The sequence below is a fragment of the Phyllobates terribilis genome, unplaced genomic scaffold (genome assembly GCF_046119375.1).
Source record: "Phyllobates terribilis strain yellow unplaced genomic scaffold, ASM4611937v1 Scaffold_35__1_contigs__length_13245226, whole genome shotgun sequence".
Classification (NCBI taxonomy): Eukaryota; Metazoa; Chordata; class Amphibia; order Anura; family Dendrobatidae; genus Phyllobates; species Phyllobates terribilis.
In genome coordinates, this window is record NW_027362795.1 from 1,513,230 (window position 1) to 1,580,327 (window position 67,098).

General features: G+C 44.2%; 1 protein-coding gene and 1 long non-coding RNA gene across 3 annotated transcripts; one reads left to right on the forward strand and one right to left on the reverse strand.

The window, feature by feature from the left end:
* Nucleotides 1-26,269: 26,269 nt before the first annotated feature.
* Nucleotides 26,270-26,944, forward strand: LOC141182688 (gastrula zinc finger protein XlCGF66.1-like). Its single transcript, XM_073660839.1, has 3 exons — nt 26,270-26,415; nt 26,545-26,724; nt 26,807-26,944. Exons 1-3 carry the CDS (start codon nt 26,359-26,361, stop codon nt 26,942-26,944), a joined length of 375 nt encoding a protein of 124 aa, XP_073516940.1. The 5' UTR covers nt 26,270-26,358.
* Nucleotides 26,945-38,232: 11,288 nt separating this feature from the next.
* Nucleotides 38,233-39,746, reverse strand: LOC141182663 (uncharacterized). Of its 2 annotated transcripts, XR_012257937.1 has the most exons (6): nt 39,601-39,746; nt 39,141-39,509; nt 38,924-39,059; nt 38,683-38,844; nt 38,517-38,612; nt 38,233-38,436 (listed from the first exon to the last, which is right to left on the reverse strand). It is a non-coding gene; the product is annotated as an uncharacterized lncRNA (long non-coding RNA). The 2 variants fall into 2 exon arrangements; XR_012257936.1 differs by having other exon boundaries at nt 38,233-38,612.
* Between the last annotated feature and the right edge of the window lie 27,352 nt (nt 39,747-67,098).

Genomic DNA, 67,098 nt, shown 5'->3' on the forward strand with positions numbered 1-67,098 from the left:
AGCGTGCTTACAGCAACTACTCATAGTGTAGTAAGCCGGCTTAAGCAACTCCTTGCATGACTGAAAGCAAATGGCTCTTGAAAGAAATATAGTTCAGTTTCCCAGTAGCTGAACATTTAGTAAAGCTGCCAGGAAACGTTGTAACACTATTTACCTGCAGATTATTCCTGTATCTGACGTTTTCAGCTACACCATTTTTGGTATATGGGTTTTTGATCAGTTTTTATTCTATTTTCTGTCAGTATGATGGAAAAGCTACATTTTTGGTGCGTTTATTATTTTTTATTCATCATGAGGCTATGATCACACATTACGTTTTTGCAGTGTTTTCTCTGCAACCAAAATTTGCTCTTGCTTATAAGGGCTCTTTCACACGTCAGTATCTCCAGTACGAGTGGAGACAGTTTCCACACGTGCTGGAGACATCGATACACGATGAATAAATTGGTCTGTGCACATCTCAATGTGTTTCCACAGACCATGTGTCAGTGCGCTCCACGGGGAGAATGAGCGGCTTTGGAGCTGCGCTCAGTGAGTGACAGGACACGGCTCCTGAGCTCAGCTCCGGAGCCACTCATTCTCCCTGGCTCCTTGGTATCAGAGGATTACAGCGGGGGACACCTAGAAGAGGTGAGTATATGGATTTTATTGTTTTATTCTTTGTTTTACACAGGGACACAGCGGGAGCAGACACTACTACTACCCTCATCCTTGTCCCTGCTGGTGCTGATTGCAGCGCAGGCAAGGAATCATGATGAGTGCAGCATTCAGCACCCGGCGCTTGGGAACAGCGTTAGCTGTACGCTGATTCCCTGGTGCCGGTATGTGTGATCCTGATGCAGCACATGGGCCGCACACGGATGCAACATGTAAAACGGATATCTCCGGTAACGGAAATATATGCGAAACCGGCCTAAAAAACAGGTTTTGTGGCGTTTTTTGGTGGAGATTATAGGAATCTACAGTACGTTTAATAAAGTCAGTTTTATTCACCAAAAAACCTGCAAAATCAGTGTTTTCCCACTTTCTTATTGCTATGGGTGAAAAACGCTGCAAAAACGCTTTTGTTCAATGTCCCCATTGGGGCATACGTTCGAACCCTACAAGAAAACGTGATACGGATATTTGTGCCTACAGGGCCATAGACTGTAATGATGCCGGCAGAGCAAACGTGTGCTCTGCATAATTTTCTGGAGTGCACGCCTACAGGAGGTGGACAGTCAGACATAATAGACTGCATCTGAATGTCTGCTTCCAGTATGTGTACACTTCCGAAAATGATGCCAGCAGAACGCACGTTCGCTGTGTCGGCACCATTACAGTATATGGCCCCATAGGAACATATGTCTGAATCCCGTTTTGTGGGGGGGTCCGGACGTATGCCCCGATGGGGACATTGAGCGTAATGTGAAGGCACAGTAAGCCAGGGATATGGTACAGATTTATACCACAAATGTGTACTTTTTTTTTTCACTTTCAAGATTAGTAGCAGAATACTTTTATTTCATATTTTATTTAAATTTTTTTATGTAGCTTTTAACTTTTACTTTACAGTCACTGATCTAATATCCTGCAATACTTCTGCACTGCAGAATATTAGGACTGTCAGTCTTATATTGACAGTTCACATGTAGGACCCTGCATATTCCAGGCCCCAAAGATGGCTAACCCAAAGGCCATTACTTGGCCTCAGGTTACCATAGGCTTAAGAGTAAGCCCCTGCCCTGAAATAGCCATCTAGATGCCGCTGTCACAATTGATGGCGGTATCTAAAGGGTTAAACGGCTGCGATCGGTGTTAATCCCAATCGTGGCCATTAAAGTAGGTTGTCAGCTGTGATGTACAGCTTACCTCAGCGGATGATAGTGTCGGCTCTGCATGTGAGCCGGCGCTATCATCTTGCTGTACATGTACAGCCACAGCATATGTCACCTACAAAATCCAGCAATGGGGGGGAAAGTCACGCCTCCGCTCTCTGTGCACTGGCGTGATGTCATCACCCAGCACCAGAGGGATGTCATCACGCAGCGCCAGAGGGATGTCATAATATAGTTTGGAAGAAAAAAGACTCAGGATATACAACCGTGCACACCCAATATTAGAAAAATGAAAAAATCTTTATTACATGATTACACACTGACAACACAAGAAAAAATAAAAACATTTAAAAACAGACAAGGCATAACAATATTCATGGGGGAAGAACAATAATAGTGTTCCAAAGCAATAAATCCCCCCTTAGGCCACAGGTATAATATATATAATTTTAATATCTCATAATACAATAATGGTTTTTAACCAAGCTATGTCGCCCTAGTGGAGGGTAGCACAGCACCACTAGACCAAACATAGGTAATGGACCAGCCACTCCCAAATAATCAGACTATACATCATAATAGATCAAGGAATGAAGGAATGAGTGGGAGTAATAACCTGCTAGCACTAGGGGCCCGTATAGTATCAGCATTTACCAAAAAGTGTCATCCCACGTAAGGTACGACATCGGATCATGAGTTAAATCATGTATGGCAAAACGGGCACTCCTGAGTAGTCAAGGGATAAATCAAAAATAATAAATTGACATAGTTACCTGTTGGCACCGAAGACCCTACGCGTTACGCTGCTGGACCGCAGCTTCGTCAGGGGTATGTTGTCAGTGAACACATGTGTACATTAAATAATCTATCCAATTTAGTGTGATTCCCTTCAGGTGAGTATAGATGCCCTCAGAAAGTCTCTCCAGCATCGTGGCAAATCGGACGGTAACTTCCTGTTTCCACAGCGTGCCGCCCACGTGCTGTGATGTAACGCAACCGGAACTGGATAAGACGTCATATCCGGTCGGCGAACCGCCGCCCCTTCCTATCTCTCATGCGTTCCACCCAGACGCTATGGTGGAACGCAACTGGAACTAGGTAAAAGATCATATCCGGTTTTGGAAACCGCCCCCTCAGAGATCAAGAGGGATGTAGTCCGTTGGGATGGTCACAATAGGAAAGAAGCTGGCATTCCCGGGGAAGATAGAACGCAAAAAATATATGTATACCCCCGGAAGTAGCGCGTCCGCTACAAAAAATTACCGGTACAAAGAAAAGAGGGCTGGCCCTGATCAAGGAAAGTGCCTGGCCAGGCCAAAGAGCAAGATGAAAAGTGTGATTGGAGTCAGAAAGTCACCAAATGTGCATAAAAGTGTGACCAATAATAACAATACAAACAAAAACATAAAAGACTTACCAGACAAACCAACCACAAACAAACATAGAACAAACAACAATCATGTACAAATTGTGGGCCATTACAAAGGTGGCTAATGAAGCCAAACAGCAACATATATGGATATACGTACAATTATAAATAAGGACCTGGCATTTAAGATGATAAGAATGCTGGGGATTAACTTGTTATGGGATGGAGGAAATGCACAAGCCAGCCACACGAGAAGAGATGGAAGGATAAAAAGGATAAAGAGGAAAAAGGTTGAACCAGAGAGCCCTCAATCTAAAGCGGGATTCCAATAGCAAGGATACCATGGGAGTTTAAGCCAAGTAACCAGTAAATGAAAAGTCCTCATTTATACCCCTAGGGGCCACTGTATCAAGAACAAAGATCCACCTAGATTCAGATCTCAATAGATCCTTGGTGTGATCTGAATTACGTGAATTGGGCCTCATCTTCTGGAGGCCCATGACTCGCAATTTATTGGGGCTACCAGCGTGGCATTGGAAGAAGAGCAGAGCCACCGAAGAGATGGCTTTGCCCTTCTTCAAATCCTGTTCAGCAAGATGGATGTTGGAAACATGTTGCTGTACCCGTCTACGGAGTTCCTGCGACGTTTGACCAATATAAACCTTCGGACAGGGACAGGTCAATGCATATACAACATTAGTGGACCTACAATTGATAAAGTCCCTCAAAGGGTATTGATGGTTGTCAATCGGATTAGTGAAAGTTTTACCAGAAGAGAGAAATGGACAAGCAGAACAATCGCCACAAGGGAATGAGCCCTTAAATTTACTGCCGCCCGAGGTACTACAACTGGGGCGTGTATAGTGACTATGCATAAGTTTATCCCTTAAATTTGGGGCGCGTCTAGCCGTCAACAACGGTCTCTCTGGTAAAATGCTAGAAAGACGACTATCCGTCTTAAGTATATTCCAATGTTTCCGAAATAGACTACCCACTTTATTCCATTGATTGTTAAACGTGGTGATAAATCTAATCTGTGTATCCTCCATATTGACACGTGATTGTAGCAACATCTCCCGTGGTTTGACCAAAACCTTCTGGTGAGCCTTGGAAATTACCGCTTTAGGATATCCGCGCTCCCGAAAACGTGAGGTTAAATTGCTGGCCTCGGTTTTGTAATCCTCCTGTGTTGTACAGTTCCTTTTGGCCCTTGAGAATTGTCCCACCGGTATGCTGTCTCTCAAGTTTCTAGGATGAAAACTTTAGTAGTGTAAGAGACTGTTTGTGGCAGTCGATTTCCTATGTAATTTGGATACAAGTGAGCCACCCACTTTCCTGATCTCCAGATCCAGGAAGTTAACTGCAGAGGAAGATATACAATGGGTAAGATGAATGTTAAAATCATTAACGTTCAGCCTATCAATGAAGGTAAGTGCCTCGGCTTCCGTGCCCGTCCAGATAATCAAGATATCATCTATGAAGCGTAGCCACTTGAAGACCCCCCGATTGTATGCCTGTGAGGGGTACACGTGTGTGTCCTCCCACCAACCCAGAAAAAGGTTGGCAAAGGAGGGCGCACACCGTGCCCGCATGGCGGTCCCAGAGATTTGTCGATAGAAGATATGATCAAACACAAAATAATTGTGGGTAAGAATGAAGTTCAAGAGGTCCACAATGAAAGAGTCATGTAAACGATTACCTCCACTTGTAGCATTCAGAAAATAGAGGACTGCTGCTATGCCATCTTTGTGGGCTATATTTGAATATAGCGATTCAACATCAACAGTGATGAATAAGAACTGGTCAGGTAAGCAAAGAGAGTTGAGAGTCCGTATCAGATGAGATGAATCTCTGAGATAAGAGGGTAAACTGGTAACGAGGGGCTGCAAGAAAAAATCTATGTAAATACATGCCTTTTCACAAATGCTTCCTATGCCTGACACAATAGGTCGACCCGGTGGACATTCCAGATTTTTGTGGACTTTGGGCAAGACATAGAAAGTGGGTATGGTAGGTTTCCTCACTATCATAAATTCCCTCTCTTGTTTATTAATGGTTCCCATAGAGAAAGCCTTCAAAAGTAGTCGTTCAAGCTTAGCCGAGAAGACCTGTGTGGGGTCCGAGGGAAGTCTCAAATAAAATCTGGTGTTATTGAGCTGTCTATGTACTTCAGCAGTGTACATGCCACGAGGCCATAAAACAATATTTCCCCCTTTGTCTGCTTCCTTTATCAGGAATTCCTGGTTTTTCTGCAGGCAAAGGAGGGCACGCCTCTCCATCATGGTTAAATTTTGATGAGATATGTTATTGACAGGTAATCTCCTGATCTCATCTTTCATAACCTCAAAAAATGTAGAAACTGCTGGAACCAAAGACAGGGATGGTAGAATATTAGAAGGTAATCGATGCGGAAACTTTTTCCTACCTTGGTGTGACTGGTTGTCCTCTAGGAGTTCAAGTAAGTCACGGAAGACCTGTTTATCAGTAGGGGAAGAGAGGTCTGAGAATGAATCAGATTTAGTGTAGATGACTTTGAGAATAATTCTCCTACAAAAAAGATACAAGTCTTTTAGCAAGATAAATTTATCGACCGGTACCATGGGAGAGAAAGAGACCCTTCTGTAATACAGACCTTTCAACATCATTTAATGTATAAGTAGAAAGGTTGATGATCTGAAGTTGGTCAGAGTTCTGACTTAAAATCTGTTCCTCTTCTTGTATGTCCTGGTGGCCATGGTCCTCACAGAATTTGATCCTGTTTTTTTGCTGCCGTTGCTTACATTTCCCCCGTCTCGTCCGCCGTCGGTATCGCTCGTTTCTGAGCTTAAAAAATGATCACTATGGCCTATACTTGACAGAGATCCTCCTTCCGTATATTTTACAGATGAAGGTTTACGCAAGTTACCCCTATGTTTCCATTTATAGGCTTGGTTCCTGTCATAATCAGCTTTATCCCTGTTTAACTTTGCTCTTTTCCTCTCCATGGTATCTTTATCAAGACGATCAATGGTGTCCCTCAACTCAGTTTGGAAGGGCACTATAAATTTCTTATAATCATATTTGGACATCTGTGTTTCCAATGATTTAATACGAATTTTCAATGTCTGAAAAAGATCCCTGTCATGTTGGATTAGCATATTGACTAGGACATTAGAACACTGTGATAGACCTGATTCCCATGTGGCCTTAAATTCTGGGGTAGGTTCCCAGGCTGGAAATATCTGGACTCTCAATCCACGTGGATAGATAGAGAGTCTCTGATATTCCTCAAGGCTAGATATGTTCCACCAGACTCGTATGACTGACTTGTGCAGATCCGTCAAATCCCGTGCGAGACAATTAAATATCAGAGACTCTCTATCTATCCACGTGGATTGAGAGTCCAGATATTTCCAGCCTGGGAACCTACCCCAGAATTTAAGGCCACATGGGAATCAGGTCTATCACCGTGTTCTAATGTCCTAGTCAATATGCTAATCCAACATGACAGGGATCTTTTTCAGACATTGAAAATTCGTATTAAATTATTGGAAACACAGATGTCCAAATATGATTATAATAAATTTATAGTGCCCTTCCAAACTGAGTTGAGGGACACCATTGATCGTCTTGATAAAGATACCATGGAGAGGAAAAGAGCCAAGTTAAACAGGGATAAAGCTGATTATGACAGGAACCAAGCCTATAAATGGAAACATAGGGGTAACTTGCGTAAACCTTCATCTGTAAAATATACGGAAGGAGGATCTCTGTCAAGTATAGGCCATAGTGATCATTTTTTAAGCTCAGAAACAAGCGATACCGACGGCGGACGAGACGGGGGAAACGTAAGCAACGGCAGCAAAAAAACAGGATCAAATTCTGTGAGGACCATGGCCACCAGGACATACAAGAAGAGGAACAGATTTTAAGTCAGAACTCTGACCAACTTCAGATCATCAACCTTTCTACTTATACATTAAATGATGTTGAAAGTTCTGTATTACAGAAGGGTCTCTCTTTCTCTCCCATGGTACCGGTCGATAAATTTATCTTGCTAAAAGACTTGTATCTTTTTTGTAGAAGAATTATTCTCAAAGTCATCTACACTAAATCTGATTCATTCTCAGACCTCTCTTCCCCTACTGATAAACAGGTCTTCTGTGACTTACTTGAACTCCTAGAGGACAACCAGTCATACCAAGGTAGGAAAAAGTTTCCGCATCGATTACCTTCTAATATTCTACCATCCCTGTCTTTGGTTCCAGCAGTTTCTACATTTTTTGAGGTTATGAAAGATGAGATCAGGAGATTACCTGTCAATAACATATCTCATCAAAATTTAACCATGATGGAGAGGCGTGCCCTCCTTTGCCTGCAGAAAAACCAGGAATTCCTGATAAAGGAAGCAGACAAAGGGGGAAATATTGTTTTATGGCCTCGTGGCATGTACACTGCTGAAGTACATAGACAGCTCAATAACACCAGATTTTATTTGAGACTTCCCTCGGACCCCACACAGGTCTTCTCGGCTAAGCTTGAACGACTACTTTTGAAGGCTTTCTCTATGGGAACCATTAATAAACAAGAGAGGGAATTTATGATAGTGAGGAAACCTACCATACCCACTTTCTATGTCTTGCCCAAAGTCCACAAAAATCTGGAATGTCCACCGGGTCGACCTATTGTGTCAGGCATAGGAAGCATTTGTGAAAAGGCATGTATTTACATAGATTTTTTCTTGCAGCCCCTCGTTACCAGTTTACCCTCTTATCTCAGAGATTCATCTCATCTGATACGGACTCTCAACTCTCTTTGCTTACCTGACCAGTTCTTATTCATCACTGTTGATGTTGAATCGCTATATTCAAATATAGCCCACAAAGATGGCATAGCAGCAGTCCTCTATTTTCTGAATGCTACAAGTGGAGGTAATCGTTTACATGACTCTTTCATTGTGGACCTCTTGAACTTCATTCTTACCCACAATTATTTTGTGTTTGATCATATCTTCTATCGACAAATCTCTGGGACCGCCATGGGGGCACGGTGTGCACCCTCCTTTGCCAACCTTTTTCTGGGTTGGTGGGAGGACACACATGTGTACCCCTCACAGGCATACAATCGGGGGGTCTTCAAGTGGCTACGCTTCATAGATGATATCTTGATTATCTGGACGGGCACGGAAGCCGAGGCACTTACCTTCATTGATAGGCTGAACGTTAATGATTTTAACATTCATCTTACCCATTGTATATCTTCCTCTGCAGTTAACTTCCTGGATCTGGAGATCAGGAAAGTGGGTGGCTCACTTGTATCCAAATTACATAGGAAATCGACTGCCACAAACAGTCTCTTACACTACCAAAGTTTTCATCCTAGAAACTTGAGAGACAGCATACCGGTGGGACAATTCTCAAGGGCCAAAAGGAACTGTACAACACAGGAGGATTACAAAACCGAGGCCAGCAATTTAACCTCACGTTTTCGGGAGCGCGGATATCCTAAAGCGGTAATTTCCAAGGCTCACCAGAAGGTTTTGGTCAAACCACGGGAGATGTTGCTACAATCACGTGTCAATATGGAGGATACACAGATTAGATTTATCACCACGTTTAACAATCAATGGAATAAAGTGGGTAGTCTATTTCGGAAACATTGGAATATACTTAAGACGGATAGTCGTCTTTCTAGCATTTTACCAGAGAGACCGTTGTTGACGGCTAGACGCGCCCCAAATTTAAGGGATAAACTTATGCATAGTCACTATACACGCCCCAGTTGTAGTACCTCGGGCGGCAGTAAATTTAAGGGCTCATTCCCTTGTGGCGATTGTTCTGCTTGTCCATTTCTCTCTTCTGGTAAAACTTTCACTAATCCGATTGACAACCATCAATACCCTTTGAGGGACTTTATCAATTGTAGGTCCACTAATGTTGTATATGCATTGACCTGTCCCTGTCCGAAGGTTTATATTGGTCAAACGTCGCAGGAACTCCGTAGACGGGTACAGCAACATGTTTCCAACATCCATCTTGCTGAACAGGATTTGAAGAAGGGCAAAGCCATCTCTTCGGTGGCTCTGCACTTCTTCCAATGCCACTCTGGTAGCCCCAATAAATTGCGAGTCATGGGCCTCCAGAAGATGAGGCCCAATTCACGTAATTCAGATCACACCAAGGATCTATTGAGATCTGAATCTAGGTGGATCTTTGTTCTTGATACAGTGGCCCCTAGGGGTATAAATGAGGACTTTTCATTTACTGGTTACTTGGCTTAAACTCCCATGGTATCCTTGCTATTGGAATCCCGCTTTAGATTGAGGGCTCTCTGGTTCAACCTTTTTCCTCTTTATCCTTTTTATCCTTCCATCTCTTCTCGTGTGGCTGGCTTGTGCATTTCCTCCATCCCATAACAAGTTAATCCCCAGCATTCTTATCATCTTAAATGCCAGGTCCTTATTTATAATTGTACGTATATCCATATATGTTGCTGTTTGGCTTCATTAGCCACCTTTGTAATGGCCCACAATTTGTACATGATTGTTGTTTGTTCTATGTTTGTTTGTGGTTGGTTTGTCTGGTAAGTCTTTTATGTTTTTGTTTGTATTGTTATTATTGGTCACACTTTTATGCACATTTGGTGACTTTCTGACTCCAATCACACTTTTCATCTTGCTCTTTGGCCTGGCCAGGCACTTTCCTTGATCAGGGCCAGCCCTCTTTTCTTTGTACCGGTAATTTTTTGTAGCGGACGCGCTACTTCCGGGGGTATACATATATTTTTTGCGTTCTATCTTCCCCGGGAATGCCAGCTTCTTTCCTATTGTGACCATCCCAAGGGACTACATCCCTCTTGATCTCTGAGGGGGCGGTTTCCAAAACCGGATATGATCTTTTACCTAGTTCCGGTTGCGTTCCACCATAGCGTCTGGGTGGAACGCATGAGAGATAGGAAGGGGCGGCGGTTCGCCGACCGGATATGACGTCTTATCCAGTTCCGGTTGCGTTACATCACAGCACGTGGGCGGCACGCTGTGGAAACAGGAAGTTACCGTCCGATTTGCCACGATGCTGGAGAGACTTTCTGAGGGCATCTATACTCACCTGAAGGGAATCACACTAAATTGGATAGATTATTTAATGTACACATGTGTTCACTGACAACATACCCCTGACGAAGCTGCGGTCCAGCAGCGTAACGCGTAGGGTCTTCGGTGCCAACAGGTAACTATGTCAATTTATTATTTTTGATTTATCCCTTGACTACTCAGGAGTGCCCGTTTTGCCATACATGATTTAACTCATGATCCGATGCCGTACCTTACGTGGGATGACACTTTTTGGTAAATGCTGATACTATACGGGCCCCTAGTGCTAGCAGGTTATTACTCCCACTCATTCCTTCATTCCTTGATCTATTATGATGTATAGTCTGATTATTTGGGAGTGCCTGGTCCATTACCTATGTTTGGTCTAGTGGTGCTGTGCTACCCTCCACTAGGGCGACATAGCTTGGTTAAAAACCATTATTGTATTATGAGATATTAAAATTATATATATTATACCTGTGGCCTAAGGGGGGATTTATTGCTTTGGAACACTATTATTGTTCTTCCCCCATGAATATTGCTATGCCTTGTCTGTTTTTAAATGTTTTTATTTTTTCTTGTGTTGTCAGTGTGTAATCATGTAATAAAGATTTTTTCATTTTTCTAATATTGGGTGTGCACGGTTGTATATCCTGAGTCTTTTTTCTTCCAAACTATATTATACTATTATATCAGGTTACTGTAGCACCCCGTTTTGCTCACTATTCTATAGCAGTGCCCACCTCCTTGCAGAGGGATGTCATAACGCAGCGCCAGAGGGATGTCATAACGCAGGGCCATAGCCACTACAGAGCGGCGCACTCATCCTCTCTGCTAGGGTGAGACTTGTGGTGCACCGCGGGCTGCAGATGCCTGCCTCAGGGGCCGCATGTTTGAGACCATTGCTTTAGATGGTAAGAAATCTACATATATGGTCATTTTGGAGATAGAAAGTCTGATGTGGAAGCTCCCTTAACATTAGTATTAATTGTAATAATTTACATGATCTTTAATAAGATATTTTATTGTAATATCTATTTACTACAATATTATCCATGATCTGTGACATGGTTTTATTAACCAATTAAAATAAATTAATTATTTTAGATAAAACCCTCGACCTTTCAAATTTTAATATTTCGTTCTTATATAGATATATTTCCTATGATTAAGACATTTAACTATGGTACAATGATAATCTTTTAATATCCTATGTACAGGGTGGGCCATTTATATGGATACACCTAAATAAAATGGGAATGGTTGGTGATATCAACTTCCTGTTTGTGGCACATTAGTATATAGGAGGGGAAAAACTTTTCCAGATGGGTGGTGACCATGGCGGCCATTTTGAAGTCGGCCATTTTGGATCCAACTTTATTTTTTTCAATGGGAAGAGGGTCATGTGACACATTAAACTTATTGAGAATTTCATAAGAAAAACAATGGTGTGCTTGGTTTTAACGTAACTTTATTCTTTCATGAGTTATTACAAGTTTCTCTTTGTTTACAGCCATTGACATGTCACAGAGGTTAACACGTGAGGAGCGGATAGAAATTGTGTTGATGTTTGGTGAATGCAGTACCCGGGTCATTGCAGCAGATTTCAATGCAAGACACCCTATGAGACCACCCATCTCCCATGCTACATTTAGCAAATTCTTGCCAAATTTCATGAAACAGGTTCAGTGTTGGATTTGCCAAAATGTGGATGCAAGAAAACTGTCACTAATGAAGAAACATCAGTGGCTGTCCTTGCTTCATTCAGCAAGAGCCCACAGCGTAGCACTCGTCGCATGTCACCTGAGAGTGGCATCAGTCAAACATCCCTTCGATGGATATTAGCTACTCACAAATGACACCCTTACAAAATCCAGCTGCTGCAGCATCTCAACGAGGATGACCCAGATCGGCGCACTGAATTTGCAGAATGGGCAAAACAAAAATTGGAACAGGATCCTCAGTTTACACAGAACATTATGTTCAATGATGAGGCAAACTTTTTTGTGAATGGTGAACAAAACCACACACAAAACCACACACTGACACTAGCGCACAGTTCATAGATCCCTCCAAGACTGTTGGAACACAAAAATTGATGGTATTGTGTGGTATATGGGGTACAAAGATAGTGGGGCCATTCTTCATCAATGGAAACCTCAATGCCACTGGATATCTGAAATTGCTACATGATGATGTGTTGCTCTCTTTATGCACTGAAGATGGCATGTTCCCTAAGTTTTTCCAACAAGATGGTGCACCACCACATTATGGGTGTCAGGTCTGAGCATTCCCACATGAACATTTTCCTGGAAAGTGGATTGGTAGTCGTGGGTCAGTTGAATTGCCACCAAGGTCTCCCGATCTGACCCCCTTACACTTTTATCTTTGGGGTCATCTGAAGGCAATTGTCTATGCTGTGAAGATACAAGATGTACAGCATTTGAAACAACAGATACTGGAAGCCTGTGCTAGCATTTCTTCTGCGGTGTTGCTATCAGTGTGTCAAGAGTGGGAGAAGAGGGTTGCATTGACAATCCAACACAATGGGCAGCACTTTGAACACATTTTATAAGTGGTCATAAACTTGTAAATAACTCATGAAAGAATAAAGTTATGTTAAAACCAAGCACACCATTGTTTTTCTTATAAAATGCTCAATAAGTTTGATGTGTCACATGACCCTATTCCCATTGAAAAAAATAAAGTTTGGATCAAAATGACTGACTTCAAAATGGCCACCATGGTCACCACTCATCTGGAAAAGTTTTCCCCCTCCCATATACTAATGTGCCACAAACAGGAAGTTAATATCACCAACCATTCCCATTTTATTTAGGTGTATCATATAAATGGCCCACCCTGTATATTTTTTAGATGTCACAATTTTATCAAACTCCCGGAACATCGAGCATTTAGATCTCCATGAAGTGGTTGTCTTTTTTTCTCAGAGTATAAAACTCCACTCATTGTAATTCCAGTCACTACCGTTTTACCTTCTGAGAGAATCCATGTAGCAAGCACGGGATTCCTCTGATGTTCCCCGTCCTCTATTACCTACAGTCCCTGATAACGAAGGCTTGTAGTAAAAAGAAAGATCTCCCTGACCGGATTCCCCCGTGACGTCACCGCTGCCCTAGGTGACCCCTCAGCAGATGAAATCCTTCCAAGTTAAGCATATGGCCATATATTTACTCCAGCGGCCGTATTCATGGACAGAGGTAAACCACGCTCTCTCCCCATATTTCACCATCACATTGTATGAGAAACTAATTAATTAAAAAAGGAAGCGTGGAAATTATTTATAATGATATTTATTTTTCCTCTAATAAAATTATACAGGAATTGATAAAACACACTGATATCAGTATAATGACACAAAATAATATTCTGAGATATGAAACACGACAAATGGCCTGTAACAAATATAATAAACTAAAATAACATTTAGAGGAATTCGGATAAGAGCATTTTAGCTCATCAAAAAGACATTAAATAAAATAAATCAAGAATTTATTGACATACAATGAGCTACAAGTTTTTTACACACTTTTCTCCTACCCTTGGATTTGCTTTTCTTTTTATCTGTTAATTCCTAAATGCACATAGCGGCTTAACGAGTAAAGAACACAGGACACAGTGGTTTTCCCTATAGAGACATAGGTTCTAACCCAACTCCTGCTATTAGAATAAGTGAATACATACATTTATTTTAGCGAACATTTGAACTTATATATATACAATTTTTAAATAATGTTGAGTAGGTTTATAGTATATGAATCGTGATACATTTTTAGGAGGAATTTCTTTGTATAATTGAAATACACACAATTTTGTTATTTTCCGATGTAATCGTTTGCCAATCCAGTGAACTTTGACACAACTCAGACAGTCATGTGTTGATTTGGTGTCTTAATTCAAACCTCAAGCCTTCACATTGTCTTGCAGGATTTTGTCTGTATGTGGTTGTCTCCTGAAGAAGAAGTGCTTGTCACTTTGAAACTCTTCGAATAAAAACAGAAATTTAATAAACCTTTCTGAATTGACGTCTTGAATAAACCAGCAGCCTGGGAAGTATCCACAAATATCTCCAGATCCTGATATTCAATGATCTACCCTGCCAAGTTAAGGGTGGTAGCCCGAGGTACTGTGCACTTTATTCAAGATTCATAAACCCTTCACTGGCTGGATATGAATGAGAGGATCAAATATGAAATACACCGGGATCACATTCGGGATGTTACAAGTTGTAGATCCTGTGGTACAAACACTAATTCTTCAAAAACACAGTGATCCGTGAGTGTATGGGAAGAAGTGTCCCTGCTTGTTGGACAGTTCTTTACAAATGTTGTTTTTTCTTCAGGTTCTATTATGATTTTATCACAGTCCTTATGTATAATTGGGGTTGAATTATCTCCCAAGGAGACGTAAATTCTAGGGGGGATTTTCCCATATGTTCAACAGTGACTGAGCCGCCATTTTTTATACTTTAAAAATGGAAATACTTCGCCCAGTCTCTCACCCGGAGAAAGGTGTTTTATATCTGACTATTATGGTTGGGGTTTTATAGGTGGAGGTCTTTTTTATTTTTTGGGGTATGTTTTATTTTGTTGACAATCTTGTAATTAGCGCTTAACTATCTATGTAAAACAGAAATGCTCTGCTGATAGGATATTGGAAACGACATATCTACTACATTAAATATGGCAGCCGACTATCACTCCACGCGCTCTCCATACTCTCGGGGAGTCAGTATATTAGTACACGCTAGTGCACAATGTGAGCGTCTTACAGTGAGATACAGAGGGTCACTAGATATGTTTGTTCTGTAAATTAATTACTAAATCTCTATTAATATAATCTATCTACATACCACCACCATATTCCAGGAGAATTATACATAAAATTCTCACTATTATTTCCGGCTTCTCACAAATCCCCTATATTATAATAGAGGACTTTAATAATATACCGGACTCTCACTAGGATAGAGGGATAAGAGGGTAGAAGGCAATTGTATGGCTTCCTGTATGAATGCCCACATTCATGCAGGAAGCCATAATAATGGTGTTACGTAAACAAGGCAAGGACCCTAGCTTGCCGGCATCCTATAGACCCATCCCTCTTTTAACAGTAAAGTCAAACTTCTTCCCAAGCTGCCATCCAGGGCTGGCGTCAGCCCTGAGCCAGCGGGGCGGGCCCACTCACCGTCGGGGACATTGGCGCTCTATGGGGCCAGTGAGTTGGGAGAGCCCAGTGCCAGTGCCGCACTTGCTCAGGCTGCCAGCACTTGGAATACTTACCTCTCCCTGTTCCCCACAGCTCCAGCTTCTTCCGCGTCTGCTGACTTGTGACTTCTCAAGTCAGAGGGAGCGATGACATCAGCACACCCTGTGCTATGAGCATCACAGAGAGTAGGAAGATGGCGACGCTGAGGAGTCCAGAGCTGCAGCCAGCAAGGAACGAGGAGAGGGAAGTATTTGATTTTTTTTCATGTACACAGCATTATATGGGGGCCATCTTCCATGGAACATTATATGGGGCCCATCATGTATGGAGCATTATAGAGGGCCCATCATGTATGGAGCATTATTTTGTGCCCATCTTCTATGGAGCATGATATGGGGCCCATCATGTAGGGAGTATTATATGGGGCCTATTCTGTATGGAGCATTATATGGGGCCAATTTTTCTGTATGGAGCATTATATGTGGCCCATTATTCTGTATTTAGTATTATATGGGGCCAATTTTTCTGTATGGAGCATTATATGTGGCCCATTATTCTGTAATTAGTATTATATGGGGTTCATTATTCTGTATGGAGCATTATATGGGGTCCATTATTCTGTATGGAGCATTATATGACGCCCATTATTCTGTATGGAGCAATACATGGGGTCCATTATTCTCTATGGAGCATTATATGGGGTCCATTATTCTCTATGGAGCAATATATAGGGCCCATTATTCTGTATGGAGCATTATATGGGGTCCATTATTCTGTTTGGAGCATTATATGTGGCCCATTATTCTGTATGGAGCATTATATGGGGTCCATTATTCTGTAAGGAGCAATATTTGGGGTCCATTAGTCTGTATGGAGCATTATATGAGGCCCATTATTCTGTATGGAGCATTATATGGGGCTCATTATTCTGTATGGAGCATTATATGAGGTCCATTATTCTGTATGGAGCATTATATGATGCCCCATTATTCTGTATGGCGCAATATATGGGGTCCATTATTCTGTATGGAGCAATATATGGGGTCCATTATTCTGTATGGAGCAATATATGGGGTCCATTATTCTTCATGGAGCAATATATGGGGTCCATTATTCTGTATAGAGCATTATAAGGGGTCCTTTATTCTGTATGGAGCATTATATGAGGCCCATTATTCTGTATGGAGCATTATGTGGGTCCATTATTCTGTATAGAGCAATATATGGGGTCCATTATTCTGTATGGAGTATTATATGAGGTCTATTATTCTGTATGGAGCATTATATGACGCCCATTATTCTGTATGGAGCAATATATGGGGTCCATTATTCTGTATGGAGCATTATATGGAGTCCATTAATCTGTATGGAGCAATATGTGGGGTCCATTATTCTGCATGGAGCAATATGTGGGGTCCATTATTCTGTATGGAGCAATATATGGGGTCCATTATTCTGCATGGAGCAATATATGGGGGCCATTATTCTGTATGGAGCATTATATGGGGTCTGTTATTCTGTATGGAGCATTATGTGGGTCTATTATTCTTTATGGTGCATTATATGGAGTCCGTTATTCTGTATGGAGCATTATATGAGGCCCATTATTCTGTATGGAGCATTATATGGGGCCCATTATTCTGTATGGAGCATTATATGGGGCTCCTTATTCTGTATGGAGCAATATATGGGGTCCATTATTCTCTATGGAGCATTATATGGGGTCCATTATTCTGTATGGAGCAATATATGGGGTCCATTATTCTGTATGGAGCAATATATGGGGTCCATTATTCTGCATGGAGCAATATATGGGGGCCATTATTCTGTATGGAGCATTATATGGGGTCCATTATTCTGTATGGAGCATTATATGGGGTCCGTTATTCTGTATGGAGCATTATGTGGGTCCATTATTCTGTATGGGGCATTATATGCAGTCCGTTATTCTGTATGGAGCATTATATGTGGTCCATTATTCTGTATGGAGTACTATATGGGGCTCATTATACTGTATGGAGCATTATATGGGGTCCATTATTCTGTATGGAGCAATATTTGGGGTCCATTATACTGTATGGAGGACTATATTGTCCGGTCTAAAATGAAAACGTTTGACTCCCCCCAGGGCACACACTGTGCGACAAATAGTACAATCTTTGGCATTGTACTATTTATATTTCTTATCTGTGCATCATGAATTGTGGTAAGTATTAAAGGGGCCCACTCTTTCGTCCCGGGGCCCACGAAAACCTGGAGCCGACCCTGGTGCTAGAAAACAGACTCTGAAAAGTGATCTCAATAATACATCTGGGTCAGTCTGGGTTTATGCCCAATATGTCCACCACGATCAATCTCGGAAAGCTTTATATTAATATGCAAGCAAGGGCTGATAATATTGGTCAAAGGGTGATCCTGTCTTTGGACGCCACTAAGGCCTTTGACAGTGTAGAATGGCAATACTTGTGGGCTACGTTGAGGCAGATTGGCTTTGGTGACAAATTTATAAAATGGGTGCAATTGCTTTATTCAGACCCAAAGACTAAAATAAGAGCGAATGGCTCTATCACTAATCGATTTTTATTGCACAGAGGTACAAGACAAGGATGCCCCCTGTCTTCCTTACTGTTTGCAATAGCAATTGAAGTTCTTGCTGCAGTAATTAGATAAATTTATTTAAATATGGGACCCATTGTATGCCGTTTACTCTTATACCTAGGGTATGCTCGGGGGTCTCTGGACAGCACAATGGTATAAGGAATAAGTCTCTAGCGGACTTATTTCTTCCAAAGATGCTAAGGACTAGTGGGCACTCATTACAGGTGTCAGAATGATCATTTCGGCAAACAGGAAAGGGCTTTTTACAGTTAGAGCAGTCAGACTGTGGAACGCTTTACTATAAGAGGTAGTAATGGCAGACACTATAACAACTTTTAAAAAAGAGCTGGATGATTTCCTCAGTAAACATAACATTGTGGATTATAGATAATTTAGTGACAACAAATGTATAATTGGTGGAGAAAGCTTGAACTTGATGGACTTAGGTCTTTTTTCAACATAGGTAACATCCCCAACTTTCTGTATAGCGTTCTCCACCCCAGGACATTCAGAGCTTATCTTATAAAATACACCAAAATGGGGATGAAAACCATAATTGAAAAAAACAGTGAGGTTCCAGTGGACTGATTGATCTGACTCTTAAAGGCAAAATCAGCAATAGGTAAGAATGAAGATCAGTCCTCCTGCTGAGCCGCAACAAAACACCTTAAAATTTGTTCCAAAGATTGATTTATCCTTTCTGTCTGACCGTTGGTTTCAGGGTGGTAGGCACAGGAACATGACAAGTCAATCCCCAGTGTTTTACAAAACGCTCTCCAGAATTTGGAAGCAAATTGCACTCCCCTATCAGACACAGTGTTAAGAGGAATTCCATGCAATCTCACAACATGACGAATAAACAACCTGGAGAGTGTCTCAGCATTAGGTAACCCTGACAAAGGAACAAAATGAGCCTGTTTACTGAATCAGTCAACCACAACCCAAATAACAGTCTTCTCACCACACCGAGGCAAATCCATGATGAAATCCATGGACAGATGAGTCCACTGTCTTTCAGGAATTAGCAATGGAGCCAATTACCGGCCGGTCAGTTATGACAGACTTTATCGTGTGCACAAACTTCACAAGTGGATGCAAAACCTTTAATATCATTATTCATAGATAGCCACCAAAAAGCCTAGCAATAGCTTTCTGCATAGCTGTGACCTCAGGATGACCATTCAAGATGGAATCATGAAACTCCTGCAACAGACGCAATCTTAGGTACAAAGCTACAAATAATTTGGACCCAGAAGTGGCGGAAGGGGCCAATGACTGGACTTTACGGATCTCAGCTTCCAACTCCAAGGATACCACAGAAAACCGCAGTGCCTTTAGGTAGACTGGAGGATGTAGGTTCTGGAGAAGAAACACGGACATGTTCCTGATGAGAATCCAAATCACGAGAAAAAATTATATATAATCAAGGAAAATCACAAGAAATCTCCCAATGTAATCAGAGAAATATTATTCAGAAAGCTGTGAAATCCTGTTGGTGCATTGGAGAATCCAAATAGCAGAACGAGATTATCGAGTAAACCCTCAGACGTTAAAAACTCTATTTTCCATTCATCACCGTTCTTGGTGCAAATCAAACTGTAGTAAGCCCCTCAAGGTTAGAAAACCATTTAGCCCCCAAAAGCTGATTATAGTCACGGCTCCACTCCGCACACACACGGCTCCGCTCCATACACCTCGTACACACACGGCTCCTCTCCGTACACCTCGTACACACACGGCTCCGCTCCATACACCTCGTACACATGCGGCTCCGCTCCGTACACCTCGTACACATGCGGCTCCGCTCCATACACCTCGTACACACACGGCTCCTCTCCGTACAGCTCGTACACATGCGGCTCCTCTCCGTACACCTCGTACACACGCGGCTTCGCTCCGTACACCTCGTACACACGCGGCTCCGCTCCGTACACTTCATACACACACGGATCCTCTCCGTACACCTCATACACACACGGCTCTGCTCCGTACACCTCGTACACACGCGGCTCCTCTCCGTACACCTCGTACACACGCGGCTCCTCTCCGTACACCTCGTACACACGCGGCACCGCTCTGTACACCTCGTACATACACGGCTCTGCTCTGTAAACCGCGTACACACATGGGTCCGCTCCGTGCATGTCTTATACACAAAGCTCTGCTCCGTACACGTCTTATACACATGGCTACGCTCCGCACGCCTCGTACACACATGGCTCCGCTCAAAAAACCTCGCACACACCCGGCTCCGCTCCATAAACCTCGTATACACACGGCTCCGCTCTGTACACTTCGTACACACACGGCTCCGCTCCGCACACCTCATACACACACGGCTCCGCTCCGCACACCTCATACACACACGGCTCTGCTCCGTAAACCGCGTACACACATGGGTCCGCTCCGTGCATGTCTTATACACAAAGCTCTGCTCCGTACACGTCTTATACACATGGCTACACTCCGCACGCCTTGTACACACATGGCTCCGCTCCAAAAACCTCGCACACACCCGGCTCCGCTCCATAACCCTCGTATACACACGGCTCCGCTCTGTACACTTCGTACACGGCTCCGCTATGTACACCTCGTACACACACGGCTCTGCTCCCTACACATTGTACACATACGGCTCTGCTCCCTACACTTAGTACACATGTGGCTCCGCTCCGTACACCTCGTACACACATGGCTCCGCTCCGTACACCTCGTACACACACGGCTCCGCTCCGTACACCTCGTACACACACGGCTCCGCTCCGTACACCTCGTACACACACGGCTCCGCTCCGTACACACACGGCTCCGCTCCGTACACCTTGTACACACACGGCTCCGTACACCTCATACACACGCGGCTCTGCTCCGTACACCTCGTACACACGCGGCTCTGCTCCGTACACCTCGTACACACATGGCTCTGCTCCGTACACCTTGTACACGCGCGGCTCCGCTCCGTACACCTCGTTCACACACGGCTCTGCTCCGTACACCTCGTACACGCGCGGCTCCGCTCCGTACACCTCGTACACACGCTGCTCTGCTCCGTACACCTCGTACACGCGCGGCTCCGCTCCGTACACCTCGTACACACACGGCTCCGCTCCGTACACCTCGTACACACGCGGCTCTGCTCCGTACGCCTCGTACACACGGGGCTCTGCTACATCCACACTGTAAACCCCTCCTGACCCCACACATAAACTTCAGCTCATCCAGCACCATGACAACCAGCACAGCAGAGTCCTGCATCCACTGAGGCCCCTGATCATGTGACCCCTGACTCCTCCCCTCCTGTGACCTCATCACAGCGCCTGTGCGCACAGAGCAGCCATATATGTGGTGGCGGCTCTGCAGGTGGAGGTATGTGGAGATCCCCCATTATTGGCGCATTAAACCCTTCACCCCGAGGGTGGTTTGCACGTTAATGACCGGGCCAATTTTTACAATTCTGACCACTGTCACTTTATGAGGTAATTACTCTGGAACGCTTCAACGGATCCCCCTGATTCTGAGACTGTTTTTCGTGACATATTGTACTTCATGATTGTGGAAAAATTTCTTCGATATCACTTGCGTTTATTTGTGAAAAAAACGGAAATTTGGTGAAAATTTTGCAATTTTCAAAATTTTAATTTTCATGCCCTTTAATCAGAGAGATGTCACACAAAAGAGTTAATAAATAACATTTCCCACATGTCTACTTTCCATCAGCACAATATTGGAACCAAAATTTTTTTTTTATTAGGGAGCTATAAGGGTTAAAATTTCACCAGCGATTTCTCATTTTTCCAACAAAATTTACAAAACCATTTTTTTAGTGACCACATCACATTTGGAGTCACTTTGAGGGGTCTTTGTGACAGAAAATATCCAAAAGTGACACCATTCTAAAAACTGCACCCCTCAAGGTGCTCAAAACCACATTCAAGAACTTTATTAACCCTTCAGGTGCTTCACAGGAATTTTTGGAATGGGGAAGAAAAAAAATGAACATTTAACTTGTTTCACAAAAATGTTACTTTACACCCCAATTTTTTTATTTTCGCAAGAGTAACAGGAAAAAATGGACAAAATTTGTTATGCAATTTCTCCTGAGCACGCAGATACCCCATATGTGGGGAAAAACCACTGTTTGGGCGCACGGCAGGGTTTGGACGGAAGGAACGCCATTTGACTTTTTGAATGTAAAATTTACTTGAATAATTAGCAGATGCCATGTCGCGTTTGGGGAGCCCCTGATGTGCCTAAACAGTGGAAACCCCCCACAAGTGACACCATTTTGGAAACTAGACCCCCCAGGGAACTTATCTAGATGTGTGGTGAGCACCCTGAACCCCCAGGTGCTTCACAGAAGTTTATAACACGGAGCTGTGAAAATAAAAAAATCAAACTTTTTCCACAAAAATTATGTTTTAGCTCTAATTTTTATATTTTTACAAGGGCAAGAGGAGAAAATGGACCCCAAAAACTTTTGTGCAATTTCTCCTGAGTACGCCAATACCCCATATGTGGGGAAAATACAGTGTTTGGGCGCACGGCAGAGTTCAGAAGGGAAGGAGCATTGTGTGACTTTTTGAACGCAAAATTGGCTGGAATTGAGTGCGGACGCCATGTCGCGTTTGGAGAGCCCCTGATGTGCCTAAATAGTGGAAACCCCCCACAAGTGACCCCATTTTGGAAACTAAACCCCTCAAGGATTTTATCAAGGGGTGTAGTGAACATTTTGAACCCAGAGGTACGACACAGAATTTGATAACATTAAGTCATCATATTGAATAAGTTGTCATCAGTCTTGAGCGCAAGTGCTCGCTACTTGAGTTTGCACCAGGTATGCAGTAACATGCTCGAGTCCCCGCCCCGCATGTTTCACGGTTATTAGACACCCAAAAAAAAACACGCGGGGTTCGCTCATGCATGGCAGGCAATCCCCGCGAGTTTTTTTTGGCCACGAAGCATATGAGGCGGAAACTCGAGCATGTTAGTCAAGCACCTGCGATACTCAGTGCATACCGAAGCACCTGGCACTCAACACTAGTCGCCATATCGTCATAATTTTTTTTTTCTTTTTTTTTTACTTTTGAAAAAATCCCAACCCTAGCGGAACCCTAACCCTAGCACAACCCTAACCCTAGAGTTTATTTTTTACACCGTTCCTTGTGCGGTATAAGTGATTAGACGACTTTATTCTTCGGGTCGGTGCGATTACAGCGATACCAGATTTATATCGGGTTTTTATGATTGACAGGTGTCACACACTAAAGATGCATTTTTTTGCAAAGACTATTTTTTGCATCGCCATACTTTGAGAGCTATAATTTTTACATATTTTGGCCGACAGAGTCATGTGACATCTTGTTTTTTGCGGAACAAGTTGATGTTTTTATTGGTACCATTTTCAGGCACGTGACATTTTTTGATCGCTTTCTATTCTGATTTTTGGGAGGCAGAATAAACAAAAACCAACAATTCAGGAATTGTTTTTTGGTTTGTTTTTTTATGCCGTTCCGCGTATGGTGAAATTCATAAGGCAGCTTTATTATTCGGGTCAGTACGTTTACAGCGGTATCACATTTATATAGTTTTTTTTATGTTTTGGCGCTTTTACACAATAAAAACTATTTTATAAAAAAAATAATTTTTTTGTATCGCTTTATTCTGAGAGCTATAACTTTTTTTATTTTTCGGCTGATGGAGCTGTGTGGCGCCTTGTTTTTTTGCGGGACAAGATGACGTTTTCAGCGGTACCATTTTTATTTACATTCGTTTTTTTTATCGCGTTTTATTCCATTTTTTGTTTGGCGGTATGATGATAAAGCATCATTTTTTGCTTAGTTTTTTTAATTTTTTTTACAGTGTTCACTAAAGGGGTTAACTAGTGGGACAGTTTTATAGGTCAGGTCATTCTAGACGCGGCGATACTAAATAAGTGTACTTTTTATTGTTTTGTTTTTTTCATAATAATACTTATTGATGGGTATATTATATTTTTATTTTTTGGGTATTATTTTTTTCATTTTTTTTTTAATATTTTTACAATTTTTTTTCTTTTAATTTTTTATTTTAAACTTTCTTACACTTTTTTTGCTTTTACATTGTCCCATTATGGGACTTTCACTTTTTGCAGCCTGATCGGCTGTATAGCATAGAGAACAGCAGCAGCTCCCTATGCTATGCAGCCTGTCAGCGCTGCACACAGGGAGGTTACTTTGGTCATGCACTGCGCATGACCAAAGTAACTTCCTGCCTCCTGTTGACCCGGATGTTGTCATGACGACATCGAGCCGTCATGACAACATCCGAGACCAGACTCAGATGCCACGGGATGCCGGGAGAGGAGGTGAGTACCGATTCTTACTTCCGCAATGCTGCGATCAACTTCGATTGCAGCATTGTGGGAGCTAATGTGCCGGGAGCGGTGCGGGACCGCTCCTTGCACATAGCACCGGGTGTCAGCTGTGACCATGAGCTGACACCAGGCGGCGATCGCCCCGCACCGCTTGTGTGCGGGCCCCATCGCCGCACGCGTAATAGTACATAGCTGGTCAATAAAGCCCAGGGCGCAGCTACGTAATATTACAGGCAAGGTCGTAAAGGGGTTAATACTAGAAATATATTGCTCAGGGGATATCGCAGCCAATTCCCACAAGAATAATCCTGGAAACACAGAATTAGAGAGAATTATTTCTCAGAAGTTTATATAGGACTTAATACATTCCTGATTCTGGAGAGTAATATAAATACTTCAGAAAACAGAGCAATAAAGTTCAGAGAAGAAGCTTCATAGAAAGACAATGAAGTTACAGACGTCATTTAACCCTTTGGGAGAAAGTGATTCCAGGGAGTAAATTCAGAACACGTCTCTGTAGAAGTTTACTGCGTTGTGATTGTGAATCCGCGGGGGTCGTCTCTTCTAACACCGACCATCGGAGATCAGAACTTTTATCACCATCCAAGAAATGTCTGGCCACGGTGGTCTCACCAAACTTCTGCTCTTCTTCATTCTTTTTCTTGCAGTGGCCACAGTGGATTTCATCCTAGGTTCATAGAGCTGAATAGAGGAGCGATGTTCCTTCAGTCTGATTGTAATTGATCATGACTTTTGTCCACTTTACCACAAGGCACTTTACAGAGTAAATCACATCAGAACTGTAGCTGGTAAAAAAACACCAATTTCCACAGGTGTCCCTTCTAATTGGTGGGAAAACTGTCACCTGTAATAATCCTCCAACAGTTCTGACATGACAAACACGGAAAAGTGCCCCTTTATGGATCTGAAAGAAAGTCTGTTTAGACACTTTAGCGTAATAGTATCAGCTCTAATCAAATGGTTAGATAGCGATTTACCCTGAAGATTCACAAATTGTGGGGTTGTTTTAAAAATGTTACATTTAGGGTGTTTTTGTGAAGGAATCATGTATTGCTCCCATAGTACAGTGCCCCTTTCTTGGCCCCCACACACAGTATACTGTTCCCCTAGTATCGCCATCCACCCACACACTGTATAATATTTCGACGGTACCTCCATCCCCAATTTTATTTTTTTGGGGTGTTTTTCATGTATCATATGGAAACCTATGCGAAAATGCTAAAAAAAAATCCCATCATATCCAGAGAGAAAAATACACTGTACATGGAGTATTTGGCATTAAATATCTCTTGTCTTGGTGTTCTTACAAACAAGCTTTTATAAATGTCTCAAATTTCTATGTCTGAATCAGACATTAGATCCAATGTGATAGAACATTACAGTTCGAAGACGGGAAACATTCATATAGACGGCCGGTGGTGATGTAGTCAGTGACGGACTTTGGCCAAATATGTTTCTAGAACCAAAGTAGAAGATGAAGATGTCCTCATCATGAAGTAGTTATTTCTCATGTCACGTGTAATATCTCCTGCAGTATTACTAATGCCGATTCCGGTGTCTGTAAATGAGGCGAGAATTAGCTTTATGGAAGATGAGTCTATGAGAAACGTATTCAGCTACAGACTCCAAGGAAGAAACTGCTTGTTGTTTGTGGCTTAAATTATATATGTTTTATTAGTATATGTATATAAGAAAACTAAATACTGTAAAATAATAAATCTCCTCATATGTTTCCCTTATTATCTCCAGTAATTGTATTATTAAACAGGATTTTTATGACGTTACATCTGCTCATCATCTTCTCATTCAGGTCTCTACAATATCAGATCCTCTCAGTGAATATCTTCTATATAAGCAAATTTTTCTGATTTACCCATCAAGGATGGATATGGATAGAGACTAGATGGCGGAGAGGATATTATACCTCACCCTAGAGATCCTCTTCCGTCTTACTGGAGAGGTGAGAGATTCTGATGACGTCACATTACATCATTCTTATCTATGGGAATAACAGATGAACAGAACTGGAGAGGTGAGGACTCTGGAAATGTCTGGAGTGAGATTTATTAATGTGTCTCTCCATAACCAGGATTACACAGTAGTGAAGAAGACCTCTAGAGAGCGCTGTCAGGACCCTGTGTCTGAGGGATGGGGAAGACCCCTGAGCCCAAAAACCGGACCTCCATCTCACCCCCTGATACATGATGACATCAATGACCAGAAGATCCTAGAACTCACCTACAAGATGATTGAGCTGCTGACTGGAGAGGTGACACTGCTGGGAATGCTGGGGCATTATACAGTAACGCTATGAAGGGATCGAGGGATGACAGTATCATTGTATGTGTCAGGTTCCTATAAGGTGTCACGATATCGCCGTCTATTTCTCCATGGAGGAGTGGGAGTATTTAAGACACAAAGATCTGTACAAGAACGTCATGATGGAGGTTCCCCAGCCCCTCACATCACCAGGTAATAGACAGGACTAAATACACATGGCCTATAATTATCTGTATGTAAAGAATGAATTCAGCCCCTGTATGTGTTTCCTCCAGATCTATACAGTAAGAGGACAACACCAGAGAGATGTCCCCGTCCTCTTCTTCCACTGGACTGTAAATAAGAAGCTCCCAATGTTCCTCAGGATCATCAGGTAGATGGAGAGAAGGTGTCATGAGATCTCCCCTATGATGTGTAGACGGCTGTGAAGGTCTTGTGTTCAGTCTTGTTTTATCCACCAGTATTATATGTTTTATACTTGTGTAATGAGAATGGTGGAGATGGCAGGATTAGAGCTGATCATAGATGGGACTTCTCCATCTGTCTGTGACTTTTACAATATTTGTTTCAGGGTGAAGATCTGACCCATATTAATACTACAGAGACATATGTGAGGGATGACGAGTGGTGTAAAGAGGAGATTCCTACATATGACTACCCAGGTGAGTACTAACCACTAAATGCAGAGAAATCACAGATTCTTCTCAGACACCGGCTGTGGCTGCTTTATTGGTCATGTGATCACCATTTTGCCGTTAAAGTACAACATTGTCCTCCACCTAAAACTGTTCAAATGACTTTGTGAAATTGTGAAAGTCCTTTTCTATAGAATTTACAACCTGGAGGATCCACCTACCCCCTGGGATTAGTAGATGCTGACTGTTAACTGCCCAGATCTGTAAATCCACTCATTGCTCTGACAAATTATTATATATCTCCAAAACTTATATTTCCAAAATTCACAGACTAATCCAATTGGAGTAAAGGGTAAAAATTAACTTTTATTTTTTCACGATTAAAACTAGAAATATAGTAGCAAAATGTAAAAATGATTGACTCAGTGGTCCCTGAACTGAAAGTCAGCTAGGATATTAGTAGTAAAGAGTTTGTCACTCAAAATTATTGCAATATACAGTACAGACCAAAAGTTTGGACACACCTTCTCATTTAAAGATTTTTCTGCATTTTCATGACTTTTAAAATTGTACATTCACACTGAAGGCATCAAAACTATGAATTAACACATGTGGAATTATATACTTAACAAAAAAGTGTGAAACAACTGAAAATATGTCTTATATTCTAGGTTCTTCAAAGTAGCCACCTTTTGCTTTGATGACTGCTTTGCACACTCTTTGCATTCTCTTGATGACCTTCAAGAGGTAGTCACCGGAAATGGTTTTCACTTCACAGGTGTGCCCGGTCAGGTTTAATAAGTGGGATTTCTTGCCTTATAAATGGGGTTGGGACCATCAGTTGTGCTGTGCAGAAGTCAGGTGGATACACAGCTGATAGTCCTACTGAATAGATTGTTAGAATTTGTATTATGGCAAGAAAAAAGCAGCTAAGTAAAGAAAAACGAGTGGCCATCATTACTTTAAGAAATGAAGGTCAGTCAGTCCAAAAAATTGGGCAAACTTTGAAAGTGTCCCCAAGTGCAGTTGCAAAAACCATCAAGCGCTACAAAGAAACTGTCTCACATGAGGACCGCCCCAGAAAAGGAAGACTAAGAGTCACCTCTGCTTCTGAGGATAAGTTTATCCGAGTCACCAGCCTCAGAAATCGCAGGTTAACAGCAGCTCAGATTAGAGACCAGGTCAATGCCACACAGAGTTCTAGCAGCAGATGACGCGCCCCCTGGGCCAGTGTTGTTGGGGATACCCGGAGCCGGATCAGATGAGGGTTGTAGTCTCCGAGTGGCTGTGACCCGGTCCGTGCCCAGGGTGTCAAGCTCAGTGTGTGGCAGTCCTTACTGATGTTACTAAAGTTCTTTATGTCGACTACGCCACCCGTTGATTTGCGGTCACTACGGCCGCCGCTGCAGCAGGGTCCGCTGAGGCTGATGGTGTTTGTGCAGCCCAGGTAGTATAACCCCCAACGGGAGGGGTATAGCCTCAGGGGGTCAGGTGCAGAGGATGGTGGTTGTGGAAGTGCAGTGAAGATGGTAATGAGAGTCAGAGTCGGGTTGTGCAGTTCAGGGTTCTTTACTTACTGCTGTTCTTGTACCGGTCACTCCGGCCTTGAGTGACCACCCGAGCCGCGCTGTGTCCACCAGGTCCTGGACTCGGCCAACCCCCAAGTAGTTCTGGAGCGTGGTTCTGAGCTCCCTTTCTGTCCTGTCCTCGTCTCTGGCCTTCCCCACCAGGGATCCACCTAAGTCCGGCTCCCTCGGGCCTCTTGTTGGTGAACCCTTGTCTCTGGGTTCCCTGACCCTATGCGTGGTCTGCCTTCCGGGTGGATATAGTGGGTGGCCGTGGCAGATTCTGCCCACGGCCTCCGGTTCCTGGCTAAGGTGTGCTGTAGCCTCTGCCAGCTTGGGATCCGGTACCCTGTTGCCAACTCTTCACCCTCTGGTCTAATTTGGGCTCTTGGAGTTCCTTCTTTCTCCCCCTCTGGGTCTTTCTTTCTCCTCTCTCCCTCTTGGCCTTGGGGCTGCTCTGCTCCTCTGCTTTCCTCCACTGCTCTGCAAAAGACTGACAGACTGACCAGCCTTCTGCAAAAGACTCCTCTGCAAAGACTGACGTCTCACTGACTGACCCTGATCTAAGATGGTGCCCACCTTATATACTCCCTCTATGTGTGAGCTCAGGTGACCAGCACCCAATGAGCTCCTAGCTTTACCCAGGCTGCTCCCCCTATCTGCCCCTACACTACTGGATGTTCCACCCCCCTCCCACTCCAGCCAGGACAGACTCGGTCGTACCTGCACATTATTAAGTGGGAGTACCATTGGTCTGTCCTCCGGAAATGGGATGTGTGTAGTGCATGCAGCTAACTGAGCTCAGTTCCACACTCCATCCTTACCCGGGAGTGGAATATCACACCTCTGGCTGAGGTGCAATACCCCTGTAGCAGCCGAATCCTCAGGGTGCTACATTCCCCCCTGGTAAATCACAGCACGTCCTCGGGCTGTAAGATATAAAAAACACCAAAACATACAATTTTTTTCATAAACATAAACATATAAAACATATAAAACATCATATATTATCAGCATAAACTTTTCATATAAACATTCTTGTCTTCTGGTACCTCCGGTCACGGTGCAACTTGTGACCGGGTAAAGTGCGACAGTCTCTTGAAGAAACACGGTTTCCTATAAAACCAGTAGGGGGCGCTTTAGGAAGCGCAACTATATACAAGGGAAATATGGCCGCTCTCAGTCCTCGGCCAGGTATTAGGAAAGGGATGACCGCTCTCAGTCCTCGGTCAGTGGGGAAATGGGACACACTGGAACAGTTCACACTTGTCCCAACGGGGACCATATTTAAATTAGCAGCATGGCATATACCCTAACGGGTAACTTTATACAGTCTCTTCACTACCGTACTCAACGACGGCGTCCTCCTGCTCTTTCTTTGTGGACAGTTTCAGTTTCAGACCCGTCCGGGTCCTCTTGCTCCTCCCCACACCGCAGCTCCTCCTCCGTCAGGCGATGCACATGGAGGGCGTAGGGTCCTTTGGCACACTTGTGCCGGGTGAAGGTGACCTCGTCCCCTAAATACAGGTCACGACCTCTGTGTCCCTCCGGTAGGTGGGACTCAACGTCTCTCCTGGTCACGAAGACGTCGCCTGGGGTGCGGTGATCCCTGATGAAACCCCACCCATGCTGCAGATTGAACTTTATCACAGTCCCGATGGTACGGGGACCATGCGCTGCACGGGGGTTTCTCCTGGTCCGGCTCTTCTGCTCCGCGCTCCTTATTTGGGCTTGTTGTTCCCGGACCCGCCTCTCTCTCCGCTCCCTCTCAAAGACCTCGAGCTGCTGGCGGCAGCACTCTGCACTCTCCGCTGCGGCTGCCCGAGTCTCCTGAGTGAACCCCATGAGGTCTTCTCCGGTGGGATCCCACTCAAACTGGGTCTCTTCTAGCGGGGGCGAGATCCTCTTTATGGGCTTTGGAGCCGGGATCAGGGGTTCGCACATGGCCCTTGCCTTTTGCAGCTCCAGCTGGATGTATTCCTGGGGCCATACGAAGGGCTGCCCATCCGGGCACGTATGCTGGGCGAACAAGTCCTCACCCAGGTGCGGTACTTTAGGTGTTATGGGCGCCGTGGTGGTAGCGGCGCCCGGGTTAACCAGGCCTTGCGACCAGGCCTGGGGCACCTTGAAGGTAAAGGGCACCGTAAGAACGGCGGCGCCCTGTGTTACTTGGCCCTGCGACCAGGCCGGGGGCTCCGCGGAGGTAGGGGGCGCTGTTGGTATTGCGGCGCCCGGGGGTACTAGGCCTTGCGACCAGGCCGATGGTACTTCCTGCTTGGCCACGCTCGGGGTCGAGGCGTGTGACGTCACAGGGGTCGCGGCTTCCGTTTGAGGCCTAGTCTGCGGCGGTGACGTTGCAGCGACGGGCACGGCAGGGGGTACTTCGGGCTCTGCGACGGGGAGCTGGGGCAAGCACGCGGTTTCCCGGCTCGGGGTAGTGACGTCCCCTTTACCTGCCTCCATTCGTTCGGCTCCCTTCTCGGCGCCGTCTCCGGCCTTCAGTCCTCCTGCGCCATCCTCAGAGGCAGTCTGTCTCCTCGTCTCGGGTGGCGTGCTCCGCTGACGAGTCTCGATCTGCTGGGCCATCTCTCGGCTCCACTCCGCCAACGTCTCTCGTTGCACCCGGGCCATCCTCCGTGCGAGGCCCTCCAGCGCAGTCTGTGCACACTCCCGATCTCGGGGGAGCTGTGTTAGGATCTCCAGCAGGCCTTCTGGAGTGGCGACCTGCAACAGGCTCCTGACCACTGGGTCGGTGCTGCCTGGAGTGGCGGCCCGCATCAGGCTCCTGACCACTGGGTCGGTGCTGCCTGGCTCTCCCTCCATCTCCGGGTGTGCTTTCTCTGGACTCTCTTCCAGACGTCTTGTCTCCGGGTGCGCTCTCTCCAGACTGCTCCAGGCGACACCCATCTTTGTTCTCTTGTTCTGTCTCCGCCCACATCGAGGGTGGTCCCGGGGCAACTTCAGTTCCAGGGGCAGTTCTCTTACGCTGATGGACACTTCCAGCATCACAGCCTCTGTTGGTGACCGCGGTTTCCGCTTTTGGCGCCATTCTTCGACCTGGCCCACGATGGGAGGTGGCCTCTTGCCACCCTCTGGCACGCCCATAATGGCGTCCGCTCTTCCAAGGCGGGAAATCTTCGGAAATGGCGGGAATCGTCTCCCAGTGGCGGGAAACTCCATGGATGGCGGGAAAAAGCTGCAAATGGCGGACAACCGGCGGGAAACGACCTGTGATGGGGCCCAATGGCGGGGACCCTCCGGAACCGGCAGGAGACTTCTTTTTAAGGTAACGATGAACTTTTCTTCAGGCACGCAGTACCCGGTTGTTGCGGGCACGTAATCCTGCCGACTACGCCAAAGTTGACGCGCCCCCTGGGCCAGTGTTGTTGGGGATACCCGGAGCCGGATCAGATGAGGGTTGTAGTCTCCGAGTGGCTGTGACCCGGTCCGTGCCCAGGGTGTCAAGCTCAGTGTGTGGCAGTCCTTACTGATGTTACTAAAGTTCTTTATGTCGACTACGCCACCCGTTGATTTGCGGTCACTACGGCCGCCGCTGCAGCAGGGTCCGCTGAGGCTGATGGTGTTTGTGCAGCCCAGGTAGTATAACCCCCAACGGGAGGGGTATAGCCTCAGGGGGTCAGGTGCAGAGGATGGTGGTTGTGGAAGTGCAGTGAAGATGGTAATGAGAGTCAGAGTCGGGTTGTGCAGTTCAGGGTTCTTTACTTACTGCTGTTCTTGTACCGGTCACTCCGGCCTTGAGTGACCACCCGAGCCGCGCTGCGTCCACCAGGTCCTGGACTCGGCCAACCCCCAAGTAGTTCTGGAGCGTGGTTCTGAGCTCCCTTTCTGTCCTGTCCTCGTCTCTGGCCTTCCCCACCAGGGATCCACCTAAGTCCGGCTCCCTCGGGCCTCTTGTTGGTGAACCCTTGTCTCTGGGTTCCCTGACCCTATGCGTGGTCTGCCTTCCGGGTGGATATAGTGGGTGGCCGTGGCAGATTCTGCCCACGGCCTCCGGTTCCTGGCTAAGGTGTGCTGTAGCCTCTGCCAGCTTGGGATCCGGTACCCTGTTGCCAACTCTTCACCCTCTGGTCTAATTTGGGCTCTTGGAGTTCCTCCTTTCTCCCCCTCTGGGTCTTTCTTTCTCCTCTCTCCCTCTTGGCCTTGGGGCTGCTCTGCTCCTCTGCTTTCCTCCACTGCTCTGCAAAAGACTGACAGACTGACCAGCCTTCTGCAAAAGACTCCTCTGCAAAGACTGACGTCTCACTGACTGACCCTGATCTAAGATGGTGCCCACCTTATATACTCCCTCTATGTGTGAGCTCAGGTGACCAGCACCCAATGAGCTCCTAGCTTTACCCAGGCTGCTCCCCCTATCTGCCCCTACACTACTGGGATGTTCCACCCCCCTCCCACTCCAGCCAGGACAGACTCGGTCGTACCTGCACATTATTAAGTGGGAGTACCATTGGTCTGTCCTCCGGAAATGGGATGTGTGTAGTGCATGCAGCTAACTGAGCTCAGTTCCACACTCCATCCTTACCCGGGAGTGGAATATCACACCTCTGGCTGAGGTGCAATACCCCTGTAGCAGCCGAATCCTCAGGGTGCTACATTCCCCCCTGGTAAATCACAGCACGTCCTCGGGCTGTAAGATATAAAAAACACCAAAACATACAATTTTTTTCATAAACATAAACATATAAAACATATAAAACATCATATATTATCAGCATAAACTTTTCATATAAACATTCTTGTCTTCTGGTACCTCCGGTCACGGTGCAACTTGTGACCGGGTAAAGTGCGACAGTCTCTTGAAGAAACACGGTTTCCTATAAAACCAGTAGGGGGCGCTTTAGGAAGCGCAACTATATACAAGGGAAATATGGCCGCTCTCAGTCCTCGGCCAGGTATTAGGAAAGGGATGACCGCTCTCAGTCCTCGGTCAGTGGGGAAATGGGACACACTGGAACAGTTCACACTTGTCCCAACGGGGACCATATTTAAATTAGCAGCATGGCATATACCCTAACGGGTAACTTTATACAGTCTCTTCACTACCGTACTCAACGACGGCGTCCTCCTGCTCTTTCTTTGTGGACAGTTTCAGTTTCAGACCCGTCCGGGTCCTCTTGCTCCTCCCCACACCGCAGCTCCTCCTCCGTCAGGCGATGCACATGGAGGGCGTAGGGTCCTTTGGCACACTTGTGCCGGGTGAAGGTGACCTCGTCCCCTAAATACAGGTCACGACCTCTGTGTCCCTCCGGTAGGTGGGACTCAACGTCTCTCCTGGTCACGAAGACGTCGCCTGGGGTGCGGTGATCCCTGATGAAACCCCACCCATGCTGCAGATTGAACTTTATCACAGTCCCGATGGTACGGGGACCATGCGCTGCACGGGGGTTTCTCCTGGTCCGGCTCTTCTGCTCCGCGCTCCTTATTTGGGCTTGTTGTTCCCGGACCCGCCTCTCTCTCCGCTCCCTCTCAAAGACCTCGAGCTGCTGGCGGCAGCACTCTGCACTCTCCGCTGCGGCTGCCCGAGTCTCCTGAGTGAACCCCATGAGGTCTTCTCCGGTGGGATCCCACTCAAACTGGGTCTCTTCTAGCGGGGGCGAGATCCTCTTTATGGGCTTTGGAGCCGGGATCAGGGGTTCGCACATGGCCCTTGCCTTTTGCAGCTCCAGCTGGATGTATTCCTGGGGCCATACGAAGGGCTGCCCATCCGGGCACGTATGCTGGGCGAACAAGTCCTCACCCAGGTGCGGTACTTTAGGTGTTATGGGCGCCGTGGTGGTAGCGGCGCCCGGGTTAACCAGGCCTTGCGACCAGGCCTGGGGCACCTTGAAGGTAAAGGGCACCGTAAGAACGGCGGCGCCCTGTGTTACTTGGCCCTGCGACCAGGCCGGGGGCTCCGCGGAGGTAGGGGGCGCTGTTGGTATTGCGGCGCCCGGGGGTACTAGGCCTTGCGACCAGGCCGATGGTACTTCCTGCTTGGCCACGCTCGGGGTCGAGGCGTGTGACGTCACAGGGGTCGCGGCTTCCGTTTGAGGCCTAGTCTGCGGCGGTGACGTTGCAGCGACGGGCACGGCAGGGGGTACTTCGGGCTCTGCGACGGGGAGCTGGGGCAAGCACGCGGTTTCCCGGCTCGGGGTAGTGACGTCCCCTTTACCTGCCTCCATTCGTTCGGCTCCCTTCTCGGCGCCGTCTCCGGCCTTCAGTCCTCCTGCGCCATCCTCAGAGGCGGTCTGTCTCCTCGTCTCGGGTGGCGTGCTCCGCTGACGAGTCTCGATCTGCTGGGCCATCTCTCGGCTCCACTCCGCCAACGTCTCTCGTTGCACCCGGGCCATCCTCCGTGCGAGGCCCTCCAGCGCAGTCTGTGCACACTCCCGATCTCGGGGGAGCTGTGTTAGGATCTCCAGCAGGCCTTCTGGAGTGGCGACCTGCAACAGGCTCCTGACCACTGGGTCGGTGCTGCCTGGAGTGGCGGCCCGCATCAGGCTCCTGACCACTGGGTCGGTGCTGCCTGGCTCTCCCTCCATCTCCGGGTGTGCTTTCTCTGGACTCTCTTCCAGACGTCTTGTCTCCGGGTGCGCTCTCTCCAGACTGCTCCAGGCGACACCCATCTTTGTTCTCTTGTTCTGTCTCCGCCCACATCGAGGGTGGTCCCGGGGCAACTTCAGTTCCAGGGGCAGTTCTCTTACGCTGATGGACACTTCCAGCATCACAGCCTCTGTTGGTGACCGCGGTTTCCGCTTTTGGCGCCATTCTTCGACCTGGCCCACGATGGGAGGTGGCCTCTTGCCACCCTCTGGCACGCCCATAATGGCGTCCGCTCTTCCAAGGCGGGAAATCTTCGGAAATGGCGGGAATCGTCTCCCAGTGGCGGGAAACTCCATGGATGGCGGGAAAAAGCTGCAAATGGCGGACAACCGGCGGGAAACGACCTGTGATGGGGCCCAATGGCGGGGACCCTCCGGAACCGGCAGGAGACTTCTTTTTAAGGTAACGATGAACTTTTCTTCAGGCACGCAGTACCCGGTTGTTGCGGGCACGTAATCCTGCCGACTACGCCAAAGTTGACGCGCCCCCTGGGCCAGTGTTGTTGGGGATACCCGGAGCCGGATCAGATGAGGGTTGTAGTCTCCGAGTGGCTGTGACCCGGTCCGTGCCCAGGGTGTCAAGCTCAGTGTGTGGCAGTCCTTACTGATGTTACTAAAGTTCTTTATGTCGACTACGCCACCCGTTGATTTGCGGTCACTACGGCCGCCGCTGCAGCAGGGTCCGCTGAGGCTGATGGTGTTTGTGCAGCCCAGGTAGTATAACCCCCAACGGGAGGGGTATAGCCTCAGGGGGTCAGGTGCAGAGGATGGTGGTTGTGGAAGTGCAGTGAAGATGGTAATGAGAGTCAGAGTCGGGTTGTGCAGTTCAGGGTTCTTTACTTACTGCTGTTCTTGTACCGGTCACTCCGGCCTTGAGTGACCACCCGAGCCGCGCTGCGTCCACCAGGTCCTGGACTCGGCCAACCCCCAAGTAGTTCTGGAGCGTGGTTCTGAGCTCCCTTTCTGTCCTGTCCTCGTCTCTGGCCTTCCCCACCAGGGATCCACCTAAGTCCGGCTCCCTCGGGCCTCTTGTTGGTGAACCCTTGTCTCTGGGTTCCCTGACCCTATGCGTGGTCTGCCTTCCGGGTGGATATAGTGGGTGGCCGTGGCAGATTCTGCCCACGGCCTCCGGTTCCTGGCTAAGGTGTGCTGTAGCCTCTGCCAGCTTGGGATCCGGTACCCTGTTGCCAACTCTTCACCCTCTGGTCTAATTTGGGCTCTTGGAGTTCCTCCTTTCTCCCCCTCTGGGTCTTTCTTTCTCCTCTCTCCCTCTTGGCCTTGGGGCTGCTCTGCTCCTCTGCTTTCCTCCACTGCTCTGCAAAAGACTGACAGACTGACCAGCCTTCTGCAAAAGACTCCTCTGCAAAGACTGACGTCTCACTGACTGACCCTGATCTAAGATGGTGCCCACCTTATATACTCCCTCTATGTGTGAGCTCAGGTGACCAGCACCCAATGAGCTCCTAGCTTTACCCAGGCTGCTCCCCCTATCTGCCCCTACACTACTGGGATGTTCCACCCCCCTCCCACTCCAGCCAGGACAGACTCGGTCGTACCTGCACATTATTAAGTGGGAGTACCATTGGTCTGTCCTCCGGAAATGGGATGTGTGTAGTGCATGCAGCTAACTGAGCTCAGTTCCACACTCCATCCTTACCCGGGAGTGGAATATCACACCTCTGGCTGAGGTGCAATACCCCTGTAGCAGCCGAATCCTCAGGGTGCTACACAGACACATCTCTACAACAACTGTTAAGAGGAGACTTTGTGCAGCTGGCCTTCATGGTAAAATAGCTGCTAGGAAACCACTGCTAAGGACAGGCAACAAGAAGAAGAGACTTGTTTGGGCTAAAGAACACAAGGAATGGACATTAGACCAGTGGAAATCTGTGCTTTGGTCTGATGAGTCCAAATTTGAGATCTTTGGTTCCAACCACCGTGTCTTTGTTCGACGCAGAAAAGGTGAACGGATTGACTCTACATGCCTGGTTCCCACCGTGAAGCATGGAGGAGGAGGTGTGATGGTGTGGGGGTGCTTTGCTGGTGACACTGTTGGGGATTTATTCAAAATTGAAGGCATACTGAACCAGCATGGCTACAACAGCAACTTGCAGCGGCATGCTATTCCATCCGGTTTGCATTTATTTTTCTACAGGACAATGACCCCAAACACACCTCCAGGCTGTGTAAGGGCTATTTGACCAAGAAGGAGAGTGATGGGGTGCTACGCCAGATGACTTGGCCTCCACAGTCACCAGATCTGAACCCAATCGAGATGGTTTGGGGTGAGCTGGACCGCAGAGTGAAGGCAAAAGGGCCAACAAGTGCTAAGCATTTCTGGGAACTCCTTCAAGATTGTTGGAAGACCATTTCCGGTGACTACCTCTTGAAGCTCATCAAGAGAATGCCAAGAGTGTGTAAAGCAGTCATCAAAGCAAAAGGTGGCTACTTAGAAGAACCTAGAATATAAGACATATTTTCAGTTCTTTCACACTTTTTTGTTAAGTATATAATTCCACATGTGTTAATTCATAGTTTTGATGCCTTCAGTGTGAATGTACAATTTTCATAGTCATGAAAATACAGAAAAATCTTTAAATGAGAAGGTGTGTCCAAACTTTTGGTCTGTACTGTATATCAGTTCTATAGTAAAAATCGCGCTATCGGTAGTGAAAAAGAGATCAGGAGAAGAGTACTATTATTTTATAAAAATAAGATTTATTTGTTTGGATGCTAGCAATAAAAACTTAATAAAATACAGGATTTAATACAGGATTTAAAAGACGAGTGTAGACAACAATATTTCGATTGGGGTAAAAGAACTAATGGTATACAAGGTGTAATAAATAGTAAAATCCAGCGGTTAATCTGGTGTGGTAAAATGCCTGTGGTGGCTTGGTACCTGGAAAGAAGAGGAGTTTGGTTAGGGCTATTGTTCTCTAGTAATGAATATGCTTAGCTGGCTGTGGATCTGTTACTCACCAGGTATCAGAGTGGGTAAAGTGCAGGTGTGCACTAGGGCTGTGGTCCGTCAGGATTCTTAGAGTGGGGCGTGGTCCTGAACGCTTTGTTATGCTCCTGGAGATTTAATGATATGGGGTTAGTGCTGTTAGCTCTGGGTAGGTAGATAGTGGGGTTAGCGACTTACCCACGGAGGAGCTGTTCTGCTTTTGGAGATTGCTTGTTAGCACTCCCTCAGTGGGGGGTGCAGCAGGAGGCTCTGGATTGTATCTCACTTTGTTGCAGAGATGTGACAGGGGGGCTTTTTGATTGCCAGTAGGCGTAGTAACGCTTGAGGATACTCAATGTCCTGTATATAGATATGGAGGAAGGGTTAGGAACTGAGGAATACAGGAATAGTCCACAGTGTGGTAAACCTAGATGTTTACCTGTGCGTGATTATCAGTAATCCAGGGGTGCAACAGGAGGCTCTGGATTGTATCTGTCTCTGAGCAGAGATGTAGTAGGAGGCTACTGGTTGCCGGGTGATAGGGGGCGTTGTGGCACTCAAGGATAATTGATGTCCTGTATATAGATGGGGAGGGAGAGTTAGGAGCTGAGGTATACAAACAATAAGCCACAATATAAGTAAGCCCGGTTGATTACCTTGTTTAGGGTCCAGGTGTGAAATGGTCAGTCACCTTCTTTATCTGTGGCTGAAGGCCTAAATCAAGGGAAGGTGTTCAGGAGGTTCTGCAAGAGGGTTCAGCCTAGTGGTAGGTGCAGCAGGAGGCTCTGGCTGAGTAATTTACTGGCTAAGTAGCAGTGGGTCTTGTCCCTGGACGCTGAGGTGCAGCAGGGGACCGGCTGCAAATGTGGCAGGAGGCCTGGTCTGGATAAGTATATTCAAGTAGGTGGAAGGCTTTGGTGGCAGGCTGAGTAGTAGATATCCGGGCAAGGTCTATGGTTGTGGAGTCCGGTTTTCAGGCACGGTCCCTACTCGTGTGGAGTCAGGCAGGCCGCGTTCCTGGAATCCTGTCGGTAATAAAGAGGTGAGTGTGTGTGGTTTTGGTCCTTGTGGTGGCGTGTGTCATAAGCGGTGGGGGCCGTGGCCCAGAGTACTTACGGTCCGTAGTCCTGCGGAGATGTCAAGGAGTTGTGGGGCCCGGGGCGAGAGCGGGGTCCCGGCCGGTGACCGCCGCTACTCGCGGGCTTCCGGGTAAGTGGAGCAGGAGAGGAGGGGCGGAGAAGGTGAGGGGGCGCGTTCTATTGGAAGCGCGCGAGAGGCAGAGAGACGCGCTGACACGTGGTGTGCAGCGTGTATTGAGGACGGATGCCTGTGGGCGCCTTCTCTGCTGGGTCAGTCAATTCCAACGCGTTTCGACAGCTGACGGCTGTCTTCATCAGGGATAGTCTGGCCCAGTAGGTGGAGTCCTTTATATACCTGTCTATAATGACGTCATGGCAACGGTCCGCTGTTGGTGACGTTGTCATGGTAACTATCAGTCGTTGAAAGCAAATAGCTCAATTTCGCTGTTAAGACCCCATGGTCTCAAGGTGTTTAATTTAAAAATCCACTCGCTTTCTTTTCTTGACATATGTTTGATAAAATCACCCTGTCTCCAATGTTTGTGAACTATTTGTATGCCTATCACTTTAATTCCTTTGATGGATCCTTTATGTTTGTCCGCAAAATGCTTTGACAGGGGGTGGCCCATGTATTTATTTTTAATATTCCTCAGATGTTCATTAATTCTAGTGCCCATTGCTCTTTTAGTCCGGCCTATATACATTTTTTCACAAGGGCACATTAGTCCATAGATAACCCCCGTAGTGGTACATGTGACAAAGTCTGTGATGGGATATGACTCTTTGCGGTAATTGACAGTGTGTGATTTGGCTGATTTCAGGGTTTTGCATATTTTGCATTTTTGGCATGGAAAGAACCCTGTAATTTTTTGTTGAAAAGGTGTGACTGGTTTTTTTGTGATGATATTATTTTTTACGGTGGGGGCTATGAGTGATCCTAGGTTCCGTGCTTTCCTGAATATGAGCCTGGGCCTATTGGGTATTTGATCGCCAATGATTTTGTCATCCTTTAGTATATGCCAGTGTTTTTCCACAATTTTTTTAAAAATGTGCGTATTGGCGGAGTAAGGGGTGATGATGGGCATGATTATATTGGGATTGGGATTGGTTCGTGTTGATTTTGTGGTGTTTGTATCAGTTAAGAGGTTTTGTCTTGGTATTGCAGCTATTTTTTCTTTAGTATTTTTAAGAAACTGAGCATTATATCCTTTTTCCAAGAATTTTTCCGTGAGTGAATCTGCCTCATTGTTGTACTGTATATCAATTATATTTATTTAATCAGGATAACAGATCTTCCTACCGTTTGTATCTAACAGAACAATTTATTCAGAAGAACTGTGAATAAATTCACTGTGGTAAGCTTTAAAATTCATGAAGCCGACACATTGGCAGTTTCTCTTATCTTGTGCTTATAGCAGCAGTTATAGGATATTGAGAGATTCTCTTGCTTTATCCCTAATCTTGTCAACAGTCATATAGTACAATACACTGTCTCCTACATAATGCCAATCACAAGAGCCTGTTAGCTGAACTTCTCATATTATAGCATTAGCGATGAGGATGAAGCTATCGTGATGGATGTCCCTAGCTGCTGCTACAGTGGGGAAAATAAGTATATGCAAGACGGCCTTCATTTTTTAAAGTCGTGGCGAAAAGACAACTAGGAAATACATAGCTTCTAATAGCCACAAGCCTACTCAATATTGAATGCAGATATAACAGGAGAAACAGAGTATATATAGGCATAAAATCAATATAGCTTTATTGGATACAAAATAGTAAAAAGGCCCCAGCAGTGGCAACACAGAGTAAATAGCAGATTACAAAATACAGTACATGGTAACATATATAGAAAATGTGTATATCAAAGGCCCCCCCAAACAAAAAAGGGGGAAGGGGAAAGGCAAGCAAATAGCATGTAAGATATACCATAGATGAGGGGTAGCCGCACAAGTGTGCAGGTATATATAAGATATCAAGAAAAATTCAAGTATCCCTTACCAATCGCTAGTAGGGGGGGCCAGTAGAGAAAAAGTGACAGGCAGACCGGGAACAGGATGAACTTAAGGTGCCAAGTGACCAGAAGAGAACCTCGACGCGCGTTTTGCCCCTATATTATGGGCTTTCTCAAGAGGCAAAAGAATGGGGAAAATAAGTATTTGATACACTGCTGATTTTTCAAGTTTATCGTAGGCACACTTCACCTGTGAGAGACAGAATGTAAAAAAAAATCCAGAAAATCACATTGTATGATTTTTAAATAATTAAATTGCATTTTATTGCATGAAATAAGTATTTGATCACCTACCAACCAGCAAGAATTCTGGCTCTCACGGACCTGTTAGTTTTTCTTTAAGAAGCCCTCCTACTCTGCACTCACTACCTGTATTAACTGCTGCTGTTTGAACTCGTTACCTGTATAAAAGACACCTGTCCACACACTCAATCAATCACACTCAAATCTCTCCCCCATGGCCAAGACCAAAGAGCTGTATAAGGACACCAGGAAGAAAATTGTAGACCTGTACAGGGCTCAGATGGGCTACAGGACAATAGAGAAGGCAACAACTGTTGGCACAATATTAGAAAATGGACGAAACACAAGATGACTGTCAATCTTCCTCTGGCTGGGGCTCCATACAAGATCTCGCCTGGTGGGGCAGCGATGATTCTGAGAAAGGTCAAGAATCAGCCCAGAACTACATGGGAGGACCTGGTCAATTCACTGAAGAGAGCTGGGTATAGAGACAAGAAGACCTGGCACAACACATTTATAAAGGAACGCTGTGCCCCAGCATCCAAGGAAATATATAGAGAAGAACAATAAAAGGGTGTAAAAATGGGCACCAGACATTCTGAATAAGTAAGTCAATAACAATAAATAATAATTTTAAGAAGAATTATAAATTTTATTAAATACCACACACAAGCACCAAAAAGTTAAAACATAATTAAAAAGGCAGAAAAAGCATTAGATGTAAACCACCTTATAAAAGGCACATACATAAATATACATAAATTTATGAAATATTACATGTAATAAGGTGCCCACCCTGGATCAAAGCATATATTTCTGGTAGATGTAAGATTATGAATAATGCTGCACAGATAGAAAGTACAGTGTGTATGGAAAGTATTCAGTCCCCTTTACATTTTTCACTCTTTGTTTCATTGCAGCCATTTGGTAAATTCTAAAAAGTTCATTTTTTCTCAGTAAAGTACACTCTGCACCCCATCTTGACTGAAAAAAAACAGAAATGTAGAAATTTTTGAAAATTTATTAAAAAAGAAAAACTGAAATATCACATGGTCATAAGTATTCAGACCCTTTACTCAGTATTGAGTAGAAGCCCCCTTTGAGCTAGTACAGCCATGAGTCTTCTAGGGAATGATGCAATAAGTTTTTCACACTTCCGTCCAAGGATTGGTCAAGTTGAGAATAGGGAGGAAGGAGGTGGGATGTTCCTACCTATAAAGACATGCTTGCTTGGCCGCCGAACATGGCCAGCAACCATGCCGATATGTTTATCAAGAAACTATCATAGTAACAAATTCTATTTAGATATTAAACAGACTGCTAGCCCCTGATGATCATGGCAGTTATAAAAAAATGATGAAACACGTAAGGCTTGAACTTCAGCTTAGTGCTAGCTAGGAAGGTCTAATATCATGTTTTACAGGAGTCGATAGACACTGTGGTATCGTAGGAATCAAAACTAGGAAGCTCAGTGTGTCAGCACTGTGGGTGTGTGTCAGTGCTGTGGGTGTGTGTCAGCGCTGTGGGTGTGTATCAGCGCTGTGGGTGGGTGTCAGTGCTGACGTCGGCGGTCGAGTGACCTGTCACATGGCTAAATGACGTCATGGAAGGTCCTTTTACACCACTGCGAGACACCGAGGAGACCGGACGCATCGGAGAAGGAGACCGGGGGCCATCGGAAGGTGAGTGTAATGTTTTTTTCCAGGACGTCCCTCCTGACAGCACACCAGGAGGTAGTCCTTCATGTCCGACTAGGGGCAGGAACACACGAGAGGTTAAAGGCCCCTCCCCACCCTCCATCGCCTGTGTTTTTCCTGTCCCTAGTCGGACAGGCACATGAGAGGGCGCAGCAGCGCTGAAAGCATAGGAGCAGCCCAGGGGACGGAGGGGTTGCCATACCTGTCTCCTCCCGCTGTCGAGACAGGCTGCCGGCTGAAACCCGTCCTGGTCCCTCAGCCAGCCCAGTGGAGCGGAGCTCCTGGAAGGCGCCGCTTCCCTCCTCGGAGGGCTCTGGGCGTGCTGCCTCTGCCGGCCAGCGCAATTCCAGTGACGCGGCTGCGGCATGAGTTCCACCCTGGAACGCACTTCCGGTTAGGAGGTCAGCAGGAAGGAGAAGCCTGGGGAAGATGGCGGCGAAGACGGCAGACAGGTAAAATCTGTCCATGTGTGTCTGTCGGTTAGGCACTGCACCTATAGTGAGCTATGGAGGGTAGCCCCGCGCAGCACACGGATTCCACGGCCATCTCCCTGGGTCATGTAAGTGAGCATCTATGGGCCCCCTTTTTTTGTAGCTGAGCTATGGTGATTTATCCTGACAAACTGCCTGTGTCTGATACTGTCCATAGAATAAAGGGACCCCAAAGGGATCAGTTCCTAAGAAGAGGGCTAGGCGATGCCCAACTTGTACTACCAGGCTTCTGGACACATATAACAAACAGCTGTGCAAGGACTGTATAGCAAAAGTTATGGCGGAGGAGCAGGCCACATTTAGAGCCGAAGTAAAGGCTATGATTAAAGAGGAAGTGCCTGGGAGGCTTCAGCTGCAATCATCAAGACCAATATTGCGGCCACGTCCATGGCCAGATCAGCAGGCTTATGGTTGGAGGACCTGGAAGCCAAACTGAGAAAGAGTGCTTCCAGGGAGGATATAGCCGAGGCTTTATACATGGTCAGGATGGCAGTAAATTTCATGGCAGATGCGTCAGCAGAATCTGTCCGGTTCGCGGCAAGTAATGATGCGCTGTTGAATTCGGCCCGTAGGGCACTCTGGCTGAGGTCTTGGACAGGCGATATGCAGTCCAAAAACAAACTTTGTGCTATCCCATTTTCCGGCCTACAGGTTTTTGGACCTGTACTGGACAGCATTCGGCTGCAGCATTTCCTAGGAAGTTGGCAGAGAATAACCCAAAATCAGTGGATTTTACAACTTATAGAACACAGGTACAAGATCGAGTTTTCTCAATTCCCCCCCCGACGATTTCAGATCACGGAAGCCAGTTCAACAGCGGCCCTCAGAAGGCTGGAAGTAGACATCAGGCAGCTTCTCCAGGACGGAGCAATAACACCGGTCCCTCGTTCAGAGAGATACAGGTGCCATTATTCCAGACTGTTCTCCATTAAAAAAAACATCGGGAGAGTACAGGACAATTATAAACCTCAGACCCCTGAACCAGTGGGTAAAGTACAAGAGGTTCAAAATGGAGTCAATAAAATCGGTGATACTTCTGGTACCCAAAGACGCGGTGATGTGTACCTTGGATTTGAAGCAGGCATATTACCATATTCCCATACACCCTTCAAGACAGAGATACCTCAGGTTTGCAACAAGAGGGAAAGGTGGCGTAAGCCACTATCAGTTCCAATGTCTTCCGTTCGGCCTGTCATCGGCACCCCGTATTTTCACCAAAATAGTGACGGAAGTAGTCTCCCGTCTAAGGAGAGAGGGCATAGTCATAATTCCCTACCTAGACGACTTTCTTCTAGTAGCAGATTCAGACGCGCAGTTAATTCTTCATCAGCGTCGGGTAATGCGAGTATTGTCAGACTTGGGGTGAGTTCTAAATTTAGGAAAATCAGACCTAGCTCCAAGCAACCAGAAGATATTCTTGGGAGTGCTATTAGATTCGCACCGGGGCTTGTCCAAACTCCCTCAAAAGAAAGCTCGGGACATAGTAAAAAAATTCAGTTCCTTTTGCAGAAAGAGGGAAGTAACGGTCAGGGAAGCTATGAGTGTTCTGGGGACCATGACATTGTGCATCCCCTGTGTAAAGTGGTGTCAGGCACATTCCAGAATTCTTCAGAATGAAATCAGCTCCGCTTGGGACAAACGTCCGTCAGGCCTGGACAAAAAGATGCCCTTAACTCCAGACTTAAAAGGCTCCCTAGCCTGGTGGGTATCCCCTTTAAAGCTGGGAAGTTCCACAGTGGGACTAAGTAAAAAAGTGGAGAAATGTTGTAACAATATTTTTTAAAAAAATCACAAAATACTAATTAAAAAAATAAAAAATATATTGTACCCATAAATAAATATTATTATAAATCAAATGGATAAATAAACAATAAAAGTAGACATATTTGGTATCGCCGTGTCTAGAGCGACCCAACCATATTAAACCATCCCACTAGTTAATACAATTAGTAAACACCATAAAAAAGTAAAAATCTAGGCAAAAAACAATGCTTTATCATCATACCGCAGAACAAAAAGTGGAATAAAATGCGATCAAAAAGATGAATGTACTGTACATAAAAATGGTATCTATGAAAATGTCACATTGTCCTGCAAAAAAACAAGCCGCCATACAGCTCCATCAGGGGAAAAATCAAAAAATTATAGCTCTCAGAATGAAGCAATGCAAAAATATTTTTTTTTCGATAAAATTGTTTTTATTCTGTAATAGCGTCAAAACATAAAAAAACTACATAATGTTGTATCGCGGTAATCGTACTGACTAGAAAAATAAAGCTGCCTTATCAATTTTACCATACGTGGAACGGCATAAAAAAAACAAAAAAAAAAACAATTCTTGAATTGTTGTTTTTTGTTTTTTCTGCCTCTCAAAAATCGGAATAGAAAGCGATCAAAAAATGTAATCTGCCCAAATATGGTACCAATAAAAACGTCAACTCATCCTGCAAAAAACAAGCCCTCACATGACTTTTTCAGTAGAAATATGGAAAAATTATAGCTCACAAAATCTGGTTATGCAAAAACTAGTTTTTTTGGGGAAAAAAAGCGTATTTTAGTATGTGATAGCAGCCAAACATAAAAACCCGCTATAAATCTATCGCTGTAATTGCACCGACCCGAAGAATAAAGTCGTCTAATCACCTATACCGCACAGGAGCAGCGTAAAAAATAAATAAAACCAATTCTTCACCTGCTGTTGATTTGTTGATTCTAACTCCCAAATATCGCAGTAAGGCTCAGCTCACATTTATCCTGCGCTCTGAATATTCCCTATAATGAGGCAGGTGGAGGCACCATGGATGCTGTCTGGCCTTTGATCTGGCGGTGTCCGTCTTTTTAGGTTTGCATAAAAGTGTCATCGGCCACAGTTCTGTGCACCTCTGGGAAAAAAGGACATCACTGAACAGAGGCCAGACAGAGTCGAGAGTAACTCTGCTGCCTCGGGGTTTCATCTGAATTACGTCACTCTGAGATTTAAAAGGAAACCCTTATGTAAGTGCTCAGCATAGAGTGCAGGATAAATGTGATCCAAAATGTTATGTAAAATGTTCCCAAAATGTTCCCAGCTTCAACTCAATCCACAAAAAAAGCAAGTTCCCACTCGGGTTCGTCATCTGTTAGCGGAAATATAGGGGGCTTCCATGTTACTGATGGCACAAAGGCTCTGGAAAATCGAAATGGCCCTTGCACCCCAAAATAAATTCAGCAAATTCTGTGCTCCTAAAACTAAATGCCCCCTCCCTTCTGAGCACCAGTAAGCCTAAACCGCAGTTAGTGTCCACATGTTTGGCATTTCTGTAGTGATGAGAGCCCTCTTACTGTATGGGTGCATGTCTCCAGAAGCATAAGCCGGGAATAATCTACTGGTCACTACAGCGTACTGGTCACTACAACGGAAGTTTGCAATTTTCACTCAGCAACATCCACTGCTGCTTGTTTCTGGAAAACCCAAGGAGTCAAAATCGTCACAACACCTGTAGATAAATTCCCAAAGGGTATAATTTCCAAAATGGGGTAACTTGAGCGGTGATTGTGCTCTTGTAGCACTTAGGGGTTCTGTATATGGAGTCCGTAAACTAATACAGAAAATTCTGTGCTCCAGGATGCCTACTGTATTACTATACTGGGTTTCTGCTAAAACCAATAGCGCTCTGTCCCTCCCGAGTCTCACCGTATGGCTAAGCAGTTGACATGGATTTACTGTGACGGAGAGGAGCCCGAAGACTGCAGCTTCTAATTCCTCCCACTCATTAAAAGCCTTTCACCTTCATATTAAACAGTGCAGGTTTCTGCCGGGGGTTAATCTGCTCAGTTGTAAGCTCCTAGAAGCTTACCATCATTTAGGCTCTCACCTGTTCGCTGTTAGCCACTCCCCGCTCCTATATATACTGGGCTTTGGCAGGCTATCCTACCAGAGCTAGCTTATGCTGCATGGTTCTAGGAGTGTGCTGGACTGTTGTTGTTTGAGAAGGCGTTTGGAGGATTAAGCTAAGACTGTTGCGTGGTTTAGTTTGTGTGTTATCCTCTTCTTCTTCTATTTAGGTTTGTCCCCCATCCTCCACTTCCCAGTGTTAACCTCTGTTGTTTGTGTGCATTTATTTGTATGATTGGTATTTTCCTTTAGCCCTATTTGTATTACCTTGTTAGTCTGGTTGGGGTTCAGCCATACATTACTACTCCCCTCTTCCCTGGGTGGTGGAAGGGAACAGACTGTGGGCGGATTGAGGAACTCAGACAAGGTACGTGGCGCCCGGTGTCTTTACCTTCAGAAGTAATCCGGGGAGCAGGACCAGCTAGGGTGCCCCTAATGTTAGGGACAGGAAGGAGCTCCTGCCCCCGGGATACCCGACAACAGAGTCATGCCAGCAGTACTGTGCAACCACATATGTGGGGTATACAGTCAGCAGAAATTGTGGGACAAATTTTGATGCAATTTTTACCCATTTCCCATTGTAAAAATGTAAAATCTGGGTCTAAAACAAAATTTTAGTGGTAAAAATGGAATTATTTTTTTAATTGCCCAATAGTATAAAATTCGGTGACCCACCTGTTGTGATCACTGCACCCCTAGATGAATTCCTTGAGAGGTGTAGTTTGTAAAATGAGGTCTCATATGGGGGTTTCTGCTCTTCTGACACCTCAGGGGCTCTGCCAATGTGACATGGTACCCTCAAACCAGTCCAGCAAAATGTGAACTCCAATATGGCACCTCTTCTTTTCTGAGCTTGGCACTGTGCCTCAAAAGTAGTTTTCGACCACATAAGGGGTATCTGCGCACTCAGGAGAAATTGCACAACAAATTTTGGTGTCCATTCTCTCCTGCAATCCTTGTGAAAATAAAAAAATTGGGGCTAAAATAACATTGTTTTTGGAAAAATGTGATTTTTATTTACACGATTCAATGTTATAAACTTCTGTGAAGCATCTGGGGATTCAAGGTGCTAGATAAGTTCCCTGAGAGGTTTCCAAAATGGTGTCACTTGTGGTTGCACTGTTTAGACACATTAAAAGCTCTCCAAACGCGACATGGCGCCCGCTAATTATTCCAGAAAATTTTGCATTCAAAAAGTCAAATGGTGTTCCTTTCAAGTCCTGCTGCGCGCCCAAACAGTAGTTTTCCTCTACATATGGTATATCGGCGTGCTCAGGAGAAATTGCACAACAAATTTTGGGTCCATTTTTTCCTGTTACCCTTGCGAAAATAAAAAAAATTTGAGTCTAAAGTAAAATTTTTGTGACAAAGTTAAATGTTCATTTTTCCTTCCACAGTACAAAAATTCCTGTGAAGCATCTGAAGGGTTAATAAACTACTTGAATGTGGTTTTCAGCACATTGAGGGGTGCAGTTTTTAGAATGGTGTCACTTTTGAGTATATGTCATCTGTCATATAGGCCCCTGAAGTCACTTCAAATGTGATGTGGTCCCTAAAAAAATGGTTTTGTAAATTTTGTTGGAAAAATGAGAAATCGCTGGTCAAATTTTAACCCTTTTAATTTCCTAACAAACAAGAAAATTGTTTAAAAAATTGTGCTGATATAAAGTAGACATGTGAGAAATGTTATTTATTAACTAATTTGTGTGATATAACCGATTTAAGTTCATAAAATTAAGTTTTTGCCAAATTTTGATTATTTTTACAAATAAACACAAGTAATATCAAAGAAATGTTACCACTAACATAAAGTTCTATATGTCACGAAAAAGCTCATAATCAGGGGGATCCGTTGAAGCGTTCCAGAGTTATTACCTCATAAAGTGACAGTGTAAAACTGTAAAATTTGGCCTGGTCATGAAGGTGCAAACAGCCTTGGGGGGTAAAGGGGTTAACTCCTCTAAATAGATTTGGACTTAGACAGAGACCCCTATGTAAAAAAACATCACTAAGTTCTAGTGTATCTGTAGGGCCACAGTATTACCTGTTGTTCTGTAGTGTGAGATGGGAAGAAGAATAGTATGTTAGCCGGGTCAGAACCAGGAGGGCAGAGAACATACAAAATCAGAAGACACAAGAGTAGTCAGTAAACGGGCCGAGGTCACAACAGGAAACAAATACACAAGCCGGGAGCTGAGCACAGAGGACTGAACCAGAGGAGAACAAGGCTGGATCTGGCAGCTTCCGGCAATATGCTTCCAGCTTTAGTAGGGTGTGGTGCTTTCCAGTTGGCTGAAGCAGGGAGCAGATTACTCCAGCTGGACAGCACACACACCCATACTGCCAGACTGGGTGGTACTACTGGTCCCAGCAACCCTAATCTTAGTGGCTGAACAGAGCCTGCGCCGCCCAGAGCTTCTGGTTCTGACGTCTCCTCCATCACCAGCGCCACCTGCAGGATGAATAAGGCGGCTTCTGGCGAGAGAAGCAGACATCGCAGGAGCAGATCCCAGAGGAGATGGGACCCACCAGAAACCTTAATATGACAAAATGTCAGAAAACCAGAGCAGTAGAAATCCCCATAAAGTGACTCCATTTTGGAAATTATAACCCTCAGTGAATTAATCTATAGGACTAGTGACGATTTTGACTCCACATCCACTTACTGGAAATTAGCACACAGACGATGTTGCAAAGTGAAAATTGCACATTTGCCATTTTATTGCGCAACACATAACAGTTAGGAAAATAAGTATTTGATACGCTGCCGATTTTGCAAGTTTTCCCACCTACAAAGAATGGAGAGATCAATAATTTTTATCGTAGGTACACTTCACCTGTGCGAGACAGAATCAAAAAAAAATCCAGAAAATCACATTGTATGATTTTTACATAATTAATTTTCATTTTATTGCATGAAATAAATATTTGAAACAATAAATAAACAGATCTTAATATTTGGTCCAGAAACCTTTGTTACAATTACAGAGGTCAGACGTTTCCTGTAGTTCTTGACCAGGTTTGCACACACTGCAGCCGGGATTTTCGTCAACTCCTCCATACAGATCTTCTCCAGATGTTTCAGGTTCGGGGCTGTCGCTGGGCAACATTGAGTTTCAGCTCCCTCCAAAGATTTTCTATTGGGTTCAGGTTTGGAGACTGGCTAGGCCCTCCAGGACCTGAAATGTTTCTTACGGAGCCACTCCTTAGTTGCCCTGACTGTGTGTTTCGGGTCTTTGTCATGCTCGAAGACCCAGCCATGACCCATCTTCAATGCTCTTACTGAGGGAAGGTTATTGGCCAAAATCTCGCAATACATGAACCCTTTGCAGAAAAGCATTCCCAAAGTATGATGTTTCCCCTACCATGCTTCACAGTTGGGACGGTGTTCTGGGGGTTGTACTCATTCTTCTTCCTCCAAACATTGAGAGTGGAGTTGATACCAAAAAGTTCTATTTTGGTTTCATCTGACCACATGACCTTCTCCCATGCCTCCTCTGGATCATCCAAATGGTCATTGGCGAACTTCAAACTGGCCTGGACATGTGCTGGCGTGAGCAATGGGACCTTGGGAGTGCTTCAGGATTTTAATCCATGACGGCGAGGTGTTACTAACGGTAATGTTTGAGACTCTGGTCCCAGCTCTCTTCAGGTCATTGACCAGATCCTCCTGTGTAGTTCTGGGCTGATTATGACCTTTCTCAGAATCATCCTTACCGCACGAGGCGAGATGAAGCCTGCATGGAGCCTGTGAAGAAACAGGGTCTTTCGTGGGCATAAATCTACTCAGACAACACAGGGTGAGGGTAAAACAGTGTGGCAATACTTTATTGAACCACCAAATGGACAATAAACCCATAGAACAGTCCCAGCAAATACCTAAGATGGCACAACATTACACAGTCTCACCCTTCTGCTGGCCCGCCTGGGATAGAACAGCTGCAACTTTTGGACTTCCAAGGCTAATTACCTCAACCAGAGGCTCCCCGCTTTTGGCGGGCCCCCACAGAGAGAAGGTATCGACAAGCTTAGGAAGCTGACAGTCCATCGAGGTACAAGGCCAGGAGACCCAAGGGTCCCACCCTGGCCTCTCCAAGAGTTTCCATGGGGCCAGATGACCAGCTGGTCTCAATCTGGCTTCTCAGATAGAATGTCTCCATGGGTTCCAGGCTACCGGAGGGTCCCACCTGGCAACCCCAAACAACATATCCAAGGGGCCAGGTGACTTCATCGTCCCAACCTGGTCTCTCCAAATGTTTCCATGGGCTCTCTGATGGTCAATGGAGCAGATACGTATCTTTCCAGTCAGGGCCATATACCCTTAGGCTGGAATCTTGTAGAATACAAATCTGTGTCTCTTTGAATAAACTGATGCTACCAAGCTGATGGTCTGAAGAGAGTCTGATCTTTGATTCTACTTGTAAAGTCTCTTTCAATTCTGCCTGCTACAGAGGCATGGGTTCTTTAAATAGTTCACATTTGTTCTTTCAAGTACACATCCACAGGGCAATCACCCACACAGCCGACATAGCAGGGGGGGGGGGGGGTGGTTCTTTAAATCAACATCTAGCTGGCTTTAGTATAATATGCAATTAGTATAGTAACAAACGTCATTGTTTCAGAACCAAGAGAAGACAACATTCAGCGTTATACAAATACTGGTCTGTTCTTCTTGACCTACCAAAGAAACACACACAAGTTTTAAAGTCAACACAAACACAATAGTGCATTTCTCTTGGCTTAACAAATCTAGACGTATGGCTGATTAAGATAAGCTGTGTCGTCACAGAGCCTCAGACAAGAAGATTGACGGTCATCTTGTGTTTCTTCCATTTCCTATTAATTGCACTAACAGTTGTCTTCTCAACAAGCTGCTTGCCTATTGTCGCGGAGCCTATCCCTACCTTGTGTAGGTCTAAAATTTTGTCCTTGGTGTCCTTAGACATCTGTTTGGTCTTGGCCATGGTGGAGAGGTTGGAGTGATATTGATTATGTGTGGATAGGTGTCTTGTATAGATGTAATGAGTTCAAACAAGTGCAATTAGAACAGGTAGGAGTGCAGAGTAGGAGGGCTTCTTAAAGAAAAACCAACAGGTCTATGAGAGACAGAATTCTTGCTGGTTAGTAGATGATCAAATACTTATTTCATGCACTAAACCTACTCAAATAAATAATGACTAAACAGAAAAATGTATTTAAAATATAACATTTTTTAATTTTTATTAATATAAATGATAAAACCAAAAAAGGAAGGGATTACAAGGAGAAAACTATATATATGGGGTATAGCATGTAGATGACAATGAATGGTTAATCCTAAATATATGATAACGTGCATAGATATAATAAATAAATGTAGCAACCAATAATCTATATAAAATATAAATAAATTCTTAATTAAATCCCAGTGGATATATAAATAAAAGTTCTATACTAGATACATTATATGCAAAAATAAATATAACATATAAGTAAGGATAAATACCATATGGTCAAGGCCCCACAACCTCCCAAGGGGACCAATTTATTTATTTATATTTTATATAGATTATTGGCTGCTACACTTATCGTATTTTTCAGACTAAAAGACGCACCAGACCATAGGACGCACCTAGGTTTTAGAGTAGCAAAATAGAAAAAAAAATTAAGCAAAAATTGTGGTCATGATGCATTATTTTAGGGGAAGGGGGTCTGCTGCTGACACTGTTAAAGGGGTAATGTCCCCCAATTCTTTTAATATCCCCATCCTGGTATATATGCCCCCCTCCTTCCTGTTATATGTGGCCCCCATCCCCATATGCATGGCACCCCTCATCCCCATCCTGGTATGAATGGCACTCCTTGATCCCCATCCTGGTATGCAAGGCACCTCCTGATCCCCATCCTGGTATGAATGGCACTCCTTGATCCCCATCCTGGTATGCAAGGCACCTCCTGATCCCCATCCTGGTATGCTTGGCATCCCCTGATCCCCAATCCTGGTATGCATGGCACCCCCTGATCCCCATCCTGGTATGCTTGGCACCCCCCGATCCCCATCCTGGTATGCTTGGCACCCCCTCCCTGATCCCCATCCTGGTATGCATGGCACCCCCTGATCCCCATGCTGGTAATGCCTGGCCCCCCTCATCTCCATTCTGGTAATGCATGCCCTCCCTGATCCCCATCCTGGTAATGCATGCCCCCCCTGATCCCTGCCCTGGTAATGCATGGCCACCTCTGGTCCCCATACTGGTAAAACATGGCGTCCCGCTCTGCTGCCGACACTCACTGTGTGCGCCTCTCATGGCAGGGGGCGCATGGCGTCCCTGTCATGTACCCTCACACTGAGATGCTGTGCCGGAATAGTCACTGCTCCCCATGCTGGGACTGTGTGTGTTGAGAGCAGTGACCATTCACTCTCCATAACAGCGTACACACTGTAGCTGCAGTGCGGCTCCTGCTGTGCTCGGAGGTCTGTGTGCCCACTATTAAAAACCATGATTATTCACTACAATCCAGGAGAGTGGGTAGTAGTGAATATTCATGGTCTTTAATAGTAGGCACACTGACCGCCGAGCACAGCAGGAGCTGTGCTGTGGCTACAGTGTTCGCGCTATTAAGGAAGATGAATATTCATTGCTCTCCACGCCCTAGGGTGTATTTGTAGAGTATCTGAGCCACTAATAATGTGGAAACCTTTGTTTTTCCACTGACAGATGATGGACCTGAGTGGGGACTTTTTTTTTCGTGAGATGAGTAGAAGCTTTTCTTGTTATTATTTTCACCTATATAACACTGTTTGGTGGCTTTTATTCCATATTTGGGAGGCAGAATCAGTTGAACACCACGGTCAACTGCTTCATGCTATGAGGTTTTCTATTAGACTGTGAACTGTCATTCTCTTGGTGAATAATTAAATTTTTTTACATAAATTCCCATTTTTACAGACAGTTTAAGTAGAAATGTTCAAAAATATAAAATTCAAGGATATTTTATTCAAAAATAATAATTAGTTTTTTTTTTTCTTGGCAGATGACTGTACCAGGAGATCAGAGGGACAGCTGACATCTCCAGTTTTCAAATCAAATGGTCTTGAGATCCCAGATGTAATTGAAGTGAATGCCATTACTCCAGATATACCATCATCCCTTCACAGCAAAGATCTGTCATCTGATCCTATCAAACAGGTCCTGTCTTCTGATTCATTACCGACCACTATGGAAAATCAAAGTCACAAAATAAGCATTAAAAAACGAACTGCTCCTAATGCAAAGAAGCCATTTTCACATTCAGAAAATGGAAATAGTGTTTCCGTTGAAAAGTATATTCTTAAACATCAAAAAATTCACTCAGCAGGGAATAGATTTTTTTGTTTCAAATGTGGGAAATGTTTTAACCAGAAATCAGGTCTTGTTAATCACCAGAGAACTCACACAGGGGAGAAGCCATTTTCATGTTCAGAATGTGGGAAATGTTTTGCAGAGAAATCAAGTCTTATCAGACATCAGAGAATACACACAGGAGAGAAGCCTTTTTCCTGTTCAGAATGTGGGAAATGTTTTTTATGGAAATCAAATCTTGTTAATCACCGGAGAAGTCACACAGGGGAGAAGCCTTTTTCCTGTTCAGAATGTGGGAAAAGTTTTCATCACAAAGCAGATCTTGTTACACACCAGAGAACTCACACTGGGGAGAAGCCTTTTTCTTGTTCAGAATGTGGGAAATGTTTTAACCGGAAATCAGTTTTTGTTAAGCACCAGAGAACTCACACAGGGGAAAAGCCTTTTTTCTGTTCAGAATGTGGGAAATATTTTTCACAGAAATCAAATCTTGTCACGCACCAGAAAATTCACACAGGGGAGAAGTCTTTTTTCCTGTTCAGAATGTGGGAAATATTTTAATCATAAATGTAATCTCATTAAACACCAAAGAACTCACACAGGGGAGATGCCTTTTTTTTGTTCAGAATGTAGGATATGTTTTAACCAGAAATCATATTTTGTTAGACACCAGAGAACCCACACAGGGGAGAAGCCTTTTTCACGTTCAGAATGTTGAAAATGTTTTGTGAAGAAATCATCTTTTCTTAGTCACCAGAGCAGTCACACAGGCAGAAGTCTTTTTCATGTTCTTAATGTGAGAAATAATTTATACGGAAATCAACTCTAAATAAATATCAGCCTAATAAACATCAGAGTGTCACAATTTCTCTGCTTAGTGTGTCTCGGATGCTGTGACTGACAGCTCAGTCATGCCATGTGGTGCAGGGGTGTGCTGAGTTGTCGGTGTTTTGATGGACAGCTCAGCCATCCAATCCGAGTCTTGAGAGGTGTTGAGCTTCTTTCAGATGTTCCCTGTTCCAGGTGATTACCCAGTAACTTAGCTGAGTCTCAGACCTCTGCTAGACATAGCATCTGCTCGGTTGTTTGCCTTGTAATTCTGTGCTCTGTTTGTTGGTCCTTTGCTGTATGACTTTAAACCTCGTTCTGACCATCCATTTGCCTAGCCCCTTTGCTCTGATCTGCTATCTTCCTGGTATTATGACCTCAGATCATGACTTGACTTCGCCTGTCTTTTCTCTTTTGTTTTCTAAGTGCTCTCTTGGTATCTGACCCCGGTATGTTTGACTAATCTGCCTCACAGCCTGTCCATGAGTGGTGACTAGCATCACATTATATCCAATAATGGATCCAATTCCTACACTCTGTGATCAGGCAGCGAATCTGACCCAGATGATCCAGGATCTGGCCAGGAAATACTACAAGCTAGGATCTTCACAGTCCCAGCTGCAGGGTCAGTTTTCTAGTACTATGAGTGCTTCCCAAAGCTCTCCGCTACCGACTGTAGTTATAACTGTGGTACCTGCTGACGTGCAGTTGGTTTCCTGAAACAGTAGTATGTGGAAAGGAACGAAAAGTGGAAAATCCGCGCTGCTGGAAGATGACAGTTAATCCAGGTCCACACTAGAAAAACATGCTTTATTTTATTGTCTATCCGTGTCAAAGTAATATACTTCCTCCTCAGGGCAAAAAACATATGACAAATGACAGAACACAGCCATATACAGTATATACACTGGTGAATTTGAAAAAATGTGGCGCCAAAAAAGAACACATGATATGTCAAAGTTTAATAATGTAAATAATTTAAGAAGAAATGATGATAAAAGCTTTCAAAATTACATATTTTTATTTTCTCAATTTCATTTATCTTGTAAACAATAATAAAATACACATTTCTGGTGATAAATTTAATCTAAATATAAATATAGTGTGATGTAAAAATATAGTTATGTAGGTTGGGCAAGAAGTCACAGAACAAAAGTATCGACATTGGCGTGAGCGATGTAATGGAGAAGAGTGAATGAACCAGAGGATTAAAAAGGGGCGATTGGGGTGTATAAAACCATAAATTTATTAAGAAGTGGATTGTAGTGAATAAAAGTGTTTGTCACATTGGAATGTTAGAATATTAATTATTAGACATTATATGGACATATAAAACACATTTTTAATGTTAATGTATAAGAGAAATAAGATACTAAACTAAAGATACTGGCCAAAGAAATCGCTAAGAGAATAGCGTGGGAAAAAATCTATGCTGCTGGGAAAGTCCCTCCGCTGAACTTAGATGAACTCAGCATTCGGGGATAACCCAGCTGTTAGAGTGAGAGGCTGGGTGAAATCGTGACGTAACGTGGGAAAATGTTAGTACAAGCCTCCAAAGAAGCCATGAAAGAGGAATAAAGAAGAGATCTTCGAGCAAAATGAATGGCAAAACAAAAAATGAAGCGGGAGTGAGTTCAATTCCCACCCGAAATAACAAATTGAGGTAAACTGTGCAAATATTAAGAAATTATACCATACACAAAAATATAATTATTAAAAATATTTAAGATATATATACAGTATTAAAATATTTAAGAAATATATACAATATATATGTATATGATAAAAATGGTGACTGATAAAAGTAAATCAAGCATAACATGGGGGGCAGCATGGTGGCTCAGTGGTTAGCACTGCAGCGCTGCGGCTCTGGGCTCAAATCCCACCAAGGACAACATCTACAAGGAGTTTGTATGTTCCCCTCGTGTTTGCGTGAGTTTTCTCCGGGTTCTCCGGTTTCCTCCCACACTCCAAAGACATACTGATATGGAATGTAGATTGTGAGCCCCAATGGGGACAGCGACGATAATGTCTGTAAAGCGCTGTGGAATTAATGGCGCTATATAAGTTGTAATGTCCTCACAGTACAAGAAATTCAAGAGAGTAGATTTTATCTGTATTTTATTCTTCTCCTTCTTCCTCCAGCACAATGCATTACATGTTTCTCAGCAGACTAGAAACCGAAACTAAAACTCACTTCCAGTCTCTAACTCTCCGGTCACAAGACTTCCTTTTCTTAAAGAGACAGATCTAAACATTATACATTACACACCCCAAGTCATATCGTCCCATTTCTCTTCTATCGATAGACATATTGCAAAGGCCTGGCAAATAGATTATTTCACATTATTACGGAGATTATTCATAAGGATCAATCAGGCTTTATTCCAAACTGGTCCACAGCAATGAATTTACGAAGGCTTTTTCTTCAAAGATCAGATGTAATAATGGGACATAAGGCTATTCTTTCTTTCTCTCTCTCGATGCGGCTAAAGCATTCGATGGCGTAGAATGGAAATACCTGTGGGAGGTTCTTAAAAGGTTTGGGGTGGGTCCCAAATTCCTATCATACATACAGGTTTTGTACTCTGGACCTCAGGCTAAAATAAGAACTAATGGTCTCTTATCGGCTTCAATCGCGTTGGGGAGGGGCACTCGGCAGGGATGCCCCCTGTCTCCCCTCCTTCTCGCGATAGCCATTGAACCTTTGGCCTGTATGTTGATTGCTAGTCCGGATATTGTAGGCTATAAATATGGTATCCTAATGATGACGATTTACTTATATATATATATATATACACTGTATATACACACACACACACACACACATATATATATATATATACATATATATATATACATATATATATATACACACACAGTACAGACCAAATTGTACATTCACACTGAAGGCATCAAACCTATGAATTAACACATGTGGAATTATATACTTAACAAAAAAGTGTGAAACAACTGAAAATATGTCTTATATTCTAGGTTCTTCAAAAGTAGCCACCTTTTGCTTTCATGACTGCTTTGCACACTCTTTGCATTCTCTTGATGAGCTTCAAGAGGTAGTCACCGGAAATGGTTTTCACTTCACAGGTGTGCCCTGTCACGTTTAATAAGTGGGATTTCTCGCCTTATAAATGGGGTTGGGACCATCACTTGTGTTGTGCAGAAGTCTGGTGGATACACAGCTGATAGTCCTCCTGAATAGACTGTTAGAATTTGTATTATGACAAGAAAAAAGCAGCTAAGTAAAGAAAAACGAGTGACCATCATTACTTTAAGAAATGAAGGTCAGTCAGTCTGAAAAATTGGGTAAACTTTGAAAGTGTCCCCAAGTGCAGTTACAAAAACCATCAAGCGCTACAAAGAAACTGGCTCACATGAGGACCGCCCCAGGAAAGGAAAACAAAGAGTCACCTCTGCTTCTGAGGATAAGTTTATCCGAGTCATCAGCCTCAGAAATCGCAGGTTAACAGCAGCTCAGATTAGAGACCAGGTCAATGGCACCCAGAGTTCTAGCAGCAGACACATCTCTTCAACAACTGTTAAGAGGAGACTTTGTGCAGCAGGCCTTCATAGTAAAATAGCTGCTAGGAAACCACTGCTAAGGACTGGCAACAAGCAGAAGAGACTTGTTTGGGCTAAAGAACACAAGGAATGGACATTAGACCAGTGGAAATCTGTGCTTTGGTCTGATGAGTCCAAATTTGAGATCTTTGGTTCTAACCACCGTGTCTTTGTGCGACGCAGAAAAGGTGAACGGATGGACTCTACATGCCTGGTCCCCACCGTGAAGCATGGAGGAGGAGGTGTGATGGTGTGGGGGTGCTTTGCTGGTGACACTGTTGGGTATTTATTCAAAATTTAAGGCATACTGAACCAGCATGGCTACCACAGCATCTTGCAGCGGCATGCTATTCCATCCGGTTTGTGTTTAGTTGGACCATCATTTATTTTTCAACAGGACAATGACCCCAAACACACCTCCAGGCTGTGTAAGGGCTATTTAACCAAGAAGGAGAGTGATGGGGTGCTACGCCAGATGACCTGGCCTCCACAGTCACCAGACCTGAACCCAATCGAGATGGTTTGGGGTGAGCTGGACCGCAGAGTGAAGGCAAAAGGGCCAACAAGTGCTAAGCATCTCTGGGAACTCCTTCAAGATTGTTGGAAGACCATTTCCGGTGACTAGATGTGTCTGCTGCTAGAACTCTGTGTGGCATTGACTTGGTCTCTAATCTGAGCTGCTGTTAACCTGAGATTTCTGAGGCTGTTGACTCGGATAAACTTATCCTCAGAAGCAGAGGTGACTCTTGGTCTTCCTTTTCTGGAGCGGTCCTCATGTGAGCCAGTTTCTTTGTAGCGCTTGCTGGTTTTTGCAACTGCACTTGGGGACACTTTCAAAGTTTGCTCAATTTTTCGGACTGACTGACCTTCATTTCTTAAAGTAATGATGGCCACTCATTTTTCTTTACTTAGAATTTGTATTATAGCAAGAAAAAAGCAGCTAAGAGTCTATTCAGTAGGACTATCAGCTGTGTATCCACCTGACTTCTGCAGAACACAACTGATGGTCCCAACCCCATTTATAAGGCAAGAAATCCCACTTATTAAACGTGACAAGGCACACCTGTGAAGTGAAAACCATTTCCGGTGACTACCTCTTCAAGCTCATCAAGAGAATGCCAAGAGTATTCAAAGCAGTTTTCAAAGCAAAAGGTGGCTACTTTGAAGAACCTAGAATATAAGACATATTTTCAGTTGTTTCACACTTTTTTGTTAAGTATATAATTCCACATGTGTCATAGTTTTGATGCCTTCAGTGTGAATGTACAATTTTCATAGTCATGAAAATAAAGAAAAATCTTTAAATGAGAAAGTGTGTCCAAACTTTTGGTCTGTACTGTATATATATATATATATATATATATATATATATATATATATATATATATATATATATATATATACACACACACACACACACACACACACACACACACACACACACACACACACACACACACAGACACAGTTGAAACCAGAAGTTTACATACACTATATAAAAAGACACATATGCATGTTTTTCTCAATATCTGAGATGAAATCAGAATAAACATTTCCCGTTTTAGGTCAATTAGTTTAAATTTGCCAAATGCCAGAACAATGAGAGAGAGAATGTTTTAAGGCATTTTTATTGCTTACTGCAAAAGTTTCCATACACTACGATTACTATACCTTTAAATAATTTTGGACTGCCTATATGATGATGTCATGTGTTTTGGAGCTTCTGATTTTTTTTTCTGAGCTTTTTGGCAGCATCTGTGTTAATTAGAAACACACCTGTGGATGTATTTTAATGCACATCTGAAACACACTGCTTCTTTGTGTACCATCATGGAAAAGTCTAAAGAAATCAGCCAAGATATCAGGAAGAGAATTGTGGATCACAAATTGTGGGTACAATTTCATGATACCTGAAGCTGCCTCGTTCATCTGTACAAACAATTATACGCAAGTACAAACAAAAATGGAATGTCAAGCCTTCATACCACTCAGGAAGGAGATGGGTTCTGTGTACCAGAGATGAACGTGCATTGGTCTGACATGTGCATATCAACCCAAGGACAAAAGCAAGAGACCTTGTGAAGATGATGGCGGAAGCTGATAAGATTGTGTAAATATCCACAGTGAAACGAGTACTGTATCAACATGGGCCGAAAGGCTACTCTGCCATTACTCAAGAAAAGGAAGAAACCATTACTCAAAAAAAAAACATAAAAAAGCCAGATTAATGTTTGCACATGCACACAGGAACAAAGAGCTTAATTTTTGGAGACATATTCTGTGGTCTGATGAAACTAAAATTGAACTTTTTGGGCATACTGACCATCGTTACCTTTTGAGGAAAAAGGGAGAAGCTTGGAAGCCTAAGAACACCATCCCAACTGTGAAATACGGGGGTGACAGCATCTTGTTGTTGAGTTGTTTTGCTGCAGGAGGGACTGATGCACTTCACAAAATAGATGGCATCATGAGAAAAGAAGATTATGTGGCAATACTGAAGCAACATCTCAAGACATTAGCCAGGAAGTTAAAGCTTGGGCGGAAATGGGTCTTCCAAATAGACAATGACCTGAAGCATACTGCCAAAATGGTAAGAAAGTGGCTTAAGGATAACAAAGTCAATGTTTTGGAGTGGCCGACACAAAGCCCTGATCTCAGTCCTATTGAAAAGGCAGATGCGAGCAAGGCGACCTACAATCCTGGATCAGTTACACCAGTTTTGTCAGGAGGAATCGGCCCAAATTCCGAACAACTATTCTGAAAAGCTTGTGGAAGGATATCCCAAACGTTTGACCCAAGTCATTCAGTTTAAGGGCAATGGTACCAAATACTAATGAAATATATGTAAACTTTTGACTTTGGAGTAAGTAATAAAAATGCCTTAAAACATTCTCTCTCTCATTATTCTGGCATTTGGAAAATATTAAAAATTATGGTAATCCTAATTGACCTAACACGGGAAAGGTTTATTCTGATTTCATCTCAGATATTGAGAAAAACATGCTGATGTGTCTTTTTATATAGTGTATGGAGACTTCTGGTTTCAAACTAATGTGCCTTTGATATCAGCGGTAATTGACAGAGTAACCACAAATAATACTTTTGAACTAGCGGCTGCCATGAGAAATAACACAATGAATAAGTAGGATATTCATTGGTCCTTATGGAACACTCTTAAATGCAAATCAAGATGGACGCCCTTTTGGGTAGAAAATAATACTTTTGTTAAGTTGGTATTAGAGAAGGGAAATACTAAGGGTCGTATTTCTGATATTTACTGAGTCCTTTTAATTCTTATTTAACAATATTTCCTTCTCCAGCTAGACAAAAATGGATGGAGATATAGGTCCAATTTCTGAGGATCAATGGAGAGCGGTATTAGAACTGGTTCCCCAATTATCTTTATATGAGACACAGAGATTTTCCCAGATCATATTAATACATAGGAAATATAAGACGCCTAGATTCCTATGCAACATAGGATACCGGACTGCTGCTGAATGTCCAGGATGTAACATGGATGCTGCGGGCCTATTACATCCGCTATGGGAATGCTGGGAGTTAGGAAAATACTGGAAAGGAGTTCTGTCTATTATAAAGAGGGTATATAAAATAGATATTCAACCAGACCCCAAAAAATGCCTATTAGGTATATTAGAGCAGGGGTTCTCAAACTTTTCAAACAGGGGGCCAGTTCACTGTCCCTTGGACCATTGGAGGGCCGGAATATAGTTTAAAAAAAACTATGAACAAATTCCTATGCACACTGCACATATCTTATTTTAAAGTAAAAAAAAACAAAACGGGAATAAATACAATATTTAAAATGAAGAACAAGTAAAGTTAAATCAACAAACTTACCGGTATGTCAATGGGAACTATGGGCCAGCTTTTGGCTAATGAGATGGTCAATGTCTGGTTCCATATTTGTCACTGCTAGTCGTAACAAGTGATGCAAGTGTGCATCAGTTAGTCTGGATCTGGTTGGAGATTTCACATGTTTCATTCTGGAAAAAGTCTGTTCACAGACATAAGTGCTGCCAAAGATGGTTGCCATTTTGAGTGCAAGGTTCCTGAGATTAGGATATGTCTCAGAGGGGAGAGATGCATAGAAATTAGGAAGGCTGCTTGACTTGAATGCATCTTTCAGAGTCACAATTATGCATTTCAGCCAGTTCCATTTGGTAAATTGTATCCACATTTTCAATGTCAATAAAAAAATGGGTTACGGAAAAGCTGCATGTCCTGTTCATGGAGATGAATCTTTAAATCTACATTGGAACTCCTTTTGGAACTTTTCCAGTGAATCCACACATGTTTTGTTTGGGAATGCAACCAATGGTTTTTCCACTAACAGATTTTGAGTTGTGGGGAGATGGCAGAGATTTTCCTCCTTCACTTCTTTGATGAGGAGGCCTAATTTTACTTCAAATGCTTTCACATGTGATTGCATATCACAGAGGAGCTGCCCCTTTCCTTGAAGTTGTACATTGAAACTGTTAAGTAACTCTGTTACATCGGTCAGAAAGGCAAGGTGCCATTTCCATTCCGCATCATTGAGCTCCGGTACTTCTTTGTTTTTGAAAGCAGAGAAGCTGTAATCTGTGGAAGTAAGTCATAGAAATGTCTCAAAACTCTCCCTCGACTCAGCCAACGCACTTCTGTGTGGTGCAGAACATCTTCATAGGCAACATTTAGCCCAGACAGAAATTCCTGAAATTGTCAGTGGTTTAATGCATTAGCTCTAATGAAATTAACACAAGATACCACAATTTTCCTAACAGAGTCCCACTCCAGTGATTTACTACACAGCGCCTGTTGGTGGATGAGGCAGTATTGGATGAGAATGGTCATGTTTGTCCATCTCTTGGTTAATGCGAGCAATTACTCCTTCCTTAGACCCCACCATGCTAGGAGCACCATCAGTAGTCACACTGGCTTGTTTAGCCCAGTCCAGCTCCAAACCATTCACAGTTTGGCAAACCTTTTCATAGATATCCTCTCCTGTAGTTCTTCCTTTCATGCCTTGCAGTGCAGCAAGCTCTTCTGTGACTTCGAAACAGTCATTCGTCCCACGAATAAAAATTAGAAGTTGTGCAGAATCACGAATATCATTACTTTCGTTGAGTGCCAAGGAAAAATAGGAAAGTGTTTTTGCAGAGTTTTGCAAATGCTGAAGCAAATTGTCTCCCATTTCTTCAATCCTTCGTGTAATGGTAGGTCCTGAAAGACTCACTGTACTAAATAATTCGGCCTTCTCTGGACACATCTCTTTGGCAACAGAAAGAAGGCATTCTGTAACAAATTCTCCCCCCAGGAATGGTCGGCCAGTGCCCGCTATTAGCTTGGCAACTTGAAAACTTACTCGCAGTGATGAAATATTTAGCTGCTTCTGCTTCACAGAAGTATTTTGCCGAGTTGTCAATGTATTTTTTAGTTTTAATATTTTATCCTTTCTCCGACCAAACAATCATATTTATCTTTATATTGAGTTTGATAGTGTCGAAGCAAATTGTATCCTTAGAACACAGACACTATATTCTGACATATCACTCAGCTCTTTCCTTGTACTGCATGAAAAAGTAATCATAAGTCCACTGTTCTTTGAATATCCTACACTCCGCGTCAATTTTTCTTTTTCTTGATATCATTATTTCCTAGGGATTCCAAATTGCTTTTAGTAAAATACCAATTATATATACAGTGCTACAAAAACATTATACCAGCAATAAAATTGCCCACATAGAGACATACAGACTGCACTGCCCAATAATGCAGTCTGATCAGTGCCCATCAATGAAGCCTTGCCAGTCTATATAATTTCAGCCTCACCAGTGCCCATATTGGTGGAACTCCGCTTTTACCTCAGGCTCAGACTGGTGTGGTGCGAGAGTCCCCAATAGGCAGGTAAATATCCCCAATAGGCAGCATAGGTTCCTAATAGGCAAGTAAAGGTCACTCTAATAGGCAGCATAGGTCCCCAATAGGCAGGTAAATGTCCCCAATAGGCAGGTAAACGTCCCCAATAGGCAGCATACATTGGTGGCCAAAAGTATTGGCACCCCTGCAATTCTGTCAGATAATACTCAGTTTGTTCCTGAAAATGATTGCAATCACAAATTCTTTGGTATTATTCTCTTCATTTAATTTGCTTGCAAGGAAAAAACACAAAAGAGAAGGAAGCAAAAATCAAATCATTGATCATTTCACACAAAACTCCAAAAAAGGGCCGGACAAAAGTATTGGCACCCTCAGCCTAATACTTGGTTGCACAACCTTTAGCCAAAATAACTGCGAACAACCCCTTTCGGTAACCATCAATGAATTTCTTACAATGCTCTGCTGGAATTGTAGACCATTCTTCTTTGGCAAACTGCTCCAGGTCCCTGATATTTGAAGGGTGCCTTCTCCAAACTGCCATTTTGAGATCTCTCCACAGGTGTTCTATGGGATTCAGGTCTGGACTCATTGCTGGCCACCTTAGAAGTCTCCAGTGCTTTCTCTCAAACCATTTTATAGTGCTTTTGGAAGTGTGTTTTGGGTCATTGTCATGCTGGAAGACCCTTGATCTCTGAGGGAGACCCATCTTTCTCACACTGGGCCCTACATTATGCTGCAAAATTTGTTGGTAGTCTTCAGACTTCATAATGCCATGCACACGGTCAAGCAGTCCAGTGCCAGAGGCAGCAAAGCAACCCCAAAACATCAGGGAACCTCCGCCATGTTTGACTGTAGGGACCGTGTTCTTTTCTTTGAATGCCTCTTTTTTTTCCTGTACACTCTATGTTGATGCTTTTTCCCAAAAAGCTCTACTTTTGCCTCATCTGACCAGAGAACATTCTTCCAAAACGTTTTAGGCTTTCTCAGGTAAGTTTTGGCAAACTCCAGCCTGGCTTTTTTATGTCTCGGGGTAAGAAGTGGGGTTTTCCTGGGTATCCTACCATACAGTCCCTTTTCATTCAGACGCCGATGGATAGTACGGGTTGACACTGTTGTGCCCTCAGACTGCAGGGCAGCTTGAACTTGTTTGGATGTTAGTCGAGGTTCTTTATCCACCATCCGCACAATCTTGCGTTGAAATCTCTCGTCAATTTTTATTTTCCGTCCACATCTAGGGAGGTTAACCACAGTGCCATGGGCTTTAAACTTCTTGATGACACTGCGCACGGAAGACACAGGAACATTCAGGTCTTTGGAGATGGACTTGTAGCCTTGAGATTGCTCATGCTTCCTCACAATTTGGTTTCTCAAGTCCTCAGACAGTTCTTCGGTCTTCTTTCTTTTCTCCATGCTCAATGTGGTACACACAAGGACACAGGACAGAGGTTGAGTCAACTTTAATCCTTGTTAACTGGCTGCAAGTGTGATTTAGTTATTGCCAACACCTGTCAGGTGCCACAGGTAAGTTACAGGTGCTGTTAATTACACGAATTAGAGAAGCATCACATGATTTTTCAAAGGGTACCAATACTTTTGTCCACCCCCTT

Bases quoted from the DNA above. Each gene is read 5' to 3' on its own strand.
- LOC141182688 (XM_073660839.1), top strand. From the start codon at position 26,359: ATGGCGGAGAGGATATTATACCTCACCCTAGAGATCCTCTTCCGTCTT. The intron at 26,416-26,544 runs GTGAGAGATTCT...CTCCATAACCAG, and splicing joins TCTTCCGTCTTACTGGAGAG to GATTACACAGTAGTGAAGAA. The intron at 26,725-26,806 runs GTGACACTGCTG...TGTATGTGTCAG, and splicing joins TTGAGCTGCTGACTGGAGAG to GTTCCTATAAGGTGTCACGA.